At 44.4% G+C, this 71,551-nt stretch overlaps 2 protein-coding genes across 2 annotated transcripts in view; both read left to right on the top strand.

The window, feature by feature from the left end:
* The first annotated feature begins 22,774 nt into the window (after positions 1-22,774).
* Positions 22,775-46,851, top strand: Mtmr9 (myotubularin related protein 9). The gene is made up of 10 exons (XM_021181913.3): positions 22,775-23,345; positions 24,363-24,471; positions 26,469-26,594; positions 29,889-30,062; positions 32,518-32,735; positions 37,143-37,304; positions 37,630-37,771; positions 39,154-39,374; positions 40,570-40,721; positions 43,287-46,851. The coding sequence occupies exons 1-10, from the start codon at positions 23,164-23,166 to the stop codon at positions 43,448-43,450; spliced, it is 1,650 nt and encodes a 549-aa protein (XP_021037572.1). The 5' UTR covers positions 22,775-23,163; the 3' UTR covers positions 43,451-46,851.
* A 19,663-nt stretch (positions 46,852-66,514) lies between these two features.
* The window catches only part of LOC110309767 (L-threonine 3-dehydrogenase, mitochondrial), a 7,906-nt gene continuing 2,869 nt past the window's right edge, over positions 66,515-71,551 (top strand). Inside the window, exons 1-5 of the mRNA XM_021182499.2 lie at positions 66,515-66,698; positions 69,048-69,090; positions 69,701-69,771; positions 70,580-70,729; positions 70,833-71,005. Of these exons, the coding sequence (XP_021038158.1) occupies positions 66,515-66,698; positions 69,048-69,090; positions 69,701-69,771; positions 70,580-70,729; positions 70,833-71,005 (621 nt within the window). The remainder of the gene's footprint in view (positions 66,699-69,047; positions 69,091-69,700; positions 69,772-70,579; positions 70,730-70,832; positions 71,006-71,551) is intronic.

The raw sequence follows: 71,551 nt of genomic DNA, 5'->3' as shown, positions 1-71,551 counted from the left end.
CTCTCTAGACTGACTATTCTGTCTTGGGTCATTTTCTGTAATTTATGATTTTTTAAGAATTTATTCTTTCCGGCGGGACCTGAGACTGCATTAGTTAGGGAAGCAGAAACCAGCCTGAGTAGGGCCACAGGCCTCATCCGGCCGGATAGCTAGAGCGCAGGGTTGCCTGACACCCGCCAGCTACCCACGACCCCCGCCGCAGGATTTTGGGACTGCTGGTGAGTGGAACACAGCTTCTGCTCCAGTCCAATCATGCGGGACCTGAGACTGCTCTGGTTGGGGAGAGAGAAATCCGGCCTACATAGGGCCACAAGCCTCTTCCGGTCAGAAAAGCACCGGGGCAGCTGGGGCGCAGGGTCGGCTGACACTCGCCAGCTACCCACAACACCCGCCACAGGATCTTAAGACTTCTGGTGAGTGGAGCACAGCTTCTGCTCCAATCCAATTGCACGCGGGACCAGAGACTGCATTAGTTAGGGAAGCAGAAAACCGGCCTGAGTAGGACCACAGGCCTCTTCCGGCTGGACCAGCACCGGGGTACCGTCAGCTACCCACAACCCCCGCAGCAGGATTTTGAGACTGCTGGTGAGTGGAACACAGCTTCTGCTCCGATCTTTAAACAGTGACAACAATAACAACTAACCCCAGAGATTACCAGATGGCGAAAGGTAAACGTAATAATCTTACTAACAGAAACCAAGACCACTCACCATCATCAGAACCCAGCACCCCCACTTCGCCCAGTCCAGGGCACCCCAACACACCGGAAAAGCTAGACACGGATCTAAAAGCATATCTCCTGATGATGGTAGAGGACTTCAAGAAGGACTTTAATAACACACTTAAAGAAATACAGGAGAACACTGCTAAACAGGTAGAAGACATTAAAGAGGAAGCACTAAAATCCCTTAAAGAATTGCAGGAGAACACTGCTAAAGAGTTACAAATCCTTAAAGAAAAACAGGATAACATAATCAAACAGGTAGAAGTCCTTACAGAAAAACAGGAAAACACATCCAAACAGATGATGGAAATGAACAAAACCATACTAGACCTAAAAAGGGAAGTAGACACAATAAAGAAAACCCAAAATGAGGCAACACTGGAGATAGAAACCCTAGGAAAGAAATCTGGAACCATAGATACCAGCATCAGCAACAGAATACAAGAGATGGAAGAGAGAATCTCAGGTGCAGAAGATTCCATAGAGAACATCGGCACAACAATCAAGGAAAATGTAAAATGCAAAAAGATCCTAACTCAAAACATCCAAGAAATACAGGACACAATGAGAAGACCAAACCTACGGATAATAGGAGTGGATGAGAATGAAGATTTTCAACTCAAAGGACCAGCAAACATCTTCAACAAAATTATAGAAGAAAACTTCCCAAATCTAAAGAAAGAGATGCCCATGAACATACAAGAAGCCTACAGAACTCCAAATAGACTGGACCAGAAAAGAAATACCTCCCGACACATAATAATCAGAACAACAAATGCTCTAAATAAAGATAGAATACTAAAAGCAGTAAGAGAAAAAGGCCAAGTAACATATAAAGGCAAGCCTATCAGAATTACACCAGATTTTTCACCAGAGACTATGAAAGCCAGAAGATCCTGGACGGATGTTATACAGACACTAAAAGAACACAAATTCCAGCCCAGGCTACTATACCCAGCCAAACTCTCAATTAACATAGATGGAGAAACCAAAGTATTCCACGACAAAACCAAATTCACACATTATCTCTCCAGGAATCCAGCCCTTCAAAGGATAATAATAGAAAAAAACCAATACAAGGACAGGAACCACGCCCTAGAAACAACAAGAAGGTAATCCCTCAACAAACCTAAAAGAAGACAGCCACAAGAACAAAATGCCAACTTTAACAACAAAAATAACAGGAAACAACAATTACTTTTCCTTAATATCTCTTAATATCAATGGACTCAACTCCCCGATAAAAAGACATAGACTAACAAACTGGCTACACAAACAAGACCCAACATTTTGCTGCTTACAGGAAACTCATCTCAGAGAAAATGATAGACACTACCTCAGAATGAAAGGCTGGAAAACAATTTACCAAGCAAATGGCATGAAGAAACAAGCTGGAGTAGCCATTCTAATATCTGATAAGATTGACTTCCAACCCAAAGTCATTAAAAAAGACAGGGAGGGACACTTCATACTCATCAAAGGTAAAATCCTCCAAGAGGAACTATCAATCCTGAATATCTATGCTCCAAATACAAAGGCAGCCACATTCATTAAAGAAACTTTAGTAAATCTCAAAGCACACATTGCACCTCATACAATAATAGTGGGAGACTTCAACACACCACTTTCACCAATGGACAGATCATGGAAACAGAAACTAAACAGGGACACAGAGAAACTAAGAGAAATTATGAATCAAATGGATCTGGCAGATATCTACAGAACATTCTATCCTAAAACAAAAGGATATACCTTCTTCTCAGCACCTCATGGTACCTTCTCCAAAATTGACCACATAATTGGTCACAAAACAGGCCTCAACAGATACAAAAATATTGAAATTGTCCCATGCATCCTATCAGATCACCATGGACTAAGGCTGATCTTCAATAACAAAATAAATAATAGAAAGCCAACCTTCACGTGGAAACTGAACAACACTCTTCTCAATGATACCTTGGTCAAGGAAGGAATAAAGAAAGAAATTAAGGACTTTTTAGAGTTCAATGAAAATGAAGCCACAACATAACCAAACTTATGGGACGCAATGAAAGCATTTCTAAGAGGAAAACTCATAGCTCTGAGTGCCTCCAAAAGGAAACTAGAGAGAACACACATTAGCAGCTTGACAACACACCTAAAAGCACTAGAACAAAAGGAAGCAAATTCACCCAAGAGGAGTAGACGGCAGGAAATAATCAAACTCAGGGGTGAAATCAACCAAGTGGAAACAAGAAAAACTATTCAAAGAATCAACCAATCAAGGAGCTGGTTCTTTGAGAAAATCAACAAGATAGATAAACCCTTAGCCAGACTCACTAGAGGGCATGAGGAAAGCATCCTAATTAACAAAATCAGAAATGAAAAAGGAGACATAACAACAGATCCTGAAGACATCCAAAACACCATCAGATCCTTCTACCAAAGGCTATACTCAACAAAACTGGAGAACCTGGATGAAATGGAGAAGTTCCTAGACAGATACCAGGTACCAAAGTTGAATCAAGATCAGGTTAATGATCTAAATAGCCCTATATCCCCCAAAGAAATAGAAGCATGTCATTAATAGTCTCCCAACTAAAAAAAGCCCAGGACCAGATGGGTTTAGTGCAGAGTTCTATCAGACCTTCAAAGAAGATCTAATCCCAGTTCTTCACAAACTATTCCACAAAATAGAAACAGAAGGTACTCTACCCAACTCATTCTATGAAGCCACAATTACTCTGATACCTAAACCACAAAAAGACCCAACAAAGATAGAAAACTTCAGACCAATATCTCTTATGAATATTGATGCAAAAATCCTCAATAAAGTTCTTGCTAACCGAATCCAAGAACACATCAAAACAATCATCCATCCTGACCAAGTAGGTTTCATCCCAGGGATGCAGGGATGGTTCAATATACGGAAATCCATCAACGTAATCCAGTATATAAACAAACTCAAAGACAAAAACCACATGGTCATCTCGTTAGATGCGGAAAAAGCATTTGACAAGATCCAACACCCATTCATGATAAAAGTCTTGGAAAGATCAGGAATTCAAGGCCCATACCTAAACATGATAAAAGCAATCTACAGCAAACCAGTAGCCAACATCAAAGTAAATGGTGAGAAGCTTGAAGCAATCCCTCTAAAATCAGGGACTAGACAAGGCTGTCCACTTTCTCCATACCTATTCAACATTGTACTTGAAGTCCTAGCCAGAGCAATTCGACAACAAAAGGAGATCAAAGGGATACAAATTGGAAAAGATGAAGTCAAAATATCACTTTTTGCAGATGATATGATAGTATATATAAGTGACCCTAAAAATTCCACCAGAGAACTCCTAAGCCTGATAAACAGCTTCGGTGAAGTAGCTGGATATAAAATTAACTCAAACAAATCAATGGCCTTTCTCTACACAAAGAATAAACAGGCTGAGAAAGAAATTAGGGAAACAACACCCTTCTCAATAGTCACAAATAATATAAAATATCTTGGCGTGACTCTAACTAAGGAAGTGAAAGATCTGTATAATAAAAACTTCAAGTCTCTGAAGAAAGAAATTATAGAAGATCTCAGAAGATGGAAAGATCTCCCATGCTCATGGATTGGCAGGATCAACATTGTAAAAATGGCTATCTTGCCAAAAGCAATCTACAGATTCAATGCAATCCCCATCAAAATTCCAAATCAATTCTTCAACGAATTAGAAAGTGCAATCTGCAAATTCATCTGGAATAACAAAAAACCTAGGATAGCAAAAACTCTTCTCAAGGATAAAAGAACCTCTGGTGGAATCACCATGCCGGACCTAAAGCTCTACTACAGAGCAATTGTGATAAAAACTGCATGGTACTGGTATAGTGACAGACAAATAGACCAATGGAATAGAATTGAAGACCCAGAAATGAACCCACACACCTATGGTCACTTGATCTTCGACAAGGGAGCTAAAAACATCCAGTGGAAGAAAGACAGCATTTTCAACAAATGGTGCTGGCACAACTGGTTGTTAACATGTAGAAGAATGCGAATCGATCCATTCCTATCTCCTTGTACTAAGGTCAAGTCTAAGTGGATCAAGGAACTTCACATAAAACCAGAGACACTGAAACTTATAGAGGAGAAAGTGGGGAAAAGCCTTGAAGATATGGGCACAGGGGAAAAATTCCTGAATAGAACAGTAATGGCTTGTGCTGTAAGATCGAGAATTGACAAGTGGGACCTCATGAAACTGCAAAGCTTCTGCAAGGCTAAAGACACCATCAATAAGACAAAAAAACCACCAACAGATTGGGAAAGGATCTTCACCTATCCTAAATCAGATAAGGGACTAATATCCAATATATATAAAGAACTCAAGAAGGTGGACTCCAGAAAGTCAAATAACCCCATTAAAAAATGGGGCTCAGAACTGAACAAAGAATTCTCACCTGAGGAATACCGAATGGCAGAGAAACACCTGAAAAAATGTTCAACATCCTTAATCATCAGGGAAATGCAAATCAAAACAACCCTGAGATTCCACCTCACACCAGTCAGAATGGCTAAGATCAAAAATTCAGGTGACAGCAGATGCTGGCGAGGATGTGGAGAAAGAGGAACACTCCTCCATTGTTGGTGGGATTGCAAGCTTGTACAACCACTCTGGAAATCAGTCTGGCGGTTCCTCAGAAAATTGGACATAGTACTACCGGAGGATCCAGCAATACCTCTCCTGGGCATATATCCAGAAGATGTCCCAACCGGTAAAAAGGACACATGCTCCACTATGTTCATAGCAGCCCTATTTATAATAGCCAGAAGCTGGAAAGAACCCAGATGTCCCTCAACAGAGGAATGGATACAGAAATTATGGTACATTTACACAATGGAGTACTACTCAGCTATTAAAAAGAATGAATTTATGAAATTCCTAGCCAAATGGATGGACCTGGAGGGCATCATCTTGAGTGAAGTAACACAATCACAAAAGAACTCACACAATATGTATTCACTGATAAGTGGATATTAGCCCAAAACTTAGGATACCCAAGATATAAGATACAATTTGATAAACGCATGAAACTCAAGAAGAATGAAGACCAAAGTGTGGACACTGTGCCCCTTCTTAGAATTGGGAACAAAATACCCAGGGAAGGAGTTACAGAGACAAAGTTCGTAGCTGTGATGAAAGGATGGACCATTTAGAGACTGCCGTATCCAGGGATCCATCCCATAATCAGCTTCTAAACGCTGACACCATTGCATACACTAGCAAGATTTTGCTGAAAGGACCCAAATATAGCTGTCTCTTGTGAGACGATGCCGGGGCCTAGCAAACACAGGAGTGGATGTTCACAGTCAGCTATTGGATGTATCACAGGGCTCCCAATGGAGAAGCTAGAGAAAGTACCCAAGGAGCTAAAGGGATCTGCAACCCTATTGTTGGAACAACACGATGTACTAACCAGAACCCCGGAGCTCTTGTCTCTAGCTGCATATGTATGGAAAGATGGCCTAGTCGGCCATCAATGGAAAGAGAGGCCCATTGGACTTGCAAACTTTATATGCCCCAATATAGGGGAATGCCAGGGCCAAAAGAATGGGAATGGGTGGGTAGGGAAGTGGGGGGCGCTATGGGGGACTTTTGGGATAGCATTGGAAATGTAATTGAGGAAAATATGTAATAAAAATATTAAAAATCAAAAAAAAAGAATTTATTCTTTCCATCTAACTTGGTTAATTTACCAGTAAAGAGCTATTCTGAGCATTCCTCTTCAATCCTTTACCTTTTTTTAAATTTATTTATTATTATATCTAAGTACACTGTAGCTGACTTCAGATACACCAGAAGAGGGTATCAGATCTCATTACAGATGGCTATGAGTCATCATGTGGTTGCTGGGATTTGAACTCAGGCTCTTTGGAAGAACAGTCGGTGCTTTTAACCACTGAGCCATCTCTCCAGCTCAGTCCTTTACCTTTCTGTGAAGTAAGTAACAATGTTCTTATTTATTTGGTTGAATTTAATCTTTTTTTTTTTTTAAGACAGGATCTCACTTTGTAGTTCTGGCTGACCCAAAACTTTCTATGTAGGCCAGAGTGGCCTAGAGTTAACAGAGATCCTTCTGCCTCTGCTTCCTGAGTGACGGGATTAAAATCATGTGTCACCATGTCCACCTTTGTCCATGTTTTCACAGAACAAAATTTTTATTTCACTGAAGAAGGTACATGTGACAATAACTGGTAAAGTTAACAGCCTGAAGATCCAGTCACATAAGTGCTGGCTATCAGCCCTTAACACAGGAGCCTGAATACTTCATACCCAAACCATAACACTCTCTTTTTTAGTAGTCACATTTCATAGGAATGGTCTTCAAGTCCCTGAGAAAGACACTTCTGATTTGAGACACACATATCAGAGATAGAGGGTGGGTTGCCAACTGTAAGCCATTTAAGGTAAGCCTATAAGGAGGCCAAGAATCAGCTAGTGGCTAAGCTGGAGGATCATTAGCTCTGGGTGGGCTTGGGGTATAGGGCAAAACTCTGTTAAGGAAAAAGAAGGGGGGAGAGAGGGAGAGGGAGGGGAGAGGGAGAAGGAGAGGAAAAGAGAGAGAGAGAAAGGAAGAAGAGGAAGAGGAGGAGGAGGAGGAGGAGGAGGAGGGTGTGTGTGTGTCTGGAGAGATTACTCAGAGGACTTGAGTTCCGGTCCTACAACCCATGTTGGGTGGCTCATAGACACCTGTAACTCCAGTTCTAGGTGACCCATCACTTCAGCTCCACAGGCAATTACTCTAACATGTAAAGGCATGTATACATAATTTTTAAAAAAAAATAAAAATATTTTTAAAAGAAGAGGAAAAGAAAGTCCACCCTAACAACCATGAGCGTTTCCCATAGAGGGACTGATGGAACATGCACAGAAACCCACAGAGCTAGGCTGTTTCCACCCTGGCGTCTGGATGCACAGGAGGCAGTCTCTTCCTGGGAATGAGATGTTGTAGGCATCAGAGGGCAGAAGTGAGCCCTTTGGGTACACATGGAAGGTGAGTAGGTAGTATTTGTAGCCAAGGCGATTTTTCCTCTGTTCCTCACCAGCGGTGACAGAAAACAAATGTTCAGTGACTCACTTGGAGGACAGTAAGGGAAACATTGCTAGGGATCATGGTGATAAGAAATTGGCCCTCTCGTGGTAAGGGGAGATAGATGGGCCTCAAATTCAAATACAGTCTGAGTAAGAATTTATAGCCAAAGGAAAGGGTAGGAAAGAAAAGAGAACATCAGCCATAATAGGATTGTAGCAGAACCAACCAATATGATCCTTGCTTAATGAAGGCAGTGCTGCCAAATATGACCAGAGAATGGTGGAGGGTGGGTGACCCAGTAGGATCTCAGGAGCAGTCAAACACACGGTGTGTGGAAGATTTATGCTAAATCGACTTAGCTGATATCTTAGTTAAGGTTCCTATCTCTGGGATAAAGCATCGTGACTAAAAGCACCTTGAGAAGAAAAGGATGTATTTCCCATTGCAAGTTGCAAGTGTATCACCAAGGGAAGCCAGGGCAGGAACCAGGAGGCAGGAACTGGAGCAGAAGCTATGGAAGGACACCACTTACTGACTTACTCCCCATGGTTTGCTCATACTTTCTTATAGCACTCAGTATCACCTGCTCAGGGGTGGCACCACCCACACAGTGCCTAGTGCCAAATCTAACCATTCTCAAAAGGCTAGGTGATTTTTCCTTCCTGGGTTAAGATCCCATCAAAATGGAACTGTTGGCACACTCCAGACTACAAGTGAAGCTGAGCCTTGCTATTCATGTTCATTATTGAATGACTAGCCAAAAAAATACCCAAATTTACGTCAATGCCTCTGGTCCCACTGTGTAACACAGGCTGACCTTGAACTCACAGCTTCCTGGGTGTTGGATTATTATAGTGTATGCTAACATTCCTGGCTGCATGCTAAGTTTGATACATCTATTTCATTTAGACTTTTAAAGTGTAAATTTTGGAAATTTTTCATACCACATAAGAGTTGAGAGAGCAGTACAATAAACATTTTAAGCCCTTTACCAGACTAAATAATTTCCAATAATTTATGTTTGTCCACTAGTTTACCATATAACTGCTTATACATACATGTATGTATACATATATGTACTTGCAAATACATTTTAATAAACAACTAGAAGTAAACCACAGACCCTGAGATGGTTCATCTTTAACTATTTGAGCATACCCCTGTTGGGAAAAGGAACAGTATTTTGTGTAATTTGTAACATTATATCCAATCTAAGAAAATTGAGATTAGCTCAGTAATATGTGGTATGCAATCTACAATCATACTTGCCAAAATGTCTCTTGTAGCTAACTTCTGTCAATGTATTTACATCTATCTGTCTGTCTGTCCAGCTGTCCATCCATCCATCCATCTATCTATCTACAAGGTCTTATATAGCCCAGACTGGCTTCAAACTGCTCTTCCTGCCTCGACCTTCCAGGTACCAGGATTGCAGACATGTGCTATGACTTAGAGTTTCGATTGCTGTGATAAAACACCATGACCAACAACAGCTTAGGGAGGAAAGAGTTTATTGGGCTTACACTTTCATATTACAATCCATCACTGAAGTAAATCAGTGCAGAGATACTGGCGGGAATCTGGAGGCAGGAACTGAAGCAGAAGCCATGGAGGAGTGCTGCTTCCCATCTTGCTCTTCCTGGCTTGCTCAGTTTGCTTTCCTACCACAGGACCACCCACTCAGCTGCACCACCTACAGTGGACTACCCTCCTACATCAATCATTAATCATTAAAATGACCTACAGGCTTGCTTCCTGCAGGCAATCTTATGAAGGCATTTTTCTCAATTGAAGTTAGCTGGTGTTAAGTTGGCTGAAAAAAAAAAGAAAAGAAAAAAAAAAAAAAGAAAAGAAAAAAAGAGACAAACCAACCAACCAAAACTAGGATATACCACCACATCAGATCTTTCTGTAGTTGTAGCATTTCAGATCAAGTTGTATGTATTTAATTCATTTATTTTTAGGTGCTGTCTTTGTATGCTGCCCAGGCTAGCCTGGATCACTTAGCCCCAAGACATCCTCCTACCTCAGCCTCCCAAGTTCTGCTACTATATACGTGAACCATAACAAAGGGTTCTGCCTTTTGCTTTTACTTTTGTATTCCTCAGTATTGAATTTTCAGAAGCGTGTGAGCTGATTTGTTGGAGAGCACCCCACTTTGTGGATTTACCCAGTGGAGTCTTCATGTTAGATTCAGGCTCATCACTACTCAAGTGAAGAGTATTTGCCCCTGTATCATGTCAAAAGTCCAGAAACTCTGTGCATTGGCCTGTTGTCCCTTGGCAGTATAATTGTATCAGATTTTCTATGCTACCCCCGCCCTGAATAAAGACATGGAAACTTACATTTATTTACAAAGGCCTAGGCCTTATAGCAAGGCTTGTTCTAACTACTTTGCATAACTTGATTGACCCTTTTATTCTAATCTAAACTCCACCATGTGACTCATAGGCTACCTCTCCTTCAGTCTGGGCCTGCTACCCCCACAAAGCCATCTTCCTAGAGAATCCTCCCGCACCTTCCTCTCACCAAGAGTTTCTTTCTCTTCCCAGAAGTCCCACCTTCTACTTCCTGCCTTTGCTATATGCCATCATATTTTTAATAAACCAATCAGAAGGTGAGAGAGGGAGAGTTTACAAAAGATGATGTAGCCATATGAATAACAATACCAAAGACAGGTCTGCATTCAAGTCTCTGCCAGCACACAGATCAGCATTTGATAAATATAAAGACAATCTTTACACAACGTACAATATTATTATCCCAACATGGCTGTGGAGAGAATCATCAGATATCTCCCTTTGAAGTTTGCTTTCTCTTTATAATATCTTAGTCATCGTGAGTTGGTATTTATAAAACCATCAGAAAAGAGAAGAGGATAGGTGAAGGAGAGGATGGTGAAGGGGGGGAAGCAAGCAAAGGAGAATTGGCTGCATGGGTGTCACATATGGTGAGCTTCGCTTAAACAGTGTGTGGGAAGGAGGCAGGTGGAGTAAGGAAACATGTGCCAGAGAACAGACCAATGTGGCTTCAATAAGGATCGGACACTGGCCCGGCCTGATCCAACTTCAATGAAAGTACGTGACCCCAACACTAATCATGAAATTAGCATTGTTGACATTCTCCCCTAGTTAATTTTCTTACTTTTAAATTAGGCTTGTATTTTAGATGTATCTCTTTATTTTAATTATATCCAATTATATGTAATTACACATTCTTAGTTCATTGCATTATGGTCATGAGCAGAAAAAGCACTTTGCCAAAATAGTGTTTCAACTCTCCTGTTGCCTCCCTCACTCCTCTATTTAGATGCCGGCGTGTCTGAGGAATTGGCATTCATCCACACATGGTACATTGCCCGAATGTGACAGGGTCCTGTGGTATATGTTCTTAGTCATTGCTCCTGTGGAGATATGTCAGCATGAAACCCAGTGGGCTTTTGTGACTGTTTAAAGCAGGGGAGGGCAGTGGGAGGGAAACTGTGTGGTATCTGAGTTACGTTGTGAAAGGCATGGGTGTCCACTTTGCTCTAGGAAATGCTTGCTTTTAATGCCTTTACCATCCCTGAATTCAGCCCAGCTACCCACGCTGCCATGCAGACTGGCAGGGATATGAACCAGTTACCAAGGAGAATGCTGGGAAGGGAGGGGAGGGAGGAAAAAGAGCATAGGAGGTGGTGGGAGAGAAAGGGAGGGGGGAGGAGGGGACGAAAAGGGAAGGAAGAGGGGAAAGGAGAGAAAAGAGAATGGAAGAATGGAAGGAGAGATAAGAAAAAAAGGGAAGTCCTGGGTCAGTCTGTCAGCCCCATCAGCTCCATCCACTAACCGATGGATAATGCAGTTTAAGCAATGATGTCTGCATTGTATATTTTTTGAGACTACGTCCACATTGGCTATAGAGTCCACATTGGTCCTGACTTCAGCAACTGACTTACCCCAGCCTTCTTAGTTCGAGATTAAAGACATGCCACCACACTCACCTTTGAATGATGTCATCCAGCAGCACCAGGGACCCCACTTTGCCACTTTCTTCTCAGGTGCCAGAATTCTGTTGTGTTTGGTCCCCCAAACTAAGTGGCCTCATGGCTAAGACACAGGAACCAGATGTAGGAATATGGCTATGAGAATGTGACATATGACACAGACCCAGCCAACCTTTCATTGCCCCAGAACTTACTTTTGTTGCTAGCTACAGTGAGTTCTCAGCCTTCCTAGGCTTAGTTAGGCCAGGCTGTCTCCTTCCAATATACACATTCATGGTTTTGTAGAGGAATTTTAATCCAGCAACATGGCTGCTCTGATAAGGGATCACATCCGGAGGTATGCAGACGTGCCACATACCTTTAGTCCCTCTAGCTGGAATACAGACACATCTTCTATCCCAAACAATGACATCTAACTGGGAGGGGCAGATAAAGTGATGAAAAAGAGAAAGATTTGACAGAATGAGTCAGGGATAGATTATGCCCTACTGCCATGAGAACAGACAGGAAAGAGGCTACTTAAGAGCAGTGAGGGAAAGAGTTCAGTTGTTGAATGAAGTTTAGTTGAATGCAGTTGAGCTCAGTGCAGAGCAGAGCAGTTGAGTTCAGAGAAGTTCAGTTTGTGGAGTTCAGAGGCAGTCTTTCCAAGCAGAGGTATTCAGTCAGAGAAGCTGAGAGAAACAAATTTAAAGCAGTCAGCTTGGAGAGGAGTTTGAGTCAGAACAGCTGAGTTGAAGCAGCCAGCCAGAGTTCAGAAAGAACTAGAAAGAGTGAGCTTGTTCAGCAGTAAGTCTTGGAGGGTGAAACATTCTAGACCTAGGTTAGTAAACAGAGACTGGAAACTGAAGCCTTCAAGGTCCGGGCTTGCAGAATATTAGATTGTACGGAGGCTAGACGCTTCTAGGCTTAGGTCTAGGGATAGTTAGAAACACTGTGGGCTCAGCCAAGCCATGCATTTATAAAGCTTGGGTACGGCTTTCATCTCATCCCTTCATCTGAAGAAATAAAAGTGGCATTTACATTTGCAGGGTCTCCACCGATAAAGACTGTGCAAAAATAAATCTAAATGACATCACTGGGATACCAAGGGCTTATCTTGGATTCAGGTGCCCTGGGTACCACACTGCTGGGCTGGCCTTTGGAAAGACAGCACATCCTCCAAGCTTCATTAGCTGGAAACTATGCCCACTTTCTCCAGGCCGACAAGAGTCATGTGTGAGAGCACATTTGAAGACATGTGCAAGCTGCAAGCCAGAGAGTGACTGAAGGGACTTCTGAGAGTTTGCTCCAGCTTTGTCACCAATGAGTGGGACTAGAGCATCACCACACTCCTCTACCACCTCAAAAGCACTGCTAAAAATATCTGCAATGATGTCTAAAAATCAGAGAGGAGAGGGTGGGGAGGGCCAAGATAAGTGACAATAGGAATTCTATTCAACAACGCCATCTTGACTGATTTTTAGATACAGACACTCAGCGAGATACTGGACATACTGTAATCCAGAAATTGTCCTTGCCCTCTGAGAATTTACTGCCCAGTGGGAAGTTATGGGCATATGATGGTTCTTTTCCTATGAGATTTGGTAAGGTGGCAAAATCAGAGAGTAGCTAGAGAGAGCCCAGAGCCTGTGGGGTAGCAGTGAAACATGCAGATCATTGAATCTTCACTTGATTATTTGTGTCTGGATTTGGACAGTTGTTAGAAAAGTAACTAGCTGCTAGATAACAGTTTTCTTATTTGAAAAGATAAAAAAACAGCCTGGTTTACTCCTGTGGCTACTAGCACTGCCACAATGCCACAAAGAAGTGTACCAGAGCTGGTGGTCTAAACAACAGAAACGAGCCACAGGATCTCTGAGATCTCCCCTTGGCTTGCAGATGGTCACTTGCTTCTCGTCTTCACATAGTGTTCCTGTCCCAATCTTTCCTTATTAGGTGTTGTGCTGGCTCATGTTTTGTCACCTTGACACAAGCTAGAGTCATCAGACAGGAGGGAGCCTATCTTAGTTTAGGCTTTATTGCTGTGAAGAGATGCCATGACAACAGCAACTCTTGTAAAGGAAAACATTGAATTGGGGCTTGAAGTGGAAAACTTCTGATTTCTTTGGAAAGTCAGTTATGTCAAATGATGTTTTGCTGGGGCACACGGGTGAAAGGATGTCTTGCTAAAGCAGACATGTGAAGGAATGTTTCGCTGAAGCAGACATAGGTGAAAGGATATTTTGCTAAAGCAAACACGTGAAAGGACACATAATGTTAAGAAATATAAACATAACCCAACAGATGGTGGATGACGCTGGATGGTATTCATGCATGGTGCCATTCCTTACTGGTCATCATGTGTCATGACTTCATAGAAAGAAATACACCAAAAAACTTCTGGCGGTGTTCTGGTGGCTTCTTGCCACCTCCTTGGACTCGGTCTGATTGGCAGAGTGAAGTAGAAGTTTCTGGATATGTCGTCAGCTGATACAGATTCATGTGCAGTTTTGCCTAGACAGACTCCCACGGTGCTTTGCTGAGGTAAGACCCGTGGGAGGACATGTGATGTTTGGAAGGAGTATAAATAGGACTCAACAGACAGTGATGGCTGACTTGCATAGCTAGCTTTGCAACACTTCATTGCTCTTTTCTGATCTTCACTTCATTGAGAGAAGCACAGCAGAGAACTTCTCCTGGCATCTTTGCTGGTCCTAGTGGTAGACATTTGTCTATTTCTACTGGGTCATGCTACCATGCTGATTTGTGTTTACTATCCTGACACTACTAAACTGGACTGCTGGTATCCGGACAATTGGAGATTGAAATTGCCCTAAGGAACTAGTTCCAAACAGCATACAGCAGAGCCTGGTGGGCTGAACTGAACTGCTGATATCCTGACAATGCAGATTGGATTTGCTCCAAAGAACAATATCTAAGCAGGTTCACTTCCCCGGTATCCTAATAACTTTTCTTTTCCACTACTTCTGGTGGGTGATGGGCTATAAGGGAGGTCGTAGCATTTAAGAACCCTTATTAAGGGTAGGTTTTGAAAAACTGGAGCCTACAGGGGCTGGCTTACAGTTTCAGAGGTTTAGTCCATTATCATTACAGAGGGGAGCAGACATGGAGCCAAGAGTTCTACATCTTGATCCACAGACAGCAGGAGACTGTGTACCACACTGGGCATAGCTTTAGCATATATGACCTCAAAACCCACGTCCACAGTGGCATACTTCCTCTAACAAGGCCACACCTCCTTATAGTGCCCCTCCCTAGTAACCAAGCATTCAAACACATGAATCTATGGAGACCATTCCTATTCAAACTACAACAGAGTCTCAACTGAGAAAATGCTTCCGTAAGATTAGGTCTGCCTGTAGGGCATTTTCTTAATTAGGAGTTGATTAATTACAGCTCGTTGTAGGTGGGTCCACCCCTGGACTAATATTCGTGGGTTCTATAAGAAATCAAGCTAGGCAAACCACGGGGAGCAAGTCAGTAAGCAGCATCCGTCCATGGTCTCTGCATCTCTCCTGCTTCCAGGTTCCTGCCCCGCTTGAATTTCTACTCTCACTGCTTTTGGCGATGAACTGAGTGAAATAAACCCTTTCTTCCCCAAATTGCTTTTAAAAAGATTTATTTATTGTATTTATATGAGTACACTGTAACTATCTTCAGACACACCAGAAGAGGGAATCAGGTCTTATTACAGATGGTTGTGAGCCACCATGTGGTTGTTGGATTGGTTTTTTGTTTGTTTGTTTGTTTTGGGGTTTTTTGGTTTTTTTGTTTTGTTTTGTTTTTTTTTCAAGACATGGTTTCTCTATGTAGCCCTGGATGTCCTGGAACTCACTAGGTAGACCAGGCTGCCCTCGAACTCAGAAATCCACCTGCCTCTGCCTCCCAAGTGCTGGAATTAAAGGTGTGTGCCATCATGCCCGGCTCTTTATTCCAATCTTAATTACTAATGTTAGCTCTCATATCACCTAGCACAAGGCAAATATATTGTCAAATATATTGACATATTTATATGTCTACATGCATATATGGGTTATAGAATACATATAAGTTAAAAAGGCTGCAGCATGGTCCAAGAAGTTTCAGAAGAGGACTGAGAGAGTCTTTATTTATAAGACAATGAACAGGAACAGTGCCCGTTTTTGCTGCTGCAGTCAAGGTTTGAGAGTGAAGCTGCAGGGTTCAGTTAAAAAATAAAAAACAAAGTGGGTGAGGAGCCACAAACAGCAGGTCAGGTCAGGTCCAGATGGGTAACCATGTGGACAGGCAGGCAGTGGAATAGACCACACCAGTGGCAGAGACAGTCATGGAGTCCCCTGCTTGCTGGTCTTTGATCCACACTGTATCTGGTGACAGGTTGATGTGGGGCCATTATTTCAGTGTTGTGTGTCTATTACTTTATGGAGGCCAGATGAGGGAGTTGTGTTCTTTCTGTGGTCTGCTGTGTCTGATGAGCTCTTGGGCCTGGTTTCTGTGGTATAATTTTAATAGACTCATATTCCCACACAGTCTCAACTCATTCCCAGTAAACTTATAGCATGTCTCCCTTTTGATTTCCAGGAACAAGTCATTTGTCAGTCTGTGCTGATGGGTAGAGCAGCAGTTGCTGCTCCTCCCAGGGGTTTCAGTCATCCTTTGCCCTCAAAATGGAGTCAAAAGTGTCTTGTAAAGTGAAGTCCCCTAGGACAAGACACAGTGTGAAAAACCACTGGGAAACCCAATGTGGAATAGCTTCGAACAGGGGATAACCTGAACTCAACACAGGACAGTCATCTTTTAATTGATTACCTCTTAAAGAGCTTCATCTCCATATGCAGTCACATTTAGATGTATAGAAATTAGTGTAGCAGAATATGAATTGGGGAATATGAAATTCAGCCCTTAACACCAGCCTGTGAGGCAGCTATGCATGTAAACTATCCAGCATGTTCAATAATGTGGAGAGCTATTATCACATGATGCTGTAGAAATCACACAATGTGGTACCCTTAGTTAGAGGGGAAAATGGGAGACAGTGACATCTGACATAGAAGCTGAAGGACTACAGACACTGAGAGGTCAAGAGGACAAGATAGAGACTGGAGAAATGGTTCAGTGTTTTAAAGCATTTTCTGCTCTTGCAGAGGACCTACATTGTCACTCCACTTTCAGGAGATTCAGTGCCCTCTTCTGAATTCCATGGGCACTGCACACACATGGTGCACATACATGTGTGCAAGTAAAACAGTCATACACATAGAAACTGAATAAATAAATAGTTTTTTAAAAAGAAGACAAGATATTGGTAGAGACTAAATCTGACAGGCATGGAAAACGAAAAGTTAGTAGAAATGAGGCCTTCTACCCCATCCCCTCCCCACGATGGTTTCTCTGTGTAGCCCTGGCTGTCCTAGAACTCACAATGTAGAGTGTGTGCTGACACCACCTGTGAAGAATAAGGACTTCTTGAAAGGAAATGAGTAGGAGAGAGGAGATATGATATGCTGCCGGATGCCTAAGGAGATGTCACGAAGGGACTTGGGTTAAGTACAGGGAAATATTAAAATAAATATCTCCAAGACCCGAATAGATTCACTGCTGAATTCTACCAGAGCTTAAAGAACCAACACTAATGTTTCTCAAACTGTCCCATGGAATAGAAAAGTGAGCAACAGTGTTATTTTAAATAAAACAGTAATATTTAAAACAGACTCATTTTACAAATCCAGTATTGCCTTGATATCAAAACCAGCCAAAGACATACACACAAAAAATTATTGACTAATCTCTCTGATGAACATGGATGCAAAAATTCTCAATAAAAGGCTGGTTAGCTGAATTTAACCTCATATAGAAGAAATCATCATGATCAAGTTGGCTTCATTTCAAGTATGGAAGGGTAGTGCAAATGAATAAATGAAGAACATCATATAAATGGATTCAAGGCCAGAAATCAATGATGATATAAGCAGCTGTAGAAAAGGTCTCTGACAATCCTTCATGATAAGAACTCTGGGGAAATTAGGAATAGAAGAAACATTTCAACAAATTAAAGGTGATATAGCTAACATACTGAAACTCAAAGCATTTTCCCTAAAAGAAAAAAAAAATGAACCAAGGGTGACTATCTTCTCCACTCTTACTCAGTATAGTGATTGAAGTCTTAGCTAGAGAAACAAGACAAGAGAAACCAGTGGGATATCAGTAGGAAAGGGGTTAGTAAAATTATCCCTACTTACAGATTCCATAATAGATCTCACCAGAAAGCTCTTAGAATTGATATATGCTTTCAGTAAAATAGCAGTATCAATGTCAAAGTACAAATCCCAGTTGCCTTCCTATGCCTTCAGTGAACATGCCAAGGAAGGGATCAGGAGAGCAATCTCACGCACAACAGCTTCAGAAAATAAATGTAACCAAAGAAATGAAAGTCTCTGTTAAAGATCGGAAACACTGGAGAACCCAAAGAGGACCCTAGAAGATGGAAAACTCCCCCACATGTATGGATATCCACATGAGGAAAAATTAATCCAGATCTCTATTTCTCATTCTGCACAAAAATAGTTTCAAAACAGAAAAAAGACCTAGATGTGAGATCTAAAACTTTAAAAAATGCTAGAGGAAAAAGTGGGAGAAGCTAAAGATACAGGTATAGGCAGGTCTTATTGGAATGGACTTTACTAACAAAAGAAGTAATCTGAAAGATTGATGAATGGGATTGTGTGAAACTGAACAGCTTTGTCACAGTCAAGGAAGCATCAGCAGCAGCAGAGAAGGGACAGCTTGCTGAATGGGAGCAAAATCTTTGCTACATCTGGTGGAAGACTAATAGCTAGAATAGAGAACTTGAGAGACAAATTATCAAACACCCAAGCAACCCAATCAATCAATAGGCTAATAAATTGATGAACAGAAAATGGCCAGTGGATGCATGCAACTGTGTTCAACATCCTCAGCCATCAGGGAAAGGTAAATTAAATAAACATCGAGATTCCATCTCATTGCAGTCAGAGTGGCCATCATTAAAAAAGCAAATGCAGATTTGGGAGACAGCTCAGTCAGTAAAGTGATGGCCATGAAAGCATAAGGACCCGAGTTTAATTCCCTGGAATACACTGGCAAAAAGCTGAGTGTCGAGCAGCTGAAATAACTTAGGCAGAAAAGGTGCTTGCCACCAAGCTTGTCCATCTGAGTTCGATCCCACCTAAATAAGAGAAGCAACTCCTATATGTTGTCCTCTGATCTCTACAAGAAGATCTATGTACACACACATGTACACATACACACCACCACCACCACCACCACCACCACCACCACCACCACCAGCAACAAATGCATTTGAGGATGGAGACGAGCCCTCCTATACTGCTGGTGGGGATGTAAATTAGTTGGAGTGCAACAGAAAACAGTATGTGGCTCCTCCAAAATCTAACAGTGAGATCATCAAGATGGTTCAACAGGAAAGGATGGTTGCTGACAAAGCCTGATTACTTAAGTTCAATCACCAGCATCCTCAATGTATGAATTCTCACCTAACCCATGCCTGTGTCATGTCATACAAGACGTCAATCTTAAAAAGTAAGATAAAATAATAACTGAAAAGAAAACTAACAATAGAATTTACCACATGACCCAGCTAAACCAGTCTTGGCCATCTGCCCATAGGACTTCCAATCAACATACCACAGAGAGACTTGCACATCAATGTTTATTGTAGACTGTTCACAATAGCTAAGCTATGAATCAGTCACATCTGTCAACAGACAAATGGATAAAAAAAAAGTGACACTCTCAATGCACTTTTATTCATATGCGCAGAAGAAATTAGTGTTTTTGGGAAAGTAGATGGACTTTGGATCATGTAAAGAGAAACAAATCAGACGCAGAAAGACAACTATCACGTTTTCTTGTTTGTAGTTCTCAGGAAGAAATTTTGCTGATTCTACACCTGTACCATTTTAATCTTGAGAATAAAGATAATAGTAGTACCTGCAAGGCAATGACAAAATCCTTTAAAATGTTTTCTTAAAAAGCATTCACTTTATTTGTATGAGTGTTTTAACCTGAATGTATGTAGTGCTCTTTGTGCTTGCTTGGTGCCTTTGGAGGCCAGAAGATGGCACTGGATTTCCTGCATCTGGACTTAAAGATAGTTTTGAGTTTCCATGTGGGTTCTGGGAAGTGAACCTGGGTCCTCTGAAAGAGCAGTGAGTACTCTCAATCTCTGAGGCATCTCCCAGTGCTCCTTAATATTTAAATTCAATTTTATGGTCTCTCTCTCTCTCTCTCTCTCTCTCTCTCTCTCTCTCTCTCTCTCTCTCTCTCTCTCTCTCTCTCTCTGTGTGTGTGTCTGTGTGTGTGTGTGTCTGTGTGTGTGTAGGTGTATATGACTGTGTGGGCCTGGGAGTTTGAAGGTCAATATCAGGTGCATTTCTTGAGTCCTCTGAACTTTATTTTTGGGTCAGTTTCTCTCATTTGTTGGTCCAGAGTTTACTGTTTCTGCCACACTGGTTGGCCTGTGAACCCTCAGAATCCTCTTTTCTCTGTCCCCCTTCTCTGGCACTGGGGTTTTAGACTCAGGTTTCTTCTTTGCATATGTTCTGGAGTTTTGACCTTAGGTCTTTACACTTGCTCCTTACCCATTGTGGTGGTGGGAATAAGAATGGCCTTATAGGTTCAAATATTTGAAAGCATAGGGATTAGCACTATTTGAAAGGTGTGGCCTTGTTGGAGGAAGTGTGTCACTGGGGATGGGCTTTGGGGTTTCACATGCTCAAGTCAGACCAGCAGCTCTTTAGAGCTTCCTGCTGCCTGAAGATCCAGATGTAGAACTCTCAGTTCCTTTTCCAGCACTGCTTGCCTGTGTGCTATTATGTTCTGCCATGATGATGATGGACTGAACCACTGAAACTGCAAGACACCCTCAATTAAATGCCTTCCTTTATAAGAGTTGATGTGGTCAGACTGAGCACGGGGTCCCTAATGGAGGAGTTAGAGAACAGACTGAAGGAGCTGAAGAGGTTTGCAACCCCATAGGAAGAACAACATCAACCAACCAGACCCCCAGGGCTCCCAGGGACTAAACCACCAACCAAAGAGTACACATGGAGGGATCCATGGCTCCAGCCGCATATGTAGTAGAGGATAGTGTTGTCGGGCATCAATGGGAGAAGAGGCCCATGGTCTTGTGAAGGCTCGATGCCCCCGTATAGGAGAATGTGAGAGCGGGGAGGCGGGAGTGAGTGGGTGAGCATCCTCATAGAAGCAGGGGAAGGGAGGATAGAATGGAGGGTCTCTGGGAGGGACCGGGAAAGGGGATAACATTTGGAATGTAAGTTAAGAAAATATCTAATTGGAAGAAAAAGAGTTGCTGTGGTCATGGTGTCTCTTCACAATAGAATGCTAAGGCACCCGTTGAGCTATCTTTATAGTCCTTGAGTAAATCCATTGTACACATTATAAATTTTATTATTTTCTTGGCTTATCAGAATCCCCTGAGACGCTTATTTCTTGACTGTTTGGACAGTTAATATTTGACTACATCATTGGACTATTTTAATAGAAGCATATCCCATTGCCTTTGAATTCTACCGCCACCTACTGCTTATGTGAGGAACTGTTTCTCGCTCTTTACTCAGGCTTTATTCCTAACTACACAAGTTTGGTTTTCTCAGCGCTAGTGAACTTTCTACGCTTTGAACTTCAAATCACTGGTGATTTAATTTCCTAATCGTTTCTGGTATTTCATTATAACAACTCAAAAGATACCTAATTTTTTTTCTCTTGGCAAAAAACAAATAAAAGAAAAAAATCCTAATGTATGACTTTATAGAGCATGAAACATTTTAACTTAATGAAATAACGTTTTCATAATTTATTTTTAAGAAAACCAGAAGGGTCATAGAATCCATGGAGACTTTCTATCTTTTAGCATATACTAAATTGGACACTAAGTTCTTCTTTGGACATCTTCCATTCGGGGAGCCTTACCCTTCAAGGCTTTACTTTCATGTTTTCTCTCATTATTTTTCAGATTAAAAGTTTTCCATTCCACAGTTTGTAGTTAATACAATGAGTCACGTGAGGAAGGAAAGTGAACAAATCCAGTGCGGAAAACACCTCCACACTACTTCACCTCAGTCCATCAGCATCCATTGCTGGTTGTTTTTCTTTTGCAGATAAACTGGATCGCAGGAGTGATTTAGGAAGGGAAGGTTTTTAGAAAAGACAAGAACAAAATCAAGGACAAACACAGTGCAATCTGGTCAGCTTCACTTTGCACACTCTGAAGTCAACTACCTCGCTGTTCTTAGGCACTGACTGAGTGGTGAGAATTTTCACTGCTAACAAAGTAAAAGCAGGCCAGGACTCAAACGTAATTCTTATTCTGGGATAAAGTAGAGGGATAGAAAGCAAGAAGAGGGAAATTACAACAGCAAAACTCTGTCATTGCAGTGTCCGTGAGCAGTTCAGCTAGACTGTACTTAGCGGGGATGCTATGAAGTCGAGACCAATATACCAAGGTCTTGATTTCAGGCTTTTCTACAGATTAACTGAACTATCTCTGAAGACACTAGAGTCCTTTCACAGGGCGAGGATTAGTCAGTTTCTCTTTCCATCCTTTTAGAATAAGCTGTTCTTGGTTAAAGTCATGGCGCTCTCAAAGAGTCTAAAGCATAGATTGTTCCGTGTCTCTTCCAGACACCAAGATGCTACTTTTCGATCACAACCACCGCTTCCATCCTACATTTGACATCTCTTCGTGACGACTACCAGTTAGAGCAAACGCCCAGAAGAGCCCTTGAGGGACACCACTCATGTGGAGGTTGGCAGGTCAGCGACGTCTTCTCGTCTCGCCTTTTCCGATAAGGAATATTTGAAGGGCAAGGATTGCGGCGGTAGAAGGTGAAAGAGGTTTTGGTTGTTTTTGTTTTGTTTTGTTTTGTTTTTCCGTTGTAGGACCATAAAGTCATTGTTTCTGGCTGTGTTCCACCGGATCTAGCAAAGTACCAACTTCCGGTCCGGTTCCTATGTCTTCCGAGTCTCGAGTCCCTCTAATTGTGTAAGAGTTCCTGCCGGGTGCAGCGCTCAGCAGTTACTTCCGCCAGAAGTCCCTGACTGCTCGGGCTCGGATGCTGCTGCCCCGACGCCGGGTCCGATTCCTCCGCAGCCCGCCCGTCAGACGCCGGTGGCAGCGGGGAGTGCAGGGCCTGACCGGAAGCCTTCTCTGCGACCGAGTCTCGGCCAGTGGTGCGGAAGAGACTCCGAGAAGCGGCCAGGGCGGTGCCCGCAGGCCCTGACGCACCCGCCCAGCCGGGGCGGGGCTCGACCTACCGAGCCCGCCCAGCCGGGGCGCCCGGTCTGCGGATTAACCGCCGAGCACCTGCGGGACTGGGCCTCCCGCCCCTAGGCTGCGCCCAATATGGAGTTTGCGGAGCTGATTAAAACCCCACGGGTGGACAATGTGGTGCTGCACCGGCCTTTCTACACCGCTGTGGAAGGGACCCTGTGTCTGACAGGTCACCACCTGATCCTGTCTTCCCGGCAGGACAACACGGAGGAGCTCTGGCTCCTCCATTCAAATATCGACGCCATCGACAAACGGTGAGCGCCCGCCACACCCAGGTCCGGGAGGAGCCTGGAACGGAACAGACGCTTTCAGGTGGTTTTTTATTGGTATCCTCGCTCAGCCAGCCAAATGAGCCTTCTGGGGCCTAGATCTGAAAGTCATCCGCACTGGCCACCTGGCATCCCCAGGCTAAGGTCTCAGAGTCGTAGTGGTCATTTTGAACAGCATTTGGGCGTATTTTTTAATGTTCTTTGTGGAAAAATTTTTTTTCTTCCACCACATTTCTTGAATTATTGGTTGTTGTTAATCTGACTTCACGAAGTTGTGATTCAATACAATTTAAAGCGACCCCTCCCCCACGCCCTTGTTTTTAAATAGGCATGCTCAGCCCTTTGCAGCATAGGCAGGTCTTGAACTCCCAACCCTCCAGCCCCAGCCTCCCAAGTAAGTGCTGGAATTAACAGTTGTGTGTGAATGGGCCGCTATGCCTGGCCATAGTATTTAACTGAGTACACTGTCATTTTTTCCATATATATATGCATATGCATTTTAGTCTCTCCTTAAAAAGTTTTAAAATCGGTAAGGTGCACCCCTGTAATAGCCGATGGGGAGTGCCGATGCAGGTTGATGACAAATTTTACACCCCTGCTCTTTTAGGGAAGACTGAGTTTATCATATTGCATTTATCTTACTTATTCTCTGGAATGATCACTTCCCACTGAGGGTAATCATTAGCCCTTAACATTCAGTTTTTCTTGTGAGAAGAAAGGGGCTGGCTCTAAAGGAAAATAGGAACTAATTCATCTTTATTTCCCTACTCCATCACTTTAAATTTTTTATTTTTACTTATGTGTGTATGTGTGTATCTGTGTACAAGATACCAGCAGCAGACTACTAGACTCCTCAGTTCATCTTTATTGCATAAATGTATTCAATGGTCTCTCATGCCTGCATGACAAAGGCTGAATCCCGGGTTCTCTGTGTTCTGGTTTTCACCTACTGTCCTCACTAGTTTCCTTACCATTTTCATGATTTCATGTCATTTCTTACAGATTTGTGGGCTCTCTGGGTACCATCATCATAAAATGTAAAGATTTCCGAATCATTCAGTTGGATATTCCTGGAATGGAGGAGTGTTTAAATATAGCCAGTTCCATTGAGGTAAGTATGCTGCAGGCATAATTCTGATAGGAAAATGGCGATATTTTGATTTTGTACAGCCCTTGACGCATAAGAAGAATCATGTTTACTGTGTAAATCTTGCTACTTTCGTTCTGAAGACAGTTTGTGAACTGTTTTTCTGTTTCCGTGGATTTCCTGAAAGAACATCCTATGTGAAATTTTAAGCCAATAAAACAAATGCAGTGTAGCTGATCGTGGCCACGTTACAGTCCTTGGGCATCACAGTGAGCAAGTGTGGTCATCCTGAGTGGAGCAGCTCTGAAACCCTTCAACTCTGAGCAGTGCTCTTATACTGTGATTGTTGCAGTAGTGAGGTCCTGTTAACACGGGGCCTATGGGTGGAGCACCTCACCTCTCACAGTTAGCCTGTAGTGTCTTATACAAGGAAGATGACATTACCTGCCTTTTACAGGTGTTTTACGGTTACATTCGTGGGTTTATGTAGAATGCTCAGTATAATCATTGGCAAATGGTTGCTGTCATTCGAGGACCTTTCTATGGCAACAGCTTTATTTTGAGACTTTGTGGTAGAAATTAGCCATATCACATAAAGTTCACTGTTGTATCATTTCTTAGCTTACCATTGCACTGTGTGTCAGATGTATACTCACAGTGTTGTGTATACAGACAAAGCAAGTGATTGCCGCCAACAGCTGCCATTTGTGACTTTGGCATGTCCGCACGTATGTATTTGTTTTTGCCAGTTCACCTAAGGCGTGTCTGTTTATGCATGTATAAAAGCGTTGAGCACTGGTTCTGGCCACACATAGAAACTTTGCTTGGATAGTTTAACGTCTCTGATGAAGGTCTCTCATTCCTTTTCCTTCTTCTAACTATTTTGGTCACTCCAACTTTTAAATTGCTGCCACTAAATTATATCAATTATATCAACTGACTGTTTAAAGTAATTTCTAGGTAATTATAGAGTCAAGCTGATTTTATTTTCTTTCTGTGTAACTGACTTACTGGGCTATATGTTAAAAAAAAAAATAGTGGGTTTAGCTCTTAAAAGGAGAGAGAAAGCCTTAAATCTATAATTAGAATTTTGTTTGGCTTTCAACAAGAAGTAGAGGATCAAGTAATATGTTGTCGAGGAAATGACACACAAACCTTTCTGCTTTTGCCAAGTTCTACGGGAAGAAATGAGCATGTAAGTTGAATAGTCTGCCATATGTAGTTGTCACTTGGAAGTATGCTCTTGACTTGGCTGTACTCCCCAACATGAATGAGAAAGCAAACTCAGATCATGTTCCACTCTTTGGACATAGGGATGTCTAGGGCTCACTTTGGTTGGGCATAACTAGTGTAGCATAGAGATGGTAGGACGCCTCGACAAATCCCTTTAGGAAGGAGGGAGTGAGTGTGGATGAAGCTTTCACATGTGTGTATCTTGTTAGAGCTCGGTTTTATTGTGTGCCATTGACTGTTGTTGGCCTATTAGATGCCTTATCTCTATGGAGACTCCTAATAAGCCTGAAAAGTTTCTTCCATTGAACAAGACTTAGGGGAAGCTATGTGACTTAACCACTATGTAGCTGGGATCTGGAGCTTGAGGCTTGTGGCCAGAGTTGAGCATTCCTTTATATAATAAAGGAATAATTGATAAGGGGACATAGCTTTTGAATAGTTTGCAGTGTTTAGTTAATTACTAGATTTTTAGCTGAGACTTTACTAACTAATCCAGACCTCCTTGTTCCCCAGCACCCAGAAATTCTTGGACATTTTATTGAGCTTTGTTAAATTGTACCAGGAAACATTATTTCACTAGGCACAGACTGTCCTGGTGCCTGTTTCATTCAGGCAGCACCTGTTGAGTGTAGGTGTTTGTGTCAGTGTCTTGTTAGATGATGAAGTATGAATGCTGGAGTCAGACCAGCTGCATGGAGAGACACAGATTGGGCTCCATCATCACCAGACCCTGTGTGCGGACTGCTACTTTGTTAGATTTGTAGAATCTTTTTCTTTCTGTCCTCTAGGCATTGTCCACTCTGGACTCGGTCACCCTGATGTACCCTTTCTTCTACCGACCCATGTTTGAAGTGATTGAAGATGGCTGGCATTCTTTCCTTCCTGAGCAAGAATTTGAGTTCTACTCCTCTGCTGTGAGTCAACATTTGACATTGTGGGTGAAAAGAACTGACACAACCCTTTATTTTACTTGTGAAAATCCTCTCTTCCCTTTGAAGATGAGTGAGATGGAGTTGGGAGTGTGCACTGGCTGTTGGTTCAGCCCCTTTGTTCTGAGCTGGTTATTTTGTCCGTGTAGAATCTCTGCAGCTGGCAATGCTTTTCCTTCTAGTAGATTAACATAGTCTAGTTGCTTTAATTTTTTTAAAAAATTATATTTATAAATATTGTTTTAAAAAATAAAAATAACGGTCTTGGGAGATGGCTCAGCGGTTAAGAGCACTGACTGTTCTTCCAGAGGTCTGAGTGCAATTCCCAGCAACCACATGGTGGCTCACAACCATCTGTAATGGGATCTGATGCCCTCTTCTGGTGTGTCTGAAGAGAGTGACAGTGTACTCACTCACATACATGAAATAAATAAATAAATCTTTTTTTTTTTTTTTTTTTTTTTTCGAGACAGGGTTTCTCTGTGTAGCTCTGGCTGTCCTGGAACTCACTCTGTAGACAAGGCTGGCCTCGAACTCAGAAATCCACCTGCCTCTGCCTCCCAAGTGCTAGGATTAAAGGCATGTGCCACCACTGCCCAGCAAATAAATAAATCTTTTTTTTTTTTTTTTTTTTGGTTTTTTGAGACAGGATATAAATCTTAAAAAAATAAATAAAAATAAAGCCCTGATTTGCTTAAAGCTAGCCTTGGCGACTGTGCATTAATTAATAGGTATCTCCTGAGTAACGACTTAATAATAGATTTGGGCACTGTGTGCCTAAGATAGTGTGGGGAACCCTCACTTGCTCGTGCACTGCTCTGAGTTAATGCCTGGCCTGGTCTCTGAGGCCACCTGCAGGAACCAGGTTTTCCTGCCTGACTGTTTGGCTTCTTTTTCTTACTTTCATAAATGGTCACTTGGAAATCAAGAAGTAGAGATTAGAGATCCATGGCATTTTAAGAATGAAGATGCCCATGGTAGCAGAGGGAAGAAGGAAGTTTTATGGTATGATAAATACCATTGGAAATGGTGAAAATGTAGTTTAGTCTAGAGCTTGTTTGAGAGATCTGTATTAAAGACAACAAGTTGGCAGGAATCAAACTGCATGTTATGAAAAGCATGGGGTAAGGGGGAACCATAGGCTCCTGAAGGATGTGTCTAAAATTAGAAGGGAGCCAGGGTTTGAATTTCCTGGGAAGCGGGAAGAACAGTTTGTAAGAAGTATCCTTCAAGTGTGGGGAAGCAGCAGTCTGGAGGCTGTGCTCATAGCTTACTGCTCCTCCTGGGCTAGGAAGCCATGAGAGTGTACGCTTCACAGGGTCAGGTATCGGGGCGAGTTTATTCCTATGCGGTATTTCTGGCACATGACCAGCAAGTGGTAAAGAATTGTAAGTGAATAAAAGAATGTAAGAATTTATGGTATTTATAGAATGGGACAAAAGATCTTGTGTCTATCATTAGAAAACCTTTGAGAAGGACGGGTTGTCTTGATCTGTAGATTTTGGAAAGCTGGGTAATTTTTGTTGTTTTGTTGTTTGTTTGTTTGTTTTGAGCTTCTTTTGTTTGCCAACCACAAAATTCTATAATCATAGTATTATCTACTTCTGCTTATCAGTTATGTCCCTTCGCTGCATGCAATGTGATATTAAAAGAGCAGAATATTTAAAATAGCTATAAAGAGATTTCATCAGTCTCATTCAGTGGCTTTGTTAGAGATCAGCATACTATGGCCTTGGTCGTTCAGAGCAGCTCACACTCTGACAGAGCCTGTGTTCCTCTAGGAGGAAAAGCTAGGAAGGAGCCTGAGGGGATCAGTGATGCAGGAGGGCAGTGAGGAACCCTGGGCAGGAGCAGGCCTGAGAAGGGAACCTTGACGTTGTGTGCAACCCAGATCTCTGGCTGGGAACAGAGTGAGCATGGAGCTGAGCCACCATGCAGCACAGGCTGTGGACTTCATTAAGCTACCAAAGTCTAAAAAAAGTGTGCTAAAAACCTCTGCACCAAATGTGTCTGCTTTCACAGGGTCTGTGATGCAACCAAAACTATAGAGTCAGAAATGTCACCCATTCTCCTGAGGACAGAGTCCAAGAGGCACTCAGCCTAAGATGACCCAGATGTTTGAAGGATTCTAAAGCAGTAGTGAAAACTGCCTGAGGAAATATGAGAAAGTGAGCACAAAGTGGAAACAGTGCAGAAATCAGGTGGGGCTGCAGACATGGCTCAGTGGTTAAGAGAGCTTGCTGCTTTCCAGAGGACCTGAGCTGGGCTCTGGCATCCTCACGGGCAGCATGCAACTACCAGTAACTCCAGCTCTAGTGAATCCCATGGCCTCTTCATGCCTCCACGGCACATGCGCACACACATACACCGAGTCAACAAAGTAAGTAAGAACTTTTGCAAAATGTTTGAAAATAGAAGAAAGCAATTAAAACTTGTATGAATTTGATCTTGTAAATTAAAGAGTTTCTGTTTCACATTTTAACCTAATTTTCTATTAACGTAAGCCAGGGTTGATATATATACGATCAGCTTGGATTTATAGGCACATATTAAAGTTTGCACATGTAATATGGGTTTTTAGCTGTAAAGTGCAGTTTTACATTTTACATGCAGTTTTCATTTCTGCTGTTTGATGGTTTCCTGTCACGTGCTTCCATAATGCAGGAGCTGACTTAGAAACGACCTCATGACACATAAGGGCTTTCCAGGAGTGTCTCCTTGTCATAAGGAAGGAAGGTGACTACATTCTTTTCTAAATAGCAAAAGGACCAAAGGATTTGCTCTGGCTAATGTCTACACCAGTAGAGCATATTGGAATGACAGTCTGTTGGTACTATGTGAAGGTCACTATAATCCAAGCAGTGCCCAGAAGGAGGTGAATGGGTTGATGTTGGCCCCCATAACTTGGTATATTTAACAGAGGTGCAAGGACTGTCTTAAACCTTTGCCAGGCTATCTTGTGGAGAGCTTAGGCTGTGCTGTCTGTGTCATGGTTAAACTGATAGTTTAAGCTTCAAATGATGGTTAAGCGTCACATACAATAGGTGTATTTGGCACAAGCAAGCAGTTTCTAGGGACACTGATCACTAGGCATTCCAGAGCTATTGAAGCTGGTGTGAAGAGTGGAATGTTTTTCCTCTACAGGACTTGAGTGTGGGCTAGATGTCCAAATTCCCTGTTGAATGGCTTCCCTGGAAATCATCTCCAAAGCTTTTAAATCTTAGATGCTCTATGACACTGAAATGGTTGCTAAGCTTTGAAGTGCTGTGTGTTTTTCAGACCAGTGAATGGAGACTGAGCTATGTCAATAAGGACTTTTCTATCTGTCCTTCCTACCCACCAACTGTCATTGTGCCCAAGTCCATCGATGACGAAGCACTTCGGAAGGTAGCAGCCTTCCGACATGGGGGGCGCTTCCCAGTCCTGAGCTATTACCATAAAAAGAATGGCATGGTGAGTATGAGGGCTGCCGCTCTGCTGGTGGGTGGTCTCTGGTGGGCTGGATCCTTGAAAATGATCTCTTGTCTGTGTGGCTTTTGGCTGAAGTCAGGCCAGATTGTTCCTACTAGTGCATCCTTCATGTAAACTGCAGGGCACCAGGAGTGGGAGCTTTCCTGAGGATGCACTAAATTCTTTCAGTACTGCTCAGCTTTAGAAAGGTTGGATTTATCTTCAGAGCATAGTGTGAAGGAAACTGCAATAGAAAATCTGGGATCCGGTAGGCCGCTCATAGTCTGATGGAGTGACACCACTGCTCCAGTGTGGAGCCTCGGCGTGTTTATTATGGACAGGACAGGGGAGGGCCCAGCTAGGTGAGAGGTAAGCTAGCAGGCTCTGCACTTGTTAGTTTTGCATATGTTGTCAACATTTACGCTCAGAGGAAGGTTGTGCCATTTCTCTGACCTGACCTTGGGCAAGGCTTTGTCTATTTCCCATGGGTCTGTGGCATTGGTCTTTGTCATATGGCCTGCTCATATCAGCAAGACACTTCACTCAGGGCTTCCTAGGTTCCTCACAGGAGATACAGCAGTCTAGAGCTTGTCCCATGTGAGCTTTCCAAATTACTTTCTGCTCTTTCTCCTCCCTTCCCCTTCCTCTCTCCCTCTCTTTCTCCCTTCTTCCCCCTGCGCCCCAACCCCCCTTGGTTTTGAGACAGGGTTTCTATGTTTAGCCCTGGCAGGCCTGGAACTCTCTGTAGACCAGGCTGGCCTCAAACTAATAAAGATCCACCTGCCTCTGCCTCTGGAGTGCAGGAATTAAAGGTGTGTGCCACCATGTCTGACACTTTTCTCCTCTCTTGATTTGCTTCTTATTCTGCAGCCCATATTAAATTAGACAGTTACAACTTTCTTCCGTTGTCTTTCCCCCTGGGAATATGACAGAGGGATCAATGTGACAGAGTTAAAATTGTGCTCTTTAGTCAGCAGGCCACCTGTCCTGCCAGCAGTGGTGTTGCTCCTCAGTTTTTAATCACAGTGTTTAACAACTGAGACTAAATGTAGTTTTGTGCCCTCTGGTGGCATCAATATAAAATCATTGCTGTTTATTCTGAGCCAAACAGTAGTATCTGCCCTGGGTGACAGGCTTCATCAGCTCCTGAAGTCCCAGATAAAGGAAGGCACAGGTAATGCATGTAACGGCTGCATTGGGGAACACCTCAGGTGGGTGGGTGCAACAAAGCTAGAAAGCTGTGTGGGTTTCAAATGTCACTGCTTTAGATTTAGGGCGTGCAGAGGTCAGAGATTGGCAAAGCCTAATGGTGTATCCTGCAAGGTTTTCCTCTTAGTCACCAGGCTATTGGAACAGATCCAGAGATGGGCAACTGCTGTGGAGAAACAAGTTAATGGAGGAAGGATGTGCACTGGCTCACAGATTCGATATTTTAGTCCCCGTCCTGCTGCCTCTAGTCCTTTGGGCTTCTGATGAGGTAGAACACCATGATGGAGGGAGTGTGGGGAGAAAGGCTCCTGACCTCAGCAGAGAGACAGGAAGAAGAGGCCAGGGGCAGGGCTATCCCCTAATCACATCCCTAGATACCTGTTTACTCCAGCCAGGCCCCACCTCCTAACATTTCCTCTACCTCCCCAAAACTTAACCACAAACTGGTCGCAGGCGGGGTTGAGCTATTTCCGAGTGGTGAGAACATGTGATGAAGGTTTTCCTGAGACGTCTCCAGTCCATTCCCTGGAAGAGACTGGTCTAACAGGCAATGAATTCTTGAGAAAAGCTTAGAAAGCAAACCTTTCAAATGCATAGATGGTAGTCTTTAGAAACAGGCAGTCTCAGAATAGAAAAAAGGACAGCAGAGGGCAGTAGAGGGTAAATAATAGACAGGCAGCCCCAGAACATTGACGATGACTCCCCAGAAAAGGATGCATGTTGTTCACTTTGTGTTTCTCTTCATAATTCTTGCCTTCCAACCCTATGTGTATGGAGGTGAAGTTTGTTCTTTCCTCCAAGATTATGTTAGTCTCTCAGATAAAGTGATAAAGATATAAAGAGGGAACAGAACTTATGGATTTTATCCTGTGTTTAAGTGTTGGGCATGAGACTAAGATCCAGAAAGTGGAATTATCAAAGAGAAGGGTGTGGACTTCTGGGCTGGGGCAGTGAAGGCACTGGGCAGTTAGTTGGTTGGGGTAGAGAGGAATGTATATACAGTCAGCCGGGTTGGTTTGTTACACAAATGAAGCCTCCCTGGTCCAGGAATATAATTGTATAAAAGTTCAAGGCTTATCTTTGTTTTTACAGTATTAGCTGTTGCTAATACATGTAGAGTTTTGTGTATGGTACACTCATCAGAATCCATGACAACGTGCCACAGATTGTTTTTGAGAGACTCCTGATGCAGCTCCTTCTCAGGAACTTCAACTGGCTGCTACTGAATTGTTACCATGTGTTCTTCCAGGTGATTATGCGAAGTGGTCAGCCCCTGACCGGCACAAATGGGCGGAGGTGCAAGGAAGATGAGAAGCTGATAAATGCCACCCTCAGGGCAGGAAAGCGTGGCTACCTTATTGACACCAGATCCCTAAATGTGGCCCAGCAAGCTAGAGCCAAAGGAGGTGGCTTTGAACAGGAGGCTCACTATCCCCAGTGGAGGCGGATTCACAAGTCCATTGAGAGGTAATAGTCAGGGAGCTGGAGCTCCCTGTAGGCCGATTGCAGAGGGTGATCCCTGGCTGTTCAGAAATCACAGCCATTCCACAGAACTGAGGGTCTGCAATAGGCCGGACAACTTATTGGGGGTTCTCTGCTCCATCTGCTTTACCCAGGTTTAGTGGACAAAAACGTATGTCTGTCAGTGCATACAGCTCTCACCTCATAGGGAGAAAAAGTGAGTTTATTCTTGAGCCAAATACAGTGGCCTTGGCCCAGAAACAGATTTGGGTTCCTCCAAATGACATGTTCCAGTGTGGAAGTAACTTCATGAAGTTTTCATAGTCGTAGGATGAAAGGCATGAAGTAAGGCATTTTCCAGGTACGTTGGTGAGAACATCAGGTGGGTGGGTTACATAAATGGGGGAACCGCCAGCTAGCAGCTCTCAGGTGATGTCTGGTAGCATTTTTAGCTTTTATGCTAGTGGTTTGCCAAGTTAATGGATTCCAAAGGTTTACCAGTGGTGGAAAGGTTAGGTCAAACAAGATGGGCAGAGTGGATGGTGCCTAAAGGACAAGAATTAACCAAACATAATTTGACTGGGAATATGCAACCTTCCAACTCCACAATCACACCGTTCAAATCAGTCAGTCATGAGTCTTTCACATAGGTGTGGCCACTTTCTGCAAACTCGCGTTCATACCATTGTGTATGATGTGCTGTTTAGATTCAGCGGTAGGTTGTGAAACGTTAAAGCAACACATCCATCATCTTACCTGCTTGTCTTTGGCAAGAGTATCTGTGTCTTCTTTGTCAGCAGTTTTCAAGTGGCCCTGTAACTGCTGTGTGTTCTGTAGAGCCAGCCTCTCAGGTCCATGGCTTACAGCATCCTAAGAGAACAAAGCAGGGGGCCACATATCAGTAAATAAAAGCCAGAAGAGAAAGAAAAGAGGGCTCCTAATTCAGTCTATCATGCTGTGGCGGTATTGGGACTTTTGGAAAGTCGTGAGACAAGCCAGAGCTCCATAGACTTAGCTGTCGGCTTGATAAGTCCTTTCCTGGGAGAGGACGGCTGGACTGCCTCCATTCTTGGCATGGCGGAGTGTGTGTCCAGGCCCAGGTGAGTTTTAGGATTGTCTTTTTTCTCCTTCTGGCACTGCCATTACACTTTTGTAAAGGATTATATACAGTCTGTAGATTGATTTGGATAGAAGAGTGCCCTATTTTCCCAGCCTATGAACATGAGATCTCTTTCCATTGATTTGTGTCCACATTAAGTTTCTTGAGCATTTTATAGCTTTTAGTGTACAGATCTTTTTACAGTCTTGAGTAAATCACTCCCAAGTACTTTCTTCTTTTTGTTGAGTTTTCTATTTCTTTTTACATAGTTCACTGCTAGGATGTAGAAATATGCCTGACTGGGCCTGGGGAGACAGCTCAGTCAGTTAAAGCTTACAGCATGAAGACCAAGCTCAGCTTTCCATTACTCACGTAAAAGGCCAGGTGTGGCAGTGTGGACCTATAGTCCCAGTGCTGGGGTGGGAGAGACTGGAGGATCCAAGAAGCCTGTTGGCCAGCCGGGGTAGCTGAATCAGCGAGCTCCAGGGTTAGTGTCTCAAAAACTGTGCTGAAGAACAATCAAATCAGACACCTAACGTCAACCTTTGGCTTCTATCCATATACTTGTAAATACCTGCCTCTACAGTCTCTTCTCTCTCTCTCTCTCTCTCTCTCTCTCTCTCTCTCTCTCTGTCTCTCTCTGTTTCTCTTCCTCTCTCTCTCTCTCTCTCTGTCTCTCTTCCTCTCTCTCTCTCTCTCTGTCTCCCTCTGTCTCTCTTCCTCTGTCTCTCTCTGTCTCTGTCTCTCTTCCCCCCCCCTCTCTCTCTCTCTCTGTCTCTCTTCCTCTCTCTCTCTGTCTCTCTTCCTCTCTCTCTCTCTCTCTCTGTCTCCCTCTGTCTCTCTTCCTCTCTCTCTCTGTCTCTCTGTCTCTCTTCCCCTCTCTCTCTCTCTCTCTCTGTCTCTCTCTCTTCCTCTCTCTCTCTTCCTCTCTGTCTCTCTTTCTCTCTTCCTCTCTCTCTCTCTCTCTGTCTCTCTGTCTCTCTTCCTCTCTCTCTCTCTCTCTCTCTTGTCTCCCTCTCTCTTCCTCTCTGTCTCTCTGTCTCTCTCTGTCTCCCCCTCTCTGTCTCTCTCTCTCTGTGTCTCTCTCTCTGTCTCTCTTTCTCTCTCTCTCTCTCTCTCTCTCTCTCTCTCTCTCTCTCTCTCTCACTCACCCGCACACACACACACAGAGCCCTTGACCTCCTGACTAACATATGTTGGTTTTAATCTGAAATTTTTTCTAACAGATTTTTTACTGGAGTCTTTAGAATTTTTCCATCTATAAGATACTTTTGTTTGTAGAGGGACAATTTCACTCCTACCTTTGATGTACTTGTTTATTTCTTTCTGTTGCCCATTGCTCTGGCTGGTACCATGACGAAAACATGCATTCTTGTGTTGTTACTGATCTCCAAGGAGACCCCCGTGGACTACCCCATGGAGTATGATGTTGTCTTGTGTGGCCTTACTGTGTTCACGTGCATTTTTCCGTAGGTAACTAACCAGTTAGTATCAGGCAAGGATGCTGACTCGCTTCATGCTTCCCTGTGTCTGTTGAGATCCTTGTGTTTTCTGTCCCATACATTGTCACATGTATTAACAATTTCAGTTCTGTCCTTGTGTATGAAAGTTGTGGTCCTGGGTGATGTTGCTTTAAATATGCTGTTGAGCTCTGTTTGGTAGTGTTTTGGTGTTTTTTACATCCGTGTTCACCATGGGAACTGGCCAGTGATCTTGTCGGTTTTTTGTTTTTGTTTTTGTTTTTGGGTTTTTCGAGACAGGGTTTCTCTGTATAGCCCTGGCTGTCCTGGAACTCACTTTGTAGACCAGGCTGGCCTCGAACTCAGAAATCTGCCTGCCTCTGCCTCCCAAGTGCTGGGATTAAAGGCCTGTGCCACCATGCTCGGCTTGTGATCTTGTCTTATTTGTCCTTGTCTGGCTTTGATACCTGAGTTGGCCTAATAGGTAGATTCATGGCACTCTCTCCAGGCTTTCGGAAGACGGGCAGGACTGACATTTAGTTCTTCACGTGTTCCATGGCCTGGGAACCCTTCAGGACCTCGGCTTTTCTTTGATTGCAGATTCCTGGTTTTGGTTACTGACTCTGTTGTTGTTGTTGTTGTTGCTGCTAACTTGTTGTACTGTTCATGTTTTTGTTTTTGTTTCTTCATGATTCGGTCTTGGCAGTTCTGTTTCCCCATTTTCTCATTTTTTTAGGGTAATCAGTTTGTGGTATATGATTGCTCATAGGAGTCCACAATCCTTTTTTCTTTCTCAGTTTGAGGCAGGATGTCACTGTGTAACCCTGGCAGAGTTGGAACTCACTACGTAGACCAGACTAGCCTCAGACTCACAGAGATCTGCCTGCCCTTATTATTCAGTTTGCCTACCTGGATTAAATAAAGGCCTGCCACTATGCCACTCCTCTGCGCCTTCCACTCCTGTGCTATCAGCTGCGGTGTCTCCTCCTGTCATGCTCATTAGATTACTTGAATTTGCTCTCTTTTTAAATTATTTAATTTAGCTAATGAGTTTTCAATTTTAGTCAACTCACTTTTTGGTGTGTGTGTATGTGTGGCAACTGAAGACAAGGCTTGGGTATATTAAGCAAATGAGCTCCACCCAAGTCTTCATTGAATTGTGTAAGATAAGCAAAAAAAAAAAAAAAAATCTCATGTTGAATAAGCACAGATGAGCCTTACTAGATAGCAGTCTTTTTAAATTCAGTCCTGAGCTCTTACCGTGTGTCAGCTGTTGCCAGACTAGCAGAACAGATTTGCTACATCTAATTACATCTTCCTACATAGAAGGCTTAGAGGTTCATCTCTCCTGGTTCCTCCTTGTGTTTCCTCCACCTGCTTGCTTCTCCTTAAAGGAGGGATTTACAAGTTCTTCAGGGAGTAGCAGGTGGGGGTTGGGGGCAAGGGGGTTTTGGAGCTAAAATGAATAGGAGCTGTGCTGGTCCTGGGTGTTACTGCTGAGACCTAGATCATTTAGCAGCTCTAGCATCAGATGTAAGTTTACCCAAGTCTTGGGATCAGATGGTCACAGGGCAAGGCCCTGGCCTCTGCCTTCCCAGGTAACCCAGCATCGTGGACTGGGCCTCCCTCCGCTGTTCATTCAGCAGGAAGAGTTTGTCGTGAGACATTGAAGCATCTTTGCAGTGGTGCTAAAGGTCATTTTCAGTCCATAGTCCTCAGTTTGCTGCATAGCACTGTAAGTGTTCTGCATTGCTTTGCCACCAAATGCACAGAAGATGGATTTGGATTTGTTTTCTGTATCATTCTGTTTTATCTGTCTTTCTTCCTGTAACGTTCTCTTTCTTGTTTTAAAAGATACCATGTTCTTCAGGAGAGCCTAATCAAACTCGTGGAAGCATGTAATGAACAAACCCACAACATGGACCGGTGGCTCGGCAAGTTGGAGGCCTCCAATTGGCTGACACACATCAAGGAGATTCTGACCACCGCCTGCCTGGCGGCCCAGTGCATTGACAGGTAGCGTGTGCTTGGCCTCCCTGGTTATAAGTTTGATGGGAACAGCTTGCTCAGCCACTAAAGCAGTGAAGGCAATTATCCCTGCTATGACAGGGGCTGTCTGTGATTTTGTAAAGGGCTAGAGGTCAGTTGAAGGGTCCTGTGAGATTTGTTGGTGCAAAAGAATTCTTGCTATATGAAGTTTGGGATTTATTTTAGTCTCATGTTTTCCTCAAGAAAATTCTCATCTGTCCAGTATCTCATTTAGACTCTGTATCCTACTGATGGTACAGGAAGTGTCCATTATTACGGAGTTTCCCATCTGTACTCTGGGTTTTCCTTGCAGGGAAGGTGCATCAGTGTTGATTCATGGGACAGAAGGAACTGATTCCACACTGCAGGTGACTTCTCTGGCCCAGATCATCCTGGAACCAAGAAGCAGGACCATCCGAGGCTTTGAGGCCCTGATAGAGAGGGAGTGGCTGCAGGTGAGAGCGCAGCTGGGAAGGCACGGGAGGGATGCCAGGCATTGGAATTGAAGTCTCACTTGTGGTGCTAACACTATGCATGACAGCTTGATCATTGAAAAATTTTAAGTTGTATGTTTAATTTTCGGTGAGTCAGATAATCTACCTTCACCCAAATAAGAATTTAGACTTATCATTAACTTCCAGTTTCTCAGTCTCCCATGCTGTTTGTTGAACTGGGTCTGCATACACATAAGCAGTCGACCCACCACGGAGCCGCAGCCCTGCCCAGCATCTCTCTGTTTAGATTACTCACACTTGTGCAGGTTGAGCATCCCCGGTGTGAAAATCCCCAGTGCTCCACAATGCTGACTCCTCAGGTCTGTGATTACAGCAGTGGGAACTCGGGTGTGGAGTCAGGCTGCTCAGAACCACCCTCAGGCTGGGGATAAGGTGTGTGATGTGAGGCTTAGGTTCCATCCCCAAAATATATCATGTTGCACACACACTTGTCAGACCATGAAAAACCCTGGAGCCAGAGTACTTCTGGTCCCAGTCAGACAAGGGATCTTCAACTTGTGTTTGTTACCAATGTGGAAAATAGAAAGACTGTTAGACATAGAAGGCTTTCCATGAGCTGAGTCTTGATACAGATAAGCAAGCAGGAGGGACGGTGGGACTGTGACCATGAGATTGGACTTCCACACAGTCTGCCTCTTGTCCATCCTGCTCCAGCCTACACTTCCTTTAAGATCCAGTTAAAGGTCATCACTTTCATGATGTATTTGAGAACAGAGCCTCCTTAAACACATGAAGTTGATTCATTCCCTTCATATCCTGTGGTTGTCATTAGAAACTCTTATCCTGTTTTTGTGTTTCTCCCTAGGACACACCACTGCCTTATTAATGTAATGCGATAAAATGACTGTTAACAGGCCAGGCGTGGTGGCACACGCCTTTAATCCCAGCACTTGGGAGGCAGAGACAGGCAGATTTCTGAGTTTGAGGCCAGCCTGGTCTACAAAGTGAGTTCTAGGACAGCCAGGGCTACACAGAGAAGCCCTGTCTCGGGAGGGAAAAAGACTGTTAACAGCCACACCTTGAGCAGTAGCTAAAATGAAGTGTAAGGATTTTATAAATCTGTCATTACTTAAGCTTCACCTTGCATTTACTGTCTGAAGGACATTTTCAGTCTCCAAGTTCGTCTCACTGCACAACTTTGCCAAGGGTGTGGAAATCATCACTTTCCTTAGTTGCAGAAATTAGCCATTTTAACCCAGAAGCTCAACCAGGCAGGAGCTACCTTGCCTTTGTGGTATCCCAGGAAGTAGAAGTGCCCTGGGATTGTTTGAACTGTGTTCTCGGGTGTACCATAATGGGATCATTTCTGTCGTTTCCGCTAGGCTGGTCACCCATTCCAACAGCGCTGTGCACAGTCAGCCTATTGCAGCAGCAAGCAGAAGTGGGAGGCCCCCGTGTTTCTTCTCTTCCTGGACTGCGTGTGGCAGATCCTCCGGCAGTTCCCTTGCTCCTTTGAGTTTAATGAGCATTTTCTCATCATGCTCTTTGAGCATGCTTATGCTTCACAGTTTGGGACATTCCTGGGCAACAATGAAAGTGAAAGGTGAGTGAGCTCACACACGGTCTCTTCCCAAGAGAGATTGGGATTTGGGTGTGTGTGAATGCTGGGCTGGAGAGATGGCTCAGTGGGTAAGAGCACTGGCTGCTCTTCCAAAGTCCTGAGTTCAATTCCCAGCACCCACATGGTGGCTCACAACCATCTGTAATCGTATCTGATGCCCTCTTCTGGTGTGTCTAAAGACTGTTACAGTGTACTGATACCTTAAATAAATCTTGCCAGACAGTGGTGGCGCACGCCTTTAATCCCAGAACTCGGGAGGCAGAGGCAGGTGGATTTCTGAGTTCAAGGGCAGCCTGGTCTACAAAGTGAGTTCCAGGACAGGACAGTCAGGGCTAGAACCCTGTCTTGAAAAACCAAAAAAAAAAAAAAAAAAAAGAAGGAGGAGGAGGAAGAGGAGAAAGAAGAGGAGAAGAAGAAAATGGAGGAGGAAGAGGAAGAATCTGCAGTGAAGCACAAATTAAATTTTGCCAAGTACAGACACCTCATGTGCCAAGCATGCACTCGGTGAGAGGGAACCCTAGGCTTTCTGCTGCTGGATTAAAATTAGTTGATACACAGCTTAAAATCTCGGAACAGATTAGACAGCCATTTTCATGTTAGTGTCTTGCTGTATGATCACAGTTTCATATATTTGGGAGACAAGTTATGATATAACCAAGTATGCCCTCCTTCCTCTTCCATAGTTTAGGAGAATAAGATGCAGAGAAATTAAGTAACTGTCCAGAGATAGCCGCTAAGCCATCAAAAGTGTGGCCTGGGGCTGGAGGTGGCTCGGCCGTGAGGAGCTCATACCGCCCTCGCAGAGGACGAAGACTGTGCTCCTAGCACTCTGATTGGGTAGCTCACAGTGCCCTCTCAGGACAATCGCATCCCTGCGACCACAGATGTATACTCTAAAGTAAAGCAGATATAAACCTCAGTACAGGTCTTCTGGCTCCTGGTTTACCTGGGAATTGTCCCCAGGCCCTGAGTGTCAGCCACTGCCACTTGCAGAAGGTTTAGGAGCTTCACAGAAGTTGCTTTTGACAGATAGTTCTCATCCTTAATCATTTTGTTTCTCTACTAAGAGTCTTATTTTATGTCACAGGGGGAGTTAGTACAAGACCTGTTAGGATGAGCACTTACGGGTAGTTCTTAGACACTAATGACTCTAATGGTGATTTTCTTTTTTGAGCAGATGTAAGTTGAAGCTACAACAGAAAACAATGTCTTTGTGGTCATGGGTCAATCGGCCCAGCGAGCTGAGTAAATTCACCAATCCACTCTTTGAAGCCAACAACCTGGTCATCTGGCCTTCTGTGGCGCCACAGAGTCTTCAGCTGTGGGAAGGTAACTACCCCACTGTGTGCAGAGAGTCACATCCAGCAAGCTGTGCCCTGAGCTGGCCTGGGGTCACATGCCACAGTAGTTGGGTTTTTGAAGATGGTCAGCTGGTAACCCACAGACCTGTGTATGGGTGTTACTGGTTTCTCAGTGTGGCATGACCGCTGACTAACAGGGATGCTTTGACAGGAGTTGGTAGACAGCTGGGACATGAACGAATTTTAAGTTCTTCTATCTGTTTCATTTCTTAAGCATCATTACAATTGAATGAGTGTTAAATGGTGTCACACAGTCATTCCAGTAGGATGTGTAAGTCAGCACAGCACACCAGTGGGCGCTATGGGAACCACTGTTCATGTGGAGTAGCAATTCATGATGCTTTCCTAACTGTAGTCTAAAACAGCATCTTACGTGTGAGTTTTCACATGAAGCTAATCTCCTTAAAGAGCAAAGCTTTTTTTGTTTTGTTTTGTTTTTTAAAAGACCATATATCACATAGTGTATATTAGGTGTTCTTTCCAGTGGCACAGTAGATGTTCCATTAACTTAGTAATCACTTTGAAGACAGTGAGTGCATCTTCATGCTTGTTTACACGAAGTACCATACATACAAAGAGGCTATTGTTTGGGAAGTTCTCCTAGGTTTTCGTTTGTGTCTGTTGACAACTTGTAGTAACTGTGGTACTCTTGGGATAGCTCATGTATAGAAAGTGATTTGCCCATCGGGTGGTGCTCTCTCTGGACTGCCTCTTGTTCCTCTTGGCATGTCTGCTAAGTGCATCTTCCTCCTCAGGCTGGGTGCCTCCCTCCTTAGAGTGCAGGGAAGCTAAATGCCTCCATCAGTGTCGAGGTTCCCTGAGCAGCCCCTGGGATTTAAATCTGTGATGGGGCAGAACCTCTCTGCTTACTCTCTGGATTGTTGTAGTCACAGAATAAATAATTTCCTAAACGAGAGATTGCCACTTTTCTTCCTTTGTAAAGGTTTTGGGGCTGGTGAAGTAGCTCAGTGACAATCCGCGTTCTGTCCCCAGGACTCATGTGGTGGAAGTAGAGAACCTACTGGCTCTTGCAGCTTGTCCTCTGACTTACACACACACACACACACACACACACACACATACACACACACACATGCATACATCATCTGAATAAAATGTAATAACTTTCATTTTCCAAGGCAGTTTACTTAAAAGCCACTGTCATACTTAATCACTGAAATGAGAGGCCAGCTGTTGGAGACAAATGCCCTGTCCGGAGTGGGGCTCCAGAGATAAAGTGGTGGAGGAAACACAACTGCTGTGTGCTTACATCCTAGGAGGCGTTCATAGTGACTTCTGATCCAAGAGTAGTAGACATGTAGTTGTGGAATAAAAACAACAACACGAGCCAGCTTTCTCTAAGCATTTGGCCTCTGTGTCTGTGAAGTTCACATGCACAGCCAGAACCAGCTGTGGATTGGATATTTCAAAAAGTTTGTCCTGGCCGGGCAGTGGTGGCACACGCCTTTAATCCAGCACTTGGGAGGCAGAGGCAGGTGGATTTCTGAGTTCAATGCCAGCCTGGTCTACAGAGTGAGTTCCAGGACAGCCAGGACTACACAGAGAAACCCTGTCTTAGGAAAAAAAAAAAAAAAAAGTGTGTCCTGTGGCAGGTTAGTTTCTAGTTCACATTTTCTAAGCAGCACAGTACCATAAGTATTTACAGTGTCCACACTGAATAGGACAGATATCTTGAGATGCTTGTGTGCATAGATTAAAAACAAACACTGTCATTTGATGTAAAGGATTCAGCATCCAAGAATGTAATACCCAGGAGCCATTCTGGAGTCAGTCACCTGAGATGACAAGCACCCCTTCTGTCCACAGTGAGCCAGTGGTGGTTGTCTGAGGAGAGGAGCAGTTCCCTGTGGAGCTGGACAATGACTAACGGTGTAGCGTGATGTGAGTTATTGATGTTGAGGTGTAAGTAACAGCCTGTGCCTCTGATGTTACCGCCACCATCACTATCCCAGTGAGAAGGGTTTCACTCATGCAGGCAATCCCCAGACCAAATAGAAGTCTGCAGTTGTAAAATGGGTGACTTTGATTATGAAAGTAAAGACTTCGTGGCACTCTTAAGTTACCGGCTTATTTTCATGAGCATATAACAACAGTGTTTCTGGTTATAACCAGTAAACACCTCCATGACAACTGCAGTTCTTTGCTACTGTGTGGATTCTTTCAGTTACTGAAGAGTCTGTGTAGAGTATTGTGAGGCACAAGGTAAGCCAGGTGTGGTAGTGCATGTCTGGAATCCTAGCTGCTTGGAGGCTGAGATAGGTGGATCACAAGTTTCAGGCTAGCTTGGGCCATTTAGTGAGACCTGTTTCTCAAAATCAGGAAGAGCTGTTGTTCCATAGTAGAGCATTTTTCTGTTAAGTGTAAGGTCCTGGACTCAATTTGTAATGCTGCAAAACAAAAGTTTAGACAACTATAACATGAGTTGTGGGAAACTGTACAGTGCATGGAGTTACCAGGGACACAGTGCTTCTCTGAATATCCTACTCCTGTTTTTCATTCCCGGATTCTACAGGAATCTTCTTACGCTGGAGCAGATCCTCTAAGTATCTGGATGAAGCATATGAGGAAATGGTTAACATCATTGAATATAACAAGGAGTTACAAGCCAAGGTCAATGTCCTGAGAAGGCAGTTGGCTGAATTGGAAACAGAGGATGGGCTACGAGAGAGTCCTTGAAAGATCGCCTACCTGTCCTGAGGACCTGTCTAGTCCTGAGTCGTCTCTCCCTCTGTTTGCCCTTCAGTTCATGTACACAGTAGCCTTGAACTTGGCTGTAGGTGCGGGATCCCTGTAATGTAATGGCCTTCTAAGCACTGCAAGGTGGCAGTCACTCACACACAGATATGGCCTGTTAGGCCCTCCACTTAATGAGCAGGTGGTGCTGTCACCTCACTACATATATGATACCTATGCCCTATGCTGTTCTCCATCTCTAGTTTCTCACCAGTGGTCCAGACTAGTTAAGAATCCATCTACAACATGGGCCAGGCTTATTTGCATTCAAGTATAGAGGTGTTTCTTTTTTTAAATGGAAATAATTGGGAAGCCACAATTGTATGTTTAACATGTCATCCTGCCCCTATCCTCCACTCCCAGTTATAAAAAGACCATTCTTTTTTAAAACAGTTTTGGACTAACAAAGCCTGTTTTGTCAAGGAGGAAAACCAGAACAGTTATTTGTGATAAATCTGTGTCAAGGGCAACAGATGTGGTCCTCTGATAACTTCATTAAGAAAAGATAAATTTGCAAGTTGACACTAAAAGTGTGTGCCCTAGAGAACTGAAGTAGAATTCCTTACTGGTAGCCATGTGCTACTATTGCATGGACTTTTCAGGTTTCTGACCATACATACAAAATGTGTTTTGAGCAATGGGTGTGAATGAAGCCATCACTTGACTAGCATTCACTTTTCAGAACTGTACAGCACGGACAGCACCCGTGAGCCAGAGGTCTGGGTTCTTGCTGCACTGGTTGGTATTTACTTCCATGTGACTTATTTTACTTTTAAATATTTTAAGAGTTGACTTGTACTACAGCTAGACTTTGATGTCAGTGTGAGTCATTTGCAAATCTGTCCTGTGTTAGGCAAACAGGATTGCGCTGGATTGGGGAGCTAGAAAAGTGGCACAGCTGCTTGAGACCGTGCTGTGTCAGCAGCAGGGCTGCAGTGGCTGCAGTGTTGCAGTTAGCCCTGGGTGCTGCACCCTTGCATGCCTGTGGGTTGGTGCTTTGCAGCTGCCTGTCTCGTGGCAGGTGCCAGCTGCTTGCTGTTGCAAATGCTGTCATTTCTAGAAAAGCATACTTGCAGAGTAATTTTTAAAGTCATGTCAACTTCATCTTTTCCTGGCCCCTCTTTGAATTGTGTATCAAGGCGAAAATAGAACCTCTGTGGGTGGCACCCCTCTAATCCCAGCACTTGGAAGGCTGAGGCAGGAGGATTTAAGTTTGAGGCCATTCTGAGCTATGATATCTAGTGGGTTCCTGGCAGCCTACCTTAGAGTGAGGCTAAGACTCTAGCAGGGTGTGTGGGCCCTGCTGAAGCACTGGAAGGTGACCACTGTTTTCCATCTCCAGTTGCCCTGCCTCCTCTTCCTTCCTCTTTCCTTTGACTTGTGGCAGTGGCCAGGCACCAGTCAGCAGTCCCAAATCTGCTCGTGGGTTTGCCCACTGGTACTTCTAAGCTTAGCTCTACTCTTGACCTATTATTTGGCTCATTGAGGAGTGGAGCACATGCAAGGCTGTCATTCTGAAGGCCTGGCTTATGTGAATTTCAAAGAAGAAATTGCCTGGATTCCTTGGGGGCTGCTCAGTCACCATCCCCATCTATCACTCTACCACTGCCCAGGTTTTCTCCTATTTTTTTTCTCAGCCATGTGTGAAGTCCTCAATTTCTCAGCTGATCCATAAGAAAAACCATCTAGAGATTTTTTTCCTTTGTAGTTCTTAAAAAGTGATTCCCACTGCTGTGGACCAGTCTTAAGGCTTCTATGCACAGAGATGTGGGAAAATTATTATGTCTGGTCAGGGAGAGCTCTGCTGCACCCCCATGTGCTTAGACAAGACATTGTGCTTGATGAACGCTCTCTGTGCATTCCTGAGTCATAACTCCTGTGTTCCAGAACCTTTGCCGTTTTCTGTCTCCCATGAAAACAGCAGTCATCACTGTTTTTGACCAGCTTGCATTTAGTATTGATTTATAAATAGAGATTATCTAAATATCAGCTTTAAAAGCAAACTTTGGTATCGTTCCACTTTCCAAGGGTCATTTAATAAAGCAAACACTACAGTTTACCAAACTCAAGAGCTCGGTTAAACACAGGTGTGTTAGCACTGAGTTGGGGTTTTATGGTGTAACGTTGTCTCTATCCTTGCTTTGGATGCAGTGAATAAATGCAGCAGCTACACTCAGGAAACTGGGTCAGTGTGATGCTGAATTGCCTGAATGACCATGGCTCTAAAACCTTTGGTGAAGAAGATGGAGGTACAATTCATGAGCAAGTGGAGCCATGTAAGAATCAGGAATCATGTGACCCCTTGGGTCCCCTCATACCCATGGTCTCTGCTTACATCTGAGGGGGATTTCACAGTGCAGGCCACAGACTCTGTGGGAAGGTCTCAGAGGCTGTGGCCCTCCTGTATCAGCAGTGCAAAGATGCTTGAGTTTAAGTCTGTAATTTTTTGAAAATCAGAAAACCAGAGTTACTTGATCATCTAAGAAACTGGAAACTTCTTTGTTGGCAAGACTTTACAGTGACATCAGTAATTTTTTTATTTTATGCAATGAAGAGAAAAGCAGAAATAATAAATCCAAATGGTCTTAACACACATTTATTTTAAGGAAAAGTTAGAATGTCAAAAGACAGAATTTGAGTGTAATCTTTTCACCAAATATGGGAAGATGGTAGCAGATAATCATCTGAAAATTCTAAATCTAGGGTCTAAACTCTGAATTTGAGACCTGACACAGTTGGGTCTTACTGCTGCATATCATTTCTGAAAAATGAGATTTAGTGGGAGTTTACCCTTTGATTTGCTCAGGGTTTGGTTTGTGCTAATGAAGTCACAGGAAAGATTTGACCAGAATTTAATCTCCCAGTGTGAAAACTGGGGCAGAGCCTTTCTCCACATCTCAATCCTTAGAGTGGCCCCTGGGAAGGGTCTGGTTTGGGGTGGAGCCATTGTCACTGGTAGGCTTGCTTATGGGATTTCACATGAAGCTGAGGCCATAAAGCTGGTCTGTGCAGATGCTAGTGACAACTGTGTGAGGGCAGGGGTCACTCTAGTCCCCACCCCTACCAGATTCTGGAAGCTTTGACCTTCACCAACAGGTGATGCCACTGGGCACATCTGGTACAGATTATAGTAGCGGTTCTCATTGTGTCTCAAGATGACTTTCTTGCAGTGTTTGGCCGAAGACAGAACTCACTCCAAAGCTGGAACAGCCATCATCTCAACAGAGCGTGTGACGAGACTGGTTTCTCCATTTGTATTTACTGGCAGATGGTACAGAGTGCAAAATGTCCTTTCTACTGTAAGTTTCCAAACTTTTACTCTAATAAATTTGGTTCTGCTCTCACTGTGTCTCGTAATCCACTGTCCATAGCAGCTGCTTCCTTTGCACAGCCATCCCAGAGGAAACCCGAGATTATAGGACTAGGTTGTAAACCTCTGAACTCGTCTGACTCTTAAGATGAACAGCCTTGCAGAAGTGCAAAGTTTGCACGTAGTGAGCAGTTGGAGCTCCCTGTAGGTGCCGCATTACCCTCATGGAGCCGACGTTGATAACTTTTCTCTTTAGCCTCCTGCGAGTCAAGGGTTGGCCGTGACTTGTGATGAGGTGGCAATGTGTAGCACTGCCCGTGCTGTTGTCTTAAGACATTGGATCCACTTTAAACTGCAGGGCTTGGGGAAGGTGAGATATTCCCACAAGCAAACCTAGAACCTGTTGCTTAGTCCTTAGAGATTTGTAGGGTTACATTAAAAATAATTGTACTTGCACAACTTAATTTAGAAAAAGAACGTGTGTTTCTTCAATAGCCGAGCATAAGGATTGCACCCTGTATCTGAATGTGGCTCTTTAGATGGAAGTGCACTATCATTTGTGTCTTAAACAATAAAGTTGCACTGTGTGGCAAAACGTGCGTGAAATGTATGCTTTGCTGAAACTTGAGAATGCTTACAGAACAGTGTTTGTATTGTATGTCTCTCTGTGCACATTTGTGTGCACACATATACTCTTAGGGAAAAGTCTAAGCGTTTGAAAGTCTGCCCGACATTTTACTTATATCCATAATGTTCAGTTAGTAATGAGTTGATTTATGTCATGTAACTGGAGCCAGCTCCCCTGAGTTGGTTTGTGAGAAATAGCCTCTTGAGTATGGTACTGTTTGCTGCATAGTATTTTTGTGTCATGTTCTCCCTCTGCCTCAGAGGACTGTTACATAGATGCTGGTGTTAAATTTCTTGATAGTAATAATAAAATTAGTATTCAAATGTTGCTGTATGGAATCTGGTTTTTACCATCTCTGAAAGATTTGTGAGGGCTTTTAGTTCTGCTTCAGTTGAAATTGCTGTACTTTTATTATTATTATTACTATTACTGCTTTATATGGCTGTTTTGCCTGCATGTGTGCCTGTACTATATGCATACAGTTTCCAAGGAGGCCAGAGAGAGCATGAGAGCCCCTGGGGCTTGAGGTGCAAACAGTTATGAGCTGCCATGTGGATGCTGGGACTTGAACCTGGGTATCTGGAAGAGTAACCAGTGCTTGGTTAATGCTGATCCATTACTTCGTATTCTTTTTACAATTTAAGATGGGTGAAACTGTACAGTGATGTCTTCTGTAGTGAATAAGAACATTCTTGCATTTGCTATCAGTGCTCTGTGTGTGTGTGTGTATGTGTTATTACTACTGTTATTTTGCTAAAGAATATGCAAGTAAGCCTTAGATATGACTTACCTGCAAAGAGGCATTTTTCCATTTAAGATTGTATATTGTAAATACTAATGACTGAGTATATTAATAAAGATAAGTCAATGAAGGAAGGTAAAATGCCAGCTGTTAAGTGTAGGAGACCCATGAGATGAAAAGATCATCACCATAACTGATGTAATTAGCATCACAGTGAGACTAACAAAAACCTGTGGGCACAGGATATTAGGGGAGGGGGTATGCATGTGTGTATATGAGCTGGAGTCTGATCTGTGTGTCTTCGTTTTGTTTTGTTTTGTTTTGTTTTGTTTCAAGACAGGGTTTCTCTGTATAGCCCTGGCTGTCCTGGAACTCACTCTGTAGATCAGGCTGGCCTCGAACTCAGAAATCCACCTGCCTCTGCTTCCCAAGTGCTGGGATTAAAGGCGTGTGCCACCACTGCCCGGCTTGTGTGTCTTCTTGAGTCATTCTGCACCTCACTTTTTGAGACAGTCTCTCACAAAACTTGGATCACCCATTGCCTACACCATATGACCATCAAGCCCCAGGTGTAATTGAATCAATATAAGCTTATCCACAACTAGCTTACAAATATATGAGACTCAGACTATGGTTATTTTATTTGGCTATGACAATTATTGAGGGTAACCCCTAATCTACTCTTCTGACTGCTGCCCTGGCTGCCTCCCCGGCGGTGTTCCTCAATACTTGCTGTTTCTCCTGGCCATGTGCTCATGGTACATCTCCTCTCGGAGCTGTTAAGGTTTGTATATGCTCAGCCCAGGGAGTGGCACTATTAGAAGGTATGGCCCTGTTGGAGTAGGTGTGGCCTTGTTGGAGTAGGTGTGTCACTGTAGGTGTGGGCTTTAAGACCTGCATCCTAGCTGTATTCTGCTAGCAGCCTTCAGATGAAGATGTAGAACTCTCAGCTCTTTCTGTACTATGCCTGCCTAGATGCTACCATGCTCCCGCCTTGATGATAATGGACTGAAGCTCTGAACCTGTAAGCCAGCCCCAATTAAATGTCCTTAAAAGAGCTACCTTAGCAGAGACAGAAGGAAAGGCCATCCAGAGACTGCCCCACCTGGGGATCTATCCCTTATACATTAGCCAAACCTGGACGCTATTGTGGATGCCAGGAAGTGTTTGCTGATGGGAGCCTGATATGGCTTTCTCCAGAAAGGCTCCGCCAGAGCCTGACAAATACAGCAGTGGATGCTTGCAGCCAACCACTGGACTGAGCTCAGGGATTAGGGTCCCTGATGAAGGAGTTGGAGAAGGGACTGAAGGAGCTGAGGGGGGATGCAGCCCCATGGAGGGAGCAACAGTGTCAGTTGGCCAGATCGCCGGAGCTCCCGGGGACTGGATCACCAACCAAAAAGTACACATGGAGGAACCCATGACTCCAGCCGTGTATGTGGCAGAGGATGACTTGGTTGGACATAAGGATGAGGAGCAGCCCTTGGACCTGAGGGGGTTCGGTGCCCCAGTTTAGGGGAACGCCAGGATGGGAAGCCAGACTGGGTGGGTGGGTGGTGGAGAGACAGGGGGATGGGGGTTCTCGAGGGGAGACCTAGAAAGGGGATAACATTTGAAACGTAAATAAAGAAAATATCCAATAAAAGAAAGAGGAAAAAAAAAAAGTTGCCTTGGTCATGGTGTCTTTTCACAGCAATAAACCCCTAACTAAGACAGGTGCCTTCTCCTCTCTCTTCCAATTCTCCCATTTCCCACTCTTGATCATTTCCCCTGTATCCTTTCTTTTCCACTATCTCTGGTGGGTGGTGGGCTAAAAGGAAGGTTAAAGTGTTTAAGAACCATCATTAAAAATAGGCATTTGAAAAAAATTAAAGTTACAGACTACCACAGCCTTCAGTAGTATTAAGGGTGGGTGGTATTTTAAAGAAACCGAAGAACCTTTCACAATAACAACTATAAATACCATAGAAGACTGAGCATCTGGTTTCCATTATAATCAAATATCCCATTTCAACAAAAATACAATACAGGCTAAGAATTTAATTAGAGTTTATTCAGGGGCTGGAGAGATGGATCAGCAGTTGGGAGCACTGACTGCTCTTCCAAAGGTCCTGAGTTCAAGTCCCAGCAACCACATGGTGGCTCACAACAACCTGTAATGGGATCTGATAACCTCTTCTGGTGTGTCTGAGGACAGCTACAGTGTACTTACATATAATAATAAGTCTTTTTTTTTTTTAAATTAGAGTTTATTCAAGAGAACAAAATAAATAGAAAATAACTACATTATATAGGAGGAAGTCCGGACATTGATAAAACAAGTAAACAGCTTAAATGTGTTCAAAGGATCAAAGGAAAACATTGACAAGGTACTAAATAGCCTTTCAGCAAAATGAAAAAAAATAAAATAAAATATGGAAATAAATTAGAGAAAGAAAATGAAAATCTTGGATCTGAAAATTACACCTGAAATGAAAGACTTAGTAAAAACTGTTTAAGAATGTTTGATCTAGAAGAAGAAAGGGTCAGCAGAGCTGGAGAACAAATTATCCAGTGTGTGAACAGAAAGAACGTGAGTGGACCTGTGGCATCGTTAAGTAGACAGCAGATGGATAATGGGAGTCCCAGCAAGGAGCAGAAGTGCACAGAAGGCCTGAGCACTCTTGAGTATTTGATGAAAGGCGTAAGTAAACAAAATCAAGAAGCTAGACAGCCTCCAAAGTATAAGCTCCAAACCCCTGTGCCAAGACCCATTGTACTGAAACCATGAACACTCTCTCTCTCTCTCTCTCTCTCTCTCTCTCTCTCTCTGTCTCACACACAACACACACACACACCATTCAGAAAGCAGTCAGAAAAAAACTTATTACTGACCTTCAGCAAGAAATTATCAACTAGTTTCTCATCAAAAGCCACAGAGCCCACAGTTCCAATGGTATGATATTGAGAATTATATATCTGTGAAAAATAAGGGAGAAGTTCAGATATTCCTAGATAAAGGAAAACTGAGGGGGAAAAAGCATGTCTCCAGCATATGTGATTACAAGGACAAACATAAAAATCATTGCTATTGTGACTTTAATTTGTAAATGTGTTTTTTAATATGTGACTAAAAAGACAAGATTGTTATCTATGTTAAGGAGTTGATGACCACTAGAAGTGACCTTTGGAGACTGCTCACTGGAGACCTTCAGGGTGAAATAAAAGGGTGCTAGAAAATAGCTCGGACTTGGGTGAGCAGATGTTTATCTTTGATAGGAATAAGCAAGTGAGTAAAGAGAGGATTGCAGTTTGGGTTGTGACTTCACAATTCACACGCGTGCAAGAATAAAGGCATGCACAACGTTTAATCTGTATTATGCAGAAAGCTCAGGGGCACTCGTGAGGAAGGATGGAGAACAGAGCAACCTAGTGATGGAGCTTCCATGCTATTTCTAAACGATTAGAACGTTAATTCAAGTTATAGATTTTTTTTTTTGTAGCTCCAGGTTACTGTGTTTCCTATTGCTGTGATAGACTACCCTGACAAAAACAAACTTAAGGGTGAGAGAGTGTATAATCACAGTTCAAGGAACAGTCCCCAGTCCATCATGAGGAGGAGGCCAGGGCAGCTGGAGCTTGAACAGCTGGTCACATCATATCCACATCTGCAAAACACAGAGGCTCTGCCAAATACTCCTTGACCGTCTTCTCCATCTGTGCACACTGATGCCCCTGCACACATGCTCTTGGGATGACCACAATTAAGATGGGCCTTTCACATCAACTAGCATAACCAAAATAGTCTCCACAGACCGTCTGAAAGGCTGGCACATCTAGGTGATCCCTCACAGGAGTGGCCAGAGGTTTGTCCCCTAGCTGGTTTCAGATGATTCTTGATCATCACAGCTACTGTGCCGGCTGGTCTTAGGTCAACTGGACACAAGCTAGAGCTATCTGGAAGGAAGGAACCTCAGCTGAGAAACTGCTTCCAGAAAGTCTCACTATAGGGCAATTTCTTAGTGATTGATGGGGGAGGGCCCAGTCCATGGTGGGTGGTGTCATCTCTGGGCTGGTGGACCTGGGTTCTACAAGAAAGCAGGCAGAGCAAGCCACAGGGAGCAAGCCAGTAAGCAGTACCCCTCCATTGTCTCTGCATCAGCTCCTGCCTCCAGGTTCCTGTCCTGTTTGAGTTCGTGTCCTGACTCCCCTTGATGATGAACAGCAATGTGGAAGTATAAGCCAAATAAACCCTTTTCTCCCCAGCTTGGTTTTTGGTCATGGTGTTTTGTTGCAGCAATAAAAACCCTAAGACAATTGCCATTTTAATTTTCATTGTAGTCAGAAAATACAGAGAACAATAAAAAAAGGAAAAGGAAATAAAAACATAGTCTATGAAAATGAAACAAAACACCCAACCCCTCAACATGGAAGACAGCAATAAGAGATGAAATGGTAGGAAAAAAAAATCACAAAATACTCTGAAAACACATTGCAGGTAGGACTCTTCCCTGATTAGCAATTTAAACAGCTTCCTGGCAGCCAGTCGTTGGCATTCCCTGGCTTATCTTTGCTTTAACCAGAGCCAAGGGGAAAACCTCTGTGTGCTTCTGTGTCCGAGTACCCACCTTTCCCACTCTTAAGTTCCACGCTAGTGTCCTCATCTTAACTACACCCATCCCTCTGTATCTAAGGGAGACTTGCTCCAGCACTCCTGGCCAAGACCAAATCCCTGTGTATACTGTATCTGAGGGTTTCACATTTGGTGACTGAGCTAACCATGAATTGAAAATATTTGACAGTAAATTGTGTCTGTACTGAATATACCATTCCCTAAATAGTCACATTTATATTTTATTGTTTATATTTTATTAAGCACTATAAATATAGAGAAAAGCTAACATACGCAGGAGGATGTAAATTAGGATGCAAACATGCCACTTCATATAAAGGCTTGAGTTGCCAAGGATTTTAGCAGCCAACCAGCCTTAGGGGTGGCTTCAGAAATCCCCCATGAATGCTGATGGATACTCAGGGTACTCTGGAGAATGAGAAAGATTACGACATTGCCAACATTGCCTCCCACAGCTATGGAGTTGAAGTCCACAAACCTGCAAGTTGGAAATGTGGGAGAATGAGGGTTAAGTTCCAGGTGGAATGTGCATGGGCCTGAGGACCAGGACAGCAGGTGTTCTAAGTTCCAGTCTGAGTCCACTGTGGTTTGCCCCCAAGTTTGTGTGCTAGAAGCTTGGTTCTCGGTGTGGTGGGACCTTTAACGCTGCTCTAGTACTACACAGGGTCAGGCATGAAGCCCTTGGCCGGGATCAGTGCTGGTCCTGAAGAGCAGGTGAGTTTTCCAAGAGTGGGTTCTTAGGAAGCAAGGCTACACAACAAGGTTGATCTCTTATGATCATAAAGTGATTCCTTGGCTGCTTCTCCTCTGGGTTGTGTTTCAGCCACCGATGCCATCCGAAGCTGATGCTGGTGACAGTCACCGGAGTCTTTAAAGTGGACTGAATGAAGCTCTTTCTCCCTAAAAAATAAAATATTCATTTTCCCATATTTTGTTATAGCAACAGAAAATGGGCTAGTAGTTTGAATCCAAAGGCAGAAGATCTGTTTTTAAGTTCAGTGTATGCCAAGGATTTCAAGTCAAAAAATCCTTCCCATCCTCATTTCTCCTTTATCCACTATAATAACAACTACGTTCATTTCCCAGTCCTTGGAAGCCCACCCCACCCCGCTATACCCCCATTCCTTTTTGTTGTACAACGGGCATGTGTTGTTCTTTGTTCCTTAACTGCATATGTGGATCTGAAACAAACCAGAACTGGATCTTTTAACACAGTTAGGCATAGGTATAAATGCTCAGGAGAGAGAAACACTCTTCAGTAAGCCAGCTAAAGACTGGAGGAGAATTTGTTGTTGTTTTTGAAATAGGGCTGCACTGTGGAGCCCTGACTGGCCTGGAACTTCGCATTGTTGATCTGGCCTTGAATTCCCAGAGGTCTCCCAGCTTCTGCCTCCTTAGTGCAGGAGTTAAAGATGTGGGCCTTTATACTGTTTTTCTTTTTTCTTGATTGTTTTTTCTGTTTGTTTGTTCATTTGTTTTAAGACAGGGTCTGGTGGTTTGAATAAGAATGGCTCTGGGTCTGGTTTGAATAGGGCTGTCTCTGTCTCTTGTTTCTTGCCATTGGATCCCCTTCCCCCCAACTCAGACTGCCAGGTTAAGCCTCAGTGGGAGAGAATGTGCCTAGACCTGCTGGGACTAGATTGCCTCAGAGTGGGGTGGGGTGGTACCCAAGGGCAGTTCCCCTTCTCTGGGGAAAAGAGGAGGGGGCAATGGAGGGAGAGATTTGTTAAGGGTGGGACTGGGAAGGTAGGAGGAGGGAGGGCTGTGACCAGGATGTAAAGTGAACAAAAAAGAAAAAAAGCAAAAGAGAGGTGGGAGGGAGGGAGAGAGAGTGGGGGGAGGGGAGTGTGTGTGGGAGAGAGACAGAGAGAGAGAGAGAGAGAATAATGTCCCACATGGGCTTACTTAAACCCATAGACATCAGGGGGTGACACTATTTGAAGGGATCAGAAAGATTAGGAGATGTGGCTCTAAGTGTATCACTGGCGTGGGCTTTGAGGTTTAAGAGGCCATGCCTCTCCCCTCTCCCACCCCACTCCCTTTGTTTATGGATCAGGATATGGATCTCTTACTGCTTCTCCAGCACCAGGTCTGCCTGTATGCTGTCATGCTCCCCACCATGATGAGAATGGACTAACCTTTGTAGCATTAAGCAAATCGCCAATTCAATTCTTTATTTTATAGGAGTTGCCCTGGTCATGGTGTCTGTTCACAACAATAGAACAGCGACCAAGACACAGAGTTTTAGCTTAGGCTGGCCTTGAACTTACAATGTAACTTGAAATGACCTTAAACTTCTGTTCCTCTTCTCTCCATCTCCCTAGTGCTAGAATTAAGGGCATGTGCCACCACCCAGAATTTTGTGCCTACTAGGTAAGCATTGTGCCAACTGAAGGCTGCTAGCGGAATACTGGCTTCCAGGCAGCTAGGATGAGGGTCTTAAAGCCCACACCCACAGTGACACACCTACTCCATGAGGCCACGCCTACTCAACAAGGCCACACCTTTTACTAGTGCCTCTCCCAGGGGCGAGCATATACAAACTATCACACCCACTATCTAAGCTGGGCTCACAGAGGCTTACTTTGCTGACCAAAAAGCACAGGATACAAGGCAGGCACAGACTTGGAGAGCCAGGCTGGCACAGGAGCCTGTGGCTCTGAAGTCAAGAAGCCTCCAACAGGGTGCTCCCAGTATGACTCTCTCACAGCCTCTTAGGCAGCCAGTCAGGATTCAGACCTAGTAGGCATTTCTGCACATGGGAAACCAACCTTTATCATTTCAGGGATGTTGGAAGGAACCTTACAGCTGTGTCCCCCCACACCGTGGGGCCCATGGACCTTAGAAGTCTTGTTACAGGGCAGATTCCTTAACTTTGTTTTTGGACCTGCTACTTGCTCTGGGATCACACTGTTCATACCAAGCCCCTACTGCTTAGAAACCTGTCTGTTACTGGATCTTTTAGGCCTGTATCCCTAAAAAAGCTAGGCATGGCCACACACCCTTAATATACTTACCAAAGAGGCAAATACCAGTGCAAAGTAGAGCGAGAGAAAGAGAGAGAGAGAGAGAGAGAGCAAGAGAGAGAGAGAGAGAGAGAGAGTTATTCACACAACAAGATCACACTGACACAGAAAACAGCTCTCACAACCGGGAGGACGTTCATTCTGGAGCCAAATGTGAAAGCCATGGACTAGCAACACAGTCAGGTGGTCCTGAATATCACACTCCAACATGGCAACAGTCTCATGAAGTTTTCTATAACAAAATCATAAATTCTAGACTTTAAAAAAAAAAAAGATGGTTTTATGTCTATGGATGTTTTGCCAGCATGTACGTCTGTATTATGGTACACCAGGTGGCCCTAGAGGATCCCCTGGAACTGGATACAGATGGTTGTTAGCCACCATGTCAGTGCTGGGGATCAATACAGATCCCATGGAAGAGCAGCTGGTGTTCTTAACCCCTGGGCCACTTCTCCAGCTCAAGACATTTTAAAATACATGGATAGAAACATCAGGTTAACCATAGCAGCGAAGACAGACAAGAAGTAGCTACTCTAGCCCTCCGACATTATCTGAAGCATTCTTAGTTGGAATTGTCGTTGTTGCTTCTATTACTGTGATGAACCCCAGGACAAAAAGCTACTGGGGGGTGGGGGGAGGATAAGTTACATTTTACAGATCAGTGGTTCTCAACCTTCCTAATGCTGTAACCCTTTAATACAGTTCCGTGTGTTAATGGTGACCCCCCAACCATAAAGTTATTTTGTTGCTACTTCATAACTGTAATTTTGCTACTGTTATGAATTGTAATGTAAATATCTGATATCTAGGATATCTGATATTTGACACACACACCCCAAAAAGAATCTCCAGGTTGAGAACTTCTGTTATAGTCATGAAGAGATGCCAGGAGAGGAACTGAAGCAGAGGCCGTGGTGGAGTGTGCTGCTTATTGGCTTGTTCCCCTTAGCTTGCTTGGTCTTCTTTCTTACACAACTCAGACCTACCTGCCTAGGGGTGTCTTGTCCACAGTGGGCTAGGCCCTGCCACATCAGTCATTAGTCAAGCAAATGAATGTCCCCCTCCCCACGCCCCACCCCAGAGTTACCTACAGGCCAGTCTGATGGAGGCAATTTCTCAGTTGAGGTGCCTTCTTCCCTGGCAAGCCTAGCTTGTGTCTTGTTGACAAAAAATTAACCAGCACAGGATTGTTGGAAGCGAGGGGTCCTGTTTGTACATTCCCTAAGGGTTTACCTAATAGTCACAAGTATGTTAGGTCAAACAGAGGGATGGGCCATAAAAGGCTACCCAGAGACTAAGATAGCCGGAGATAATTTTGGCTCCCAACCTGTAATAGTCTGGCTTTCCACTATCAGTTAATAAGTCAATCGGCCTTGGGAAATGTTTAACATCGGTGCTGCCCCCTGTCTCCCTCCACCCCTTCCTAGGAAACTCACTTCATGCCCCCAAGTCCAATTTCCAGGTAGTGGCTTAATAAAGATGTTTGACAATCTGGGTTTAATCTCCGGGAACCTGGCAAATAAATAGTCTACCAACCTCCTCAGGTATGCTGTGGCTCACGCTTACCCTACCTTCTGTGATTAGACATAAAATATTTTTGCTGGAGCAGGCCAGCTACAACATTGGACTGCCACAGGAGATACACTCACACCGGGTCCCTTTCAGCTCCAGATGGGAGCCCTTTGGTCGGGTGTGCACACTGGGGGTCCGGCTTGAGGCTGCCACTCAGAATTTCTAAGCCCTACTACCTTCCAAGATGCTGCCCCATCCTGCTTAGTGCTTGCCTTGAAAGCCACTTCATTTAACATCAGTGTTCCCAGGAACCAGAAACCACTAAGTGCCTGGCTCTTGGCGGAGGTGCCACCAGACACAGGTCCCTAGCAGATCTTTCCAGCTGTGGTTTGCAAATCCCAAATTCTAACCCCAGTCAATTGTGGAAGGGGAGTGGCCGCGTCCTGGTGCAGCCACAAGGTCAGCTCTGTCCGAGATATAGGTGTGGGCTTCCCACAAGCGTCCTGGGGCGGAGGTGAGATGAGGTGAGGTAGGAGGGAGGCACGGCTCCCGCGGCGGCGAGGCGGGTCCAGAGCAGACAGAAGATAAAAGGCAGAACCAAACTCTTGACTCCGCACGTGCTGCTCCGGCTCCCGCTTGGCGTTCTCAGCATCCAGTCTTCTGTGTCTGCAGGTCAGTGTAGGAGATCGTCCCCTGCTGCGTCTGTGCCCGGGAATTGGACCTCTTTCCGGGCACGGGACGACCAGCGAAGTCTGCTGTCTGGGTTGGGGTCCGGAACGACCGCAGGGCGCCACTGCTTTGTGGGCGGCGAGGGGAGAGATGGGCCCCAGAGTAGCCCCGGGTGGCAAGAAGCCTCCCGCTCCCTCCTGCTCTTAACAATGCTCAACCTCTCAGGAATAGGAGTGGGAACCCGGCACCCAGAAAACTGGTTTGTCTAGTAATTTGGGATGTGATCGTCCCGAAGGATGGCTTGGGAGGGCCCCCACACCCTTTTCATCAGGGGGCAAGCTGAGGCTGGCTGTCCTGGGTTCCTCCCGTGGTTTCCCAACCTCAGCAGGTGAAAGCAAGACACCAGGTGGGTAGAATTTCCCTCCGAGACAGTAAGTAGCTCCCTCCTGGACGCTTTCTTGCTTTCGGTGGCCAGTATGTAAATTCCAGCCTTGCCCGATATAATTTTTTTAAGTGACATGAATGAGGTTAACATGGACAGAGACTCTTTTTTTTTTTTTTTTTTTTTTTTTTTTGCCAGATGCCTTTTCTAGGTTGTCTGCTTATATTAAAGTCTCTCAACATGGTGACACTTTTGTCTGCTTCTGAGGCGCACGCCTTTAATCCCAGCACTTGGGAGACAGAGGCAGGCGGATTTCTGAGTTCAAGGCCAGCCTGATCTACAAAGTGAGTTCCAGGACAGCCAGGGCTACAGAGAAATCCTGTCTCGAAACAAACAAACAAATAAACAAACAAACAAACAAACAAAAAAACAACTAAAAAAAATGGAGACAAGAGACTACCCTGGCCCTGATGCCCAGGAGGCCTCTGGGGGGGGGGGGGTAGAGGAATTGCTGCTCAGAGCTCTGGGGCCGAGTGGGAGGTGCCATTGAACCTGGAACTTTACTAACCCCCCTGATCTTTTTTCTTTTGGGGGGTAGTGGTGGTGGTGGTGGCTGCCTTGACAGTTGGTCCTTAGTAGTTGCGGAAGGCCTATGATTGAGGTGTTTAAACCCAGTTCGATTGAAGGTGGGTGTGGCTGGCAGTACCAATTAGCATGAGAGGACATTAGCAATAAGATGCTGCCACTCAGCTAGTGCTGGCCTTTCCTAGACAGGTTTCTGGGCATGGAGCAGAAATCAGCCTTGCAGGATTAAACACAGCAGAAAATTTCCTGTAGAGACAACAAAGAAAGATAAGAACTTAGTCAGGTTTGAGAAGCAGGAGGCTGTGCCCTTGGGGAAGAGGTACAGAAGGGATTGTGGTTTGCCTGGATCCTCCATGGTGTGTGTGTGTGTGTGTGTGTGCGCGCGCGCGCGCGCGCGCGCGCATTTGTGCAGACCTTACCTTTCTGTTCTACAGTGGCTATGGGCAGCTAACAACAGAATTATATTAAGACTTTTTTTTTTTTAAAATAAAGGTCAGTAATGTGTGGCTGGAGAGATGGCTTACAGCTTTAGAGCACTGGCTGTTCTTCTAGAGGCCCTGGATTCAATTCCCAGCATCCACATGGCAGCTCACCACTGTCTATAATGGGATCTGATGCCCTCTTCTGGTGTGCAGGCATGCATGCAGACAAAGCACCCATACTCATAAAATACACAAATAAATAAATCTTTATTGTTGGGAGTGTGACCTATGTGCCCTGTCGTGCAGTAGATCTCTGGGCTGCTCCTCTCTCCCCAAGGCAATGTCCTACTTTGTTTCGTTCGGGGAATATTGCCCTTAGCTTACAGGGGTGGAATCTGGGGTGTGTGTCCTTATTTCATTTAGCCCCATGTGCTCCAGGCCCATCCATACTGTAGCATGGGTCAGTATTTCTTATTTTTTGTTGTTTTTGTGTTCTCTTGTTTGAAAGGCTGAAATTCTGCTGTGTGTGGAGACCACTCCTTTATCCAGTCCTGCAAGGTGGATGCTTTTTATTCTATGCCTACTGTGATGGGCTTGAGACTTCAAAGGTCTTGACTTAGTCTCTGAGACTAAGAATGACTGCAGTTAGAAGTTTAGGGTGGTCTTGTGGTGGTTGGAGCACTGAAGCCTTTCCTCGTGGAAAAGGCTATTTCTAAAGAACTCCAGGCCTCCTGAAGCACGACCGTTCATCCCCAGGACAGTAGTGATGGAATCCCTCTTCCCAGAGGTAACGCTGAGTCGTTTTAGTCTGAGAACATTGTCAGTTAAGAGCACAGATGAAGTCCTGGTGGCTTCTGCTCTCTGTCTGTGCTTCTCGAGCTGGCAGGGCTGCTGGAACTGCCCTCTGGGGACACAAACACTGCCTCCCGACACCTGAAGTCAGGGTGACTAACCCTGACCGAACTCTTCTCACCTGAGCCATTTCTCAAGGAAGCCTGGGCTCACAGCTGCTTACGAGAGACCTTTGTACCCAGGTGCAAATACACACAAGTCCAGCGGAGCACCAGCCCATCTCCGTTACCCAGGTCACTAGTGCGGGTGTTCGTTCCTGAGGGTCCCTCCTTGTTCTGGGTGGAAGAAATCATCCTGTTGCTTGAGGGGAAGAGTGCAGTCTCCTCTCCCTTTCATTCTCTGCAGTTAAAGTCTGCAGAGGGGCTTGGGAGCGAGCCCACTGCCTACTTATTATTTGACTTTAACAAAGAGGGGCCAAGGATCGCTGTATGCTCTTTGCAAATTTACTTTCTGGCCTGGCAAAAGCTGTTCTCAGAGTATGATCTTGGGAACCCTGGGGATCCCCGAGACCTTTTGTAGAGTTCCCAAGGTCAAACTGCTGGAGGAAGAATACTGCTCTTGGCGTTTTCTCCCCAGTGAACTAGGGGTTTCTCAGATGATCTGTGAGTCTGGCCTGTGGTAGCTAATGAGAGCTGTGTTTGAGTAGTCTTGTGTTTCTAGAGTCTTGTAAACTCTAGGCTTAGGGGAGAGCTAGCTATGTGTTTCTAGAGATGAAAGCGCTTTGCACTGCTGTACATTTTCAAGCCTATTTTTATCCCTGTGGCTTTGGATTTGAGTTCTCCTGCATCCCCATGGAGAGGTGTCAAAGGCAAGTGTACTTATTTGTAACTGGAAATGTAATAATACCACAATATAAGGATATCCATTCATACATTTTTTAAAAATGTATTTAGTTTTTGGATATGAGTGCTTTATCTGCATGCACACCTGCATGCCAGAAGAGGGCATCGGATTCCATTACAGATGGTTGTGAGCCACCATGTGGTTGCTGGGAATTGAACTTAGGACCAATGAAAGAGCAGTCAGTGCTCTTAACCACTGAGCCATCTCTCCAGTCCCCAGTCATATATTTTTATGCTGAAGAATGAGTAATTGGCTTGTCAGGGGATAACAGAAAACTTGACTTTCCAACCCACAGCTGGCAGTGCCATCCGTGCCCATGAGATCGGCAAAGGCTGACATGAGCATCAACTCCGAGCCAGTTCCTAGACTTGTGAAGGGGAGTTTATCCAGAGGGAAGGGCATAACTGAAAAAGTGCCCCTCAGCTTCCTGCTCCCCTGTGGATCTCCTGCCAGCCCATCATTCTATGCAGTGATATTGAGAATCCTCTGACAAGTGTGACTTGAAGGTTTTAACTAGATAGTGGAAATTCATCAAAAGTCCCAAATTATTAGATTTTTCAGACTAGAAACTAGAGTAAACTGTGGTTGAAGTATCAAGCTGGATGGGTCACCAGGCTAGGTAAGCATCAAACAGGACAGATTATCAAACTGTACAGAATCTCAGTGCTTCTACTCCCAATGGTCTGCTGAGCCATCTCTCCAACTCCCCATTGGCAGCGTATGGCCACCAGGAATACAATGGCCCCTGGTGATGTGTTGCATGGGCTTGAGTGATACAAAAGCACCAGCAGGCCCCAATTCCTCCGAATCACCAGTACATGATCACCCCAACTCCATAGAATGTGAAGAGGCAGCTCAGCACTTGGACTGTTTTGTTTCCAACCTTTCACTACGAGTCCTGTGCCTGGTCTGGCATGGATTCATAAGCATACAAACAGCATGATGAATGCAGCCACCACTGCAAATTCATCCACTTGTGAGCACAGACACACTACATGACACTCAGTCTTAGCATGTGTGGCAAAGTCTCTACCAGTCAATGTTCTCTCTCTCTCTCTCTCTCTCTCTCTTGCTCTTACACACACACACACACACACACACACATTATAAATTAATAAGTCTTTAAAAGAAAGAATTGAAGGACCAGGCCTATGATATAGCACTTGCCTAGCTGGTTTAAACAAACGTAAATTGCTGGCTGTAATCACTTTTACTGCTTCCTTAAGAACCTTTGATTTCCTGAAGCCTTGGCTTCTAAATTCAGGTCTTTACAGGATGCTGGATGGTGACTGAAAGCACCCATAAAGCTCTCCTCTTACTATCAAATGTGATGCTGTCTTGTGGTAAAGCATTTGTAGGACCGAGATGTGGGCTGGACCGTCAACTCTTGCTGACAGAACATTAGTTCTGCTTGAAAGGACTAAAACCACGGTTATTCATACTCGGGAATCTGAAAGATGGAGTCTAAACGATGAAGAAAGTAGTCTGCTGCTGCCAAGGAACAAGGAAAGGTGACCATTCCCAACGCCTAGGAGTTTTGTGACATTTGCCAGTGTGACTTTGACCTTGCAGAGAAGAGGGACGTATACTAACGTTTACTTGGAAGAAGTTCATAACTCGCCAAACCAGTGTTTCCAAAAGTCCAGTGCATGGAGCTAAAAGATGGGTGAAGAGATTCCACAAAAGTCTTTAATAGAGATGGGTATGGTGGTTCATGCCCTCAGACCCCAGCACTCAGGAGGCAGAACAGCAAGGTGCGCAGTCAGATCTGACTGGCATGTCAGATCCCTCACGCAGCCGCCTTTGAGGAGGATTAAAGGATGAGAGGTGGCTCCACTTTATTGTGAATTGCTTGTTGTGAATTCGTGAGGACCAATCTAAATCAGATCTATAGGAACAACCAAGCATGATGCTGGGGAGAAAGGTGGGCGGAGCGGGGTGGAGGTGGGGGACGGGACGAATCCTGAAATCCAATCCTGAAATCCATTTGGCCTAGCAGAATTGATGAGCTTAGGGTTTAGTGAGAGATTCCTTCTCAAAAATGTAAGGTGGAAAGAGGAGTGAAGGAAAAATACCCAGCCTTGCTCTCTGGCCTCCATACACAGGTTACACACACATGTGTGGGTTACATACAGGTTACATACACATGTGTGGGTGTGCAGGTTCTAACAGTTACAGACATCACACACACAAAGTTAAAGGTTAGCTGACCTTTGGCTTTTAGAGAAGTATCAGAGACACATATTTAGAAACATCCACGTCTCCCTCCCCTTTCTGCAGAAGTTTGCATTCCCTCCAGAGGCTTCAATGAAAACTCAAGCCAGATTGAGCATGGAAGCAGACGTGAGAGTCTTGACCTTGCACTCTTCTTATTACAGGGTTTCTGTGTTTGCTTTGGAAAACATAGTTTCTTTCATAAAAGTGTTTATGTTAACATCACTAAATTAATTCATAAAAATAAACATCTTGTTAAATAACTTTAACAGGGATGGAGAGATGTCTCCGAGGTTAAGAGACCCTTCCAGAGGTTGTGAGTTCAATTCCCAGCAACCACATGGTGGCTCACAAAGATCTGTAATGGGATCTGATGCACTCTTCTGGTCTGTTTTAAGACAGCTACAGTATACTCATATAAATAAAATACATAAAATATTTAAAAATAACTTTAACAATGTTTAATACGGTAAATAGATTTATTCACATAAACTTTTCAGCCCACAGTTTTTTGTTTGTTTTCCAAGACCGAGTTTCTCTGTGTAGCTCTGGCTGTCCTGAACCTTGTAGACCAGGCTGTCCCTGACAGAGATCTGCTTGCTTCCACCTCTGGAGTACTGAGATTACAGGTTGCTGTGCCACGATCAATACCTGATTTTCAGCCCATAGTCGTTAAGAGTGTAAAGGAAGCTGGGTGTGGTAGTACACGCATTTGGGAAGCTGGCAGATCTCTGTGAGTTCCAGGATAGCCCGAGCACACGGTGAGTCCTGTCTTTAACAACAACAAAAAAGTGTAAATGAATCTTGAAATTGAAAATTTTGAGGGCTGCTGCTGTGTGCCTAGTCATGCTCACACAACAGTGGAAACACACAAGAAACACATCCACGGGAAATAACACCACTCACTTAGTTGATTATTATATCTCTTCACCATATTATGCAATTATTGTGTGGAGCAAGATGGCTTTGTGCAGCATATGGCTGTGTTGAGATGAACTGGGCAGAAGTGAGACAGTTGTCTTTACTTGGAAAAGCTGCACTGTGGGTAGAAGTTTCTGTTGCTCTGACTTGGTGGTGTCTCCACATTAAAGCTAATGGATCCTCCCGCTGGAAAGCGGGGCAGCAGACTTACAACCTAGCAGATCAGGGCAGTTCTGCTAGCCTGTGGCATGCAGGGAGGACCAATATTGGCTATTAGTGGATTAAGAAGGGCCAGCACAGGTGTATGTTGTCCATGTTGCCAGGGTAAAACATTTGGCCTTTGGCTAAGAACCCATCAGGCACCTTCTTGTGTCTTTTTTGAGGGGGATAATGAGGTAGGTCAGCAACGTGGGTAGGGGGAGTTGTTATTCTTGTGCTTTGGGGAATTGGAATTTGTCCTTGACTTTCAACACCTTGGGGAATCCAGTGGTTCAAAGGCTTCCTCAGTCTCCTTTTGAACTTGCTGATTAGTGACTGAAAAGATCTGAGTTCTTACCTGGACTTGGCTGCGGGGAGGATTTTTCCAACAGCATCCCTCTGAGAGTGGTTGAAGAGAGTCTCACATGTTCCCTGTATTGCGTGTACTGGGACCAACCCTGGTTGTCTCTTATCTGGTGCTAATCTGGAACTGTGAAGCCAGTGATGTGCCCATGACTGAAAGGCTGTCCTCCAGGCTCCCTTATGAGCCAGCTGGGATGCAGGGCCTCAGCTGCTCGGCAGAGCATCCCCTGCCCCACCAGCAGCTACTGGAGTTCTAACCACCTGAACTTTTCATACTTTAAAAAAAAAATCCCCCCTTATGACTCATAAGGTTTTAAAATATTTTCTGAAGTTGGTAACCTTCCTTTTATTGCCCACAGCCGTGAAACATTATTTAGGGGTACCTCCACCTGTGTTCTTGGGTTAAAGACACTCACATTCGGAGGGAAACAGTTTCATCATTACAGGACAAAATGTCCTAAATCAAGGCACATTTTAAAGGCATTGATGGGAACCTCAGGTGGTGGGTGAGAGCAAAGCAGAGAAACCTCTTTGCTATGTTTTAGATATGACCTGATGACAGCATTAGCCGCTGCTAAGTTAATACAGTCTTAAAAGATTTACCTGAGAAGTCACAATAGGCTGACACAGTGGCGGGCAACAACAGGTGGCAGTTTCAGAGACCAATGTTAACCCAAGGTGAATGTAAAGGTCTCAGTTCTCCACAATTCCCTGTTCTAAGTGATCTTCCAACTGTGCAGTTAGTAACATAGGTGTATCTGCCCCACCCCTACCTCCTTTTTTCTCCTGGGAACTTTCTTTTTTTTTTTGGGGGGGGGGTTTTCGAGACAGGGTTTCTCTGTGTAGCCCTGGCTGTCCTGGAACTCACTTTGTAGACCAGGCTGGCCTCGAACTCAGAAATCCGCCTGCCTCTGCCTCCCGAGTGCTGGGACTAAAGGCGTGCGCCACCACGCCCGGCTTCCTGGGAACTTTCAGTTCACAACATGGACACAAGACCTGCTTGTATGAACCTCTTGAGGCAAGAAATGGTACCACTGTCAGCTGGTAGTGAAGGGAGGAGGAAGGGGAGGAGGGGAAGTATTTGCACATTTGTGGTCTTGGAAGTACTTGGAAAATGACTTTCAAAATGAGCCTTTCTAAGGCTGTGGGAGTCAAACCAAGGCTGTTCACAGCTTACTAAATATTGCCAGGCCTTTTTCTTTTAGCCATCTGCTTTCCTACTCTGCTTCATTCCAAACATAACATCTGAAGAGTTAGCACAGATCATCAATGCTTGGCTACTTAGTCTGGGACCTGCTTGTCCCCTCCAGATGGTGTAGTGTACAGGTCAATAGCAACTGTAGTCGAGATTGCAAGCCCTCAACAGATCTGGTGACTGGTTTTGGGTTTGTTGTTTCTTTTGTTTTTTGGGGATTGTTGTTTGGTACTTGTTGGCTGTGCATTATTGACCCCCACCATAGATTTGCATCTGACTTGGCTTCAGTAATACTCCCAGCTTAGACTTTGTAGGAACATTTATCCTTTGTCACTGGCCCTGGCTCAAAGCTGGCACATGACTGGCTTCCTTTGGGGAAGTCAGTGGTTAATGCTGATGCATTCCTGAATCACAAAAGAAGGTGTTGCTCCTGTAAGTAGGATTTCTGGGGTAGCTTGTTTCCAGGAACCAAAGGGATGTAAAGTTAGTAATGGGCTCCACCCTTCCTTGCTCCCAGGGTATCAGAAGAACAGATGCTATTCCTTGGGATGCTAAAACTGGTGGTCAATGGGACTGCACAGAGCAAAGCCTCTAGCTGCCAGAAGCTTGTCTTGCCCTTGCAGTTTCTAGGCACCTCCCAGCACCGGATCCCAGCCAATGCCAACTTCCACTCCACCTCGATCTCGGAAGCTGAGCCTCCTCGGGTCTTGATCACAGGTTGGTTTCTCTCCTCCTCGTTTGTGGGATGAGCCTTGCTTTCTCTGAGTTGCTTCTTGGTGACAGAGAGTGTGCTGTGCTATATTAGAGCAGGCTACGATGAACACCGGAGCTGGATTTGATGTTCGCACTGCAGAAAGGGTCTCTGAGTGAGGCATATCATCATAAAGAACTTTAAACTGGGGTGGCAACCCTTTTCTGATCAGACACAGCCTTTCTAAAAAAAGTCCTGGGTTTGGATTCAAGGGGTTTGTTCTTTTGGGGTAAGAGATTTATCAGAAAAATTATTAACACTATAGAGGGGGAGACAGCAGCATAGAACTCCCAAGAAAGTTCAGACATAAATGGCACAGTGGGAGTCTCCCTCCAGGTTTCAGGGGATGGGAATGAGTCTATGTCATGTACTTGATGAGTAGCCTGTAGTAAGTCCACTGTTGAGATGTCTCTTAATTACCTATGAGGATGAGGAGGGCAGGAACCAAACAGAAAAACAAGTTACTTTAGTCCTGAAGCCAAATTATTGTAGTTTTGTTACCATCTAGAGGTCTTGATGGGGTTAGCTTTCTCATCCAGTTAAAGAATTAAAGGGCAGGAAAATTCTCGAGCTCTACAGGTAGCAGCAGAGAAATCTCAACCAGCAGATAGAAGCAATAGCTGAAGACAGGCTTTTGTTAGGGGTGAGGAGATACATATAGGTCAGGCACACAGAGAAGGACTTGCCTGCAAAGCAGGGGGACACCAGGAGGGGAACTAGCCAAAAGGCTGGTCTCTTAGCCCGAGGGCTGGGGATCTTAAAGACTCTCAAGAGTTTCCTTCCCTAATTTGGGGTTGGCCAGTTTAAAGAAAGACTGCCTGGCTGGCCCACAACTGTTGTATAACTATGTCCTGATCTGGCCTTGAGCTTGTTGAGCCATCTTCAAGGGCCCTATTGGTGGAAGAAAAGCCCACAAGGCCTTTGTTTTAAGCCTCTAGAGCTTTTGTCTGGGGTCAGGAAGGGGAGGAAGAAGCCAGCCATCTTGAAAATTCACCATCTTTGTTACCTGCTTACATCTTCTCTCCCTTTCTGTCTGCATACCAGGGAGCCAGTCTAACACCTAGTCTCCCAGCTTCAGGAATTAACAGTTCAACTAAACTGGAGGATCTAGCTGACCTTCCTGAACAATGGTGTGACTCTAGCTGACATCTTCCATCTTTAGCTTCCCTTCCTCATAACTGTTGCCTGTGTTTGCTTTCCCTAACAAAATTGTGTTTTCTGAATGTGCGTAAGGGCCAAATAGCTGCCCTGGAACTTGGTTTCCTTCCATATTGTACATAATAGGTCAGGGCAGCAAAGCTGACTGGACAGGAAGGATACACATCTTTCTTGTAGGCACATCTTTCCTTGGCCAGAGTCCCCAGCCTAAGCTCAGAATTACCCATCACAAACTGTTACTGTACTTTTGTGTGCTGGAAACAAAACTTGATATAAGCACTGCCCAAGCTTCTTGTTGCATCCAGTGCCTGGCTCACCCCCTCTTCACTACAAACTCTGTGTTGTCACTGACCGTGCTTCCAATCAGCCCAAGGCAACCTCTCATTTGATTGACACATTCTATTTCTCCCTTCTCTGCCATGTTTTCACTCCTTTCCTAACCTGCTCTCTGTGGGTTTCTTTCATTCTCTGTCTCCAGACATCTCTAGGGCCCCTGGGTTTCAGCCCTGTGTTAACTGGCAGGGAGTCTCACGGCTCTATCTTCCTGCCATGTAAGTGTCTCGCCTGAATTTTACAGTTGTCCTCCTCCAAATGTGTTCCTAGCCCCTGGTTCCAGCCTCTAAATTAGGCAGGAATGATACTAGTATCATTTCTTTATTAGTGGCTCCTCACTGATTTTATTTTATTTTATTTTGGGGGCAGGATCTGTCTACTATGAAGCTTTGGCTGTCCCAGGCTAGCCTTGAACTCGAGAGATCCACCTTCCTCTGCCTCCCAAGGGCTGGGATTAAAGGGTGTGTACTACCACACCAGCTTGTCACCACCTGTCCTTTTGTCATATGGTTCCTTGCATTCTCGTCTTTGGAGCTGGGCCCTGCATGAATGCTACTTTCTTGTGTCCTTGCTTCCCTCTTCCTCTTGGGCACCTCCAAAACTCTCACCTGCATTGACAGCAACTCCATCATGAGCAGTGGTTAGCCTATCTATGTTCTGAGTGTAGTGCAGTGCTGCAGAGAGCAGTCTGCAACATCTGCATCAGCTCCCCACCCTCCCCAACCCCACCCCACTTCAACTCACTCAGACAGAAGGAGTCATATTCCACTGTGATGCTCAGGACAGATTTACAGTCTGGTCTCACTGTTTTCTTCTTCACCTAGGGGGTCTTGGCCAGCTGGGAGTAGGACTTGCCAACCTCCTGAGGTAAGAGTTTCAAAATCAAATTCTTAAGAGTGTACAGTTGTCTCTTCTTAAGAGTGTACAGTTGTCTTTTCTTAAGAGTGTACAGTTGTCTTTTCTTTTGCCTCTGGCCTCTTTCTGCTTCCATCTAAAACATCACACCTAATTAGCTCTGTAAAACACATTTTGTCCTGCCTCCTTGGCACAAACCAGCTCTTTGCTCTTGGTCCTGACTTAGGCACTGGGAGAGTCATCGCCCCAGATGAACCACTTACCTACCCTTCAGTTGTTTAGGAGCAGAGGGCAGGGGCCAGTGCTGATAGGAACTGGAAGGGAGTACTCTGGGGTTGAAGACAGCTGGGTGAGAGAATAAAGCAGAGGAGGAGCTGCCGAGGAGCTAGAGATAGCATTGGTGGTGGTACAGTAGGGGAGGGGACAGAAGGAGAGAACAGGGTGTGGGAAGAAAAGGAGGTGTGAACCCAGGGAGTTAAAGCTGAGGGGCATGTGACAATGGTACCGAGGAAGGAACGGTACCCAGAAGTTACAGTGTTTATTTGAAACAATCAGTTACCTAAGACTTGTATCCTTGACATTGATGACTTGTTGGGGATGGGCGGGCTTTCTTTCCCTACAGGAAACGATTTGGGAAGGACAATGTGATCCTATCAGACATAAGGAAGCCCCCTGCTCATGTCTTCCACAGTGGTAAGATATAGATGGTCCTTGATGTTTTACTATTCAAATACTGTCAAAGGGGAAGTACACAGAGTCCACTTGCAACCCAAAGAGGGACTTGGGCAGGGTCCTGGCTTAAAGGTGTATTTTCAATGCTGCTATATTCAACAAAGTTTGTAGTAATATATTTTGACATTACTTAAAATAATGTCTTTGAACTAAAATTTTTGATTCCATATCTTTTGAGTTTTTGGCTGACTGACTTAGAGAGCCCACAAACAAAAATTAAGTTATCTGATGAGGGAAAGAGCTTGAGGAATATGGAGAGGGGAGATGGCTCAGTGGTTCAAAGCTCTTTCAGAGGACTCAAGTTTGGTTCCCAGCACTCACATCAGGTGGGTCTCAACCACCTAGAGGATTCAAAACTCTCTTTAAGGCTCCACAGGTACACGCACTCACAAACACTCACCACCAATAACTTCAGCATCTTCTTCTAGCTCCTATGGGCACCACCTATGGGTGGGATTCACACACCACCACAACCATCACCATTAACAACAACAACAACAATGAATTCCAAGAAAGCAGACATGGGAGATGGAGCATGGCTGTTAACCCAGTGCTCAGAAGGCTAGCACAGAAGGACCACAAAGTTGCAATCCAGCCTAGGCTACCTAACTAGGTTCTGCTCTAGGAAGGTTGGGGGGGAAGGTTGGGGGGAAGGTTGGGGGGAGGGGTGAGAGAAAATGGGTATGAGATTTTCTCAAGTCAGAGGCTGGCAACAGGGGATCCATTCAGCTCTTCATTGCACGCGGCCTCTGTCACTCTGTGATTACAGGCCCGTTTGTTTATACCAACGTCTTGGATTACAAGAGCCTCCGTGAGATCGTGGTGAACCACCGTATCAACTGGCTGTTTCACTACAGTGCCCTGCTGAGTGCCGTGGGAGAGGCAAATGTGTCCTTGGCCAGAGATGTGAATATAACTGGTGAGTGGTTGGCACTGGCTCAGTGGGGGCCAGTTGTTCCAGCTCTTGGTAAGAAGTTTTTTTTTTTTTCTTTTCAGATTTTCATAGTGTCTATTTATTTCAGGACTGCATAACGTTCTAGATGTTGCAACTGAATACAACGTGAGATTGTTTGTGCCCAGCACGATTGGAGCCTTTGGACCTACCTCTCCCCGGAACCCTGCACCCGATCTCTGTATTCAAAGGCCTAGGACCATCTATGGGGTATCCAAGGTCCACACGGAGCTCATGGGAGAAGTAAGTGTTTCTTGGCAAGATTGCTCAAGATTCTGTGTGTCTGGCCTCATTCTTTCTGCCTCAGGCACTTCCTACTTCATTTTGAGGGAACATTTGCACCCCAGAGATGCTTACCTCACTGGTGTGTTTGTCAAGTGGCAAGACGCTTGGAGATACTGAAGAACCACTTAGCTATAGGTTGCTCCTTGTCCACAGCCATGGTAGTCACATGGCACTTATGGACACTCTGGCCTTGAAACTGCTCCTGTCTGTGCTTGCTATCTATCTCATTTGTAAGGCTCTCAACACTGGGGTTACTGGTGGGAATGTTAAAACTTTCTGTATGAGAGAGAGAGAGACAGAGACAGAGAGGGGTTAGGAGGGAGGGAATATATGTGGGGAATAAACAAGTGTATGTACTCATGTGGGGGGGGGGGACAGAAGTTGGGTATCTTTCTCAATTCCTCTCCACCTTAAATTTTGAGACAGGGTCTCTTACTGGAACTTGGAACAAGTAGGCTAGGATTACAGGCATCGAGCCTTTGGGATCCTGTCTCACTTCCTTAG

The sequence above is a fragment of the Mus caroli genome, unplaced genomic scaffold, assembly GCF_978045245.1.
Source record: "Mus caroli unplaced genomic scaffold, Mus_caroli_1 scaffold_12, whole genome shotgun sequence".
In the NCBI taxonomy this organism is placed as follows: Eukaryota; Metazoa; Chordata; class Mammalia; order Rodentia; family Muridae; genus Mus; species Mus caroli.
This window is presented reverse-complemented; position numbering and strand designations above follow the sequence as displayed.

Excerpts from the sequence above, each read along its gene's own strand:
- Mtmr9 (XM_021181913.3), top strand. The coding sequence starts at position 23,164 with ATGGAGTTTGCGGAGCTGATTAAAACCCCACGGGTGGACAATGTGGTG. Across the intron at positions 23,346-24,362 it reads ATCGACGCCATCGACAAACG|ATTTGTGGGCTCTCTGGGTA; the intron begins GTGAGCGCCCGC and ends CATTTCTTACAG. Across the intron at positions 30,063-32,517 it reads ACCATAAAAAGAATGGCATG|GTGATTATGCGAAGTGGTCA; the intron begins GTGAGTATGAGG and ends GTGTTCTTCCAG.